This window comes from Solenopsis invicta, chromosome 3 (genome assembly GCF_016802725.1).
Source record: "Solenopsis invicta isolate M01_SB chromosome 3, UNIL_Sinv_3.0, whole genome shotgun sequence".
Lineage (NCBI taxonomy): Eukaryota > Metazoa > Arthropoda > Insecta > Hymenoptera > Formicidae > Solenopsis > Solenopsis invicta.
In genome coordinates this window covers 22,571,701-22,643,789 of record NC_052666.1, presented here as the reverse complement: position 1 = coordinate 22,643,789, position 72,089 = coordinate 22,571,701, and the positions used below count along the sequence as shown (strand labels likewise).

The following is a 72,089-nucleotide window of genomic DNA, read 5'->3' as shown; positions in this document are numbered from 1 at the left end:
CTGTCAGAACACAGAGATATTGGAGAAATTCGCAAAAAAAATTTTACTCAAATATTTCGAACTTTGACTGATATAACTCTTTCGTTTTTCACTTTAGCGATTCGATCCATCATGATAAAAGTTTGAACTCTTCTGGGGGCTATCAGAACACAGAGATATTTGAGAAATTCCCAAAAAAAATTTTTCTCATAAATTTTGGTCTGATATAAGTCTTTCGTTTTTCACTTTAGCGATTCGATCCATCATGAAAAAAGTTAAAAGTCTTCTGGGGGCTATCAGAACACAAAAATATTGAAGAAATTCGCAAAAGAAATTTTTCTCAAAAATTTTGGTCTGATATAAGTCTTTCGTTTTTCACTTTAGCGATTCGATCCATCATGAAAAAAGTTAAAAGTCTTCTGGGGGCTATCAGAACACACAGATATTGGAGAAAATCGCAAAAATAATTTTACTCAAATATTTCGAACTTTGACTGATACAATTCTTTCGTTTTTCACTTTAGCGATTCGATCCATCATGATAAAAGTTTGAACTCCTCTGGGGGCTATCAGAACACAGAGATATTTGAGAAATTCCCAAAAAAAATTTTTCTCATAAATTTTGGTCTGATATAAGTCTTTCGTTTTTCACTTTACTGATTCGAACCATCATGAAAAAAGTTAAAAGTCTTCTGGGGGCTATCAGAACACACAGATATTGGAGAAAATCGCAAAAATAATTTTACTCAAATATTTTGAACTTTGACTGATACAATTCTTTCGTTTTTCAATTTAGCGATTCGATTCATCATGATAAAAGTTTGAACTCTTCTGGGGGCTATCAGAACACAGAGATATTGGAGAAATTCGCAAAAAAAATTTTTCTCATAAATTTTGGTCTGATATAAGTCTTTCGTTTTTCACTTTAGCGTTTCGATCCATCATGAAAAAAGTTAAAAGTCTTCTGGGGGCTATCAGAACACAAAAATATTGGAGAAGATCGCAAAAGAAGTTTTTCTCAAAAATTTTGGTCTGATATAAATTTGGTCTTTCGTTTTTCACTTTAGCGATTCGATCCATCATGGTAAAAGTTAGAAGTCTTTTGGGGGCTATCAGAACACACAGATGTTGGAGAAATTTGCAAAAAAAATTTTACTCAAATATTTCGAACTTTGACTGATATAACTCTTTCGTTTTTCACTTTAGCGATTCGATCCATCATGATAAAAGTTTGAACTATTCTGGGGGCTATCAGAACACACAGATATTGGAGAAAATCGCAAAAATAATTTTACTCAAATATTTTGAACTTTGACTGATACAATTCTTTCGTTTTTCAATTTAGCGATTCGATTCATCATGATAAAAGTTTGAACTCTTCTGGGGGCTATCAGAACACAGAGATATTGGAGAAATTCGCAAAAAAAATTTTTCTCATAAATTTTGGTCTGATATAAGTCTTTCGTTTTTCACTTTAGCGATTCGATCCATCATGAAAAAAGTTAAAAGTCTTCTGGGGGCTATCAGAACACACAGATATTGGAGAAATCCGCAAAAAAAATTTTACACAAATATTTCGAACTTTGACTGATACAACTCTTTCGTTTTTCACTTTAGCGATTCGATCCATCATGAAAAAAGTTAAAAGTCTTCTGGGGGCTATCAGAACACAAAAATATTGAAGAAATTCGCAAAAGAATTTTTTCTCAAAAATTTTGGTCTGATATAAGTCTTTCGTTTTTCACTTTAGCGATTCGATCCATCATGAAAAAAGTTAAAAGTCTTCTGGGGGCTATCAGAACACACAGATATTGGAGAAAATCGCAAAAATAATTTTACTCAAATATTTCGAGCTTTGACTGATACAATTCTTTCGTTTTTCACTTTAGCGATTCGATCCATCATGATAAAAGTTTGAACTCTTCTGGGGGCTATCAGAACACAGAGATATTTGAGAAATTCCCAAAAAAAATTTTTCTCATAAATTTTGGTCTGATATAAGTCTTTCGTTTTTCACTTTAGCTATTCGATCCATCATGAAAAATGTTAAAAGTCTTCTGGGGGTTATCAGAACACACAGATATTGGAGAAAATCGCAAAAATAATTTTACTCAAATATTTTGAACTTTGACTGATACAATTCTTTCGTTTTTCAATTTAGCGATTCGATTCATCATGATAAAAGTTTGAACTCTTCTGGGGGCTATCAGAACACAGAGATATTGGAGAAATTCGCAAAAAAAATTTTTCTCATAAATTTTGGTCTGATATAAGTCTTTCGTTTTTCACTTTAGCGATTCGATCCATCATGAAAAAAGTTAAAAGTCTTCTGGGGGCTATCAGAACACAAAAATATTGGAGAAGATCGCAAAAGAAGTTTTTCTCAAAAATTTTGGTCTGATATAAATTTGGTCTTTCGTTTTTCACTTTAGCGATTCGATCCATCACGGTAAAAGTTAGAAGTCTTTTGGGGGCTATCAGAACACACAGATGTTGGAGAAATTTGCAAAAAAAATTTTACTCAAATATTTCGAACTTTGACTGATATAACTCTTTCGTTTTTCACTTTAGCGATTCGATCCATCATCATAAAAGTTTGAACTCTTCTGGGGGCTATCAGAACACAGAGATATTGGAGAAAATCGCAAAAATAATTTTACTCAAATATTTTGAACTTTGACTGATACAATTCTTTCGTTTTTCAATTTAGCGATTCGATTCATCATGATAAAAGTTTGAACTCTTCTGGGGGCTATCAGAACACAGAGATATTGGAGAAATTCGCAAAAAAAATTTTTCTCATAAATTTTGGTCTGATATAAGTCTTTCGTTTTTCACTTTAGCGATTCGATCCATCATGAAAAAAGTTAAAAGTCTTCTGGGGGCTATCAGAACACACAGATATTGGAGAAATCCGCAAAAAAAATTTTACACAAATATTTCGAACTTTGACTGATACAACTCTTTCGTTTTTCACTTTAGCGATTCGATCCATCATGAAAAAAGTTAAAAGTCTTCTGGGGGCTATCAGAACACAAAAATATTGGAGAAGATCGCAAAAGAAGTTTTTCTCAAAAATTTTGGTCTGATATAAGTCTTTCGTTTTTCACTTTAGCGATTCGATCCATCATGAAAAAAGTTAAAAGTCTTCTGGGGGCTATCAGAACACTAAAATATTGGAGAAATTCGCAAAAAAAATTTTTCTCAAAAATTTTGGTCTGATATAAGTCTTTCGTTTTTCACTTTAGCGATTCGTTCCATCATGAAAAAAGTTTGAACTCTTCTGGGGGCTGTCAGAACACAGTGATATTGGAGAAATTCGCAAAAAAAATTTTACTCAAATATTTCGAACTTTGACTGATATAACTCTTTCGTTTTTCACTTTAGCGATTCGATCCATCATGATAAAAGTTTGAACTCTTCTGGGGGCTATCAGAACACAGAGATATTTGAGAAATTCCCAAAAAAAATTTTTCTCATAAATTTTGGTCTGATATAAGTCTTTCGTTTTTCACTTTAGCGATTCGATCCATCATGAAAAAAGTTAAAAGTCTTCTGGGGGCTATCAGAACACAGAAATATTGGAGAAATTCTCATAAGAAGTTTTTCTCAAAAATTTTGGTCTGATATAAGTCTTTCGTTTTTCACTTTAGCGATTCGATCCATCATGGTAAAAGTTAGAAGTCTTTTGGGGGCTATCAGGACACACAGTTATTGGAGAAATCCGCAAAAAAAATTTTACTCAAATATTTCGAACTTTGACTGATATAACTCTTTCGTTTTTCACTTTAGCGATTCGATCCATCATCATAAAAGTTTGAACTCTTCTGGGGGCTATCAGAACACAGAGATATTGGAGAAATTCGCAAAAAAAATATTTCTCATAAATTTTGGTCTGATATAAGTCTTTCGTTTTTCACTTTAGCGATTCGATCCATCATGAAAAAAGTTAAAAGTCTTCTGGGGGCTATCAGAACACACAGATATTGGAGAAAATCGCAAAAATAATTTTACTCAAATATTTCGAACTTTGACTGATACAATTCTTTCGTTTTTCACTTTAACGATTCGATCCATCATGATAAAAGTTAGAAGTCTTCTGGGGGCTATCAGAACACACAGATATTGGAGAAAATCGCAAAAATAATTTTACTCAATTATTTCGAACTTTGACTGATACAACACTTTCGTTTTTCACTTTAGCGATTCGATCCATCATGAAAAAAGTTAAAAGTCTTCTGGGGGCTATCAGAACACAAAAATATTGAAGAAATTCGCAAAAGAATTTTTTCTCAAAAATTTTGGTCTGATATAAGTCTTTCGTTTTTCACTTTAGCGATTCGATCCATCATGAAAAAAGTTAAAAGTCTTCTGGGGGCTATCAGAACACACAGATATTGGAGAAAATCGCAAAAATAATTTTACTCAAATATTTCGAACTTTGACTGATACAATTCTTTCGTTTTTCACTTTAGCGATTCGATCCATCATGATAAAAGTTTGAACTCTTCTGGGGGCTATCAGAACACAGAGATATTTGAGAAATTCCCAAAAAAAATTTTTCTCATAAATTTTGGTCTGATATAAGTCTTTCGTTTTTCACTTTAGCGATTCGAACCATCATGAAAAAAGTTAAAATTCTTCTGGGGGCTATCAGAACACTAAAATATTGGAGAAATTGGCAAAAAAAATTTTTCTCAAAAATTTTGGTCTGATATAAGTCTTTCGTTTTTCACTTTAGCGATTCGTTCCATCATGAAAAAAGTTTGAACTCTTCTGGGGGCTGTCAGAACACAGAGATATTGGAGAAATTCGCAAAAAAAATTTTTCTCATAAATTTTGGTCTGATATAAGTCTTTCGTTTTTCACTTTAGCGATTCGATCCATCATGAAAAAAGTTAAAAGTCTTCTGGGGGCTATCAGAACACACAGATATTGGAGAAAATCGCAAAAATAATTTTACTCAAATATTTCGAACTTTGACTGATACAATTCTTTCGTTTTTCACTTTAACGATTCGATCCATCATGATAAAAGTTAGAAGTCTTCTGGGGGCTATCAGAACACACAGATATTGGAGAAAATCGCAAAAATAATTTTACTCAATTATTTCGAACTTTGACTGATACAACACTTTTGTTTTTCACTTTAGCGATTCGATCCATCATGAAAAAAGTTAAAAGTCTTCTGGGGGCTATCAGAACACAAAAATATTGAAGAAATTCGCAAAAGAATTTTTTCTCAAAAATTTTGGTCTGATATAAGTCTTTCGTTTTTCACTTTAGCGATTCGATCCATCATGAAAAAAGTTTAAAGTCTTCTGGGGGCTATCAGAACACACAGATATTGGAGAAAATCGCAAAAATAATTTTACTCAAATATTTCGAGCTTTGACTGATACAATTCTTTCGTTTTTCACTTTAGCGATTCGATCCATCATGATAAAAGTTTGAACTCCTCTGGGGGCTATCAGAACACAGAGATATTTGAGAAATTCCCAAAAAAAATTTTTCTCATAAATTTTGGTCTGATATAAGTCTTTCGTTTTTCACTTTACTGATTCGAACCATCATGAAAAAAGTTAAAAGTCTTCTGGGGGCTATCAGAACACACAGATATTGGAGAAAATCGCAAAAATAATTTTACTCAAATATTTTGAACTTTGACTGATACAATTCTTTCGTTTTTCAATTTAGCGATTCGATTCATCATGATAAAAGTTTGAACTCTTCTGGGGGCTATCAGAACACAGAGATATTGGAGAAATTCGCAAAAAAAATTTTTCTCATAAATTTTGGTCTGATATAAGTCTTTCGTTTTTCACTTTAGCGATTCGATCCATCATGAAAAAAGTTAAAAGTCTTCTGGGGGCTATCAGAACACAAAAATATTGGAGAAGATCGCAAAAGAAGTTTTTCTCAAAAATTTTGGTCTGATATAAATTTGGTCTTTCGTTTTTCACTTTAGCGATTCGATCCATCATGGTAAAAGTTAGAAGTCTTTTGGGGGCTATCAGAACACACAGATGTTGGAGAAATTTGCAAAAAAAATTTTACTCAAATATTTCGAACTTTGACTGATATAACTCTTTCGTTTTTCACTTTAGCGATTCGATCCATCATGATAAAAGTTTGAACTATTCTGGGGGCTATCAGAACACACAGATATTGGAGAAAATCGCAAAAATAATTTTACTCAAATATTTTGAACTTTGACTGATACAATTCTTTCGTTTTTCAATTTAGCGATTCGATTCATCATCATAAAAGATTGAACTCTTCTGGGGGCTATGAGAACACAGAGATATTGGAGATATTCGCAAAAAAAATTTTTCTCATAAATTTTGGTCTGATATAAGTCTTTCGTTTTTCACTTTAGCGATTCGATCCATCATGAAAAAAGTTAAAAGTCTTCTGGGGGCTATCAGAACACACAGATATTGGAGAAATCCGCAAAAAAAATTTTACACAAATATTTCGAACTTTGACTGATACAACTCTTTCGTTTTTCACTTTAGCGATTCGATCCATCATGAAAAAAGTTAAAAGTCTTCTGGGGGCTATCAGAACACAAAAATATTGGAGAAGATCGCAAAAGAAGTTTTTCTCAAAAATTTTGGTCTGATATAAGTCTTTCGTTTTTCACTTTAGCGATTCGAACCATCATGAAAAAAGTTAAAATTCTTCTGGGGGCTATCAGAACACTAAAATATTGGAGAAATTGGCAAAAAAAATTTTTCTCAAAAATTTTGGTCTGATATAAGTCTTTCGTTTTTCACTTTAGCGATTCGATCCATCATGGTAAAAGTTAGAAGTCTTTTGGGGGCTATCAGGACACACAGTTATTGGAGAAATCCGCAAAAAAAATTTTACTCAAATATTTCGAACTTTGACTGATATAACTCTTTCGTTTTTCACTTTATCGATTCGATCCATCATGATAAAGGTTAGAAGTCTTTTGGGGGCTGTCAGAACACAGAGAAAATGGAGTAATTCGCAAAAAAAATTTTACTCAAATATTTCGAACTTTGACTGATATAACTCTTTCGTTTTTCACTTTAGCGATTCGATCCATCATGGTAAAAGTTAGAAGTCTTTTGGGGGCTATCAGAACACACAGATATTGGAGAAATCCGCAAAAAAAATTTTACTCAAATATTTCGAACTTTGACTGATATAACTCTTTCGTTTTTCACTTTAGCGATTCGATCCATCATCATAAAAGTTTGAACTCTTCTGGGGGCTATCAGAACACAGAGATATTGGAGAAATTCGCAAAAAAATATTTCTCATAAATTTTGGTCTGATATAAGTCTTTCGTTTTTCACTTTAGCGATTCGATCCATCATGATAAAAGTTTGAACTCTTCTGGGGGCTATCAGAACACAGAGATATTGGAGAAATTCGCAAAAAAAATTTTTCTCATAAATTTTGGTCTGATATAAGTCTTTCGTTTTTCACTTTAGCGATTCGATCCATCATGAAAAAAGTTAAAAGTCTTCTGGGGGCTATCAGAACACAGAAATATTGGAGAAATTCGCAAAAGAAGTTTTTCTCAAAAATTTTGGTCTGATATAAGTCTTTCGTTTTTCACTTTAGCGATTCGATCCATCATGGTAAAAGTTAGAAGTCTTTTGGGGGCTATCAGGACACACAGTTATTGGAGAAATCCGCAAAAAAAATTTTACTCAAATATTTCGAACTTTGACTGATATAACTCTTTCGTATTTCACTTTAGCGATTCGATCCATCATGATAAAAGTTTGAACTCTTCTGGGGGCTATCAGAACACAGAGATATTGGAGAAATTCGCAAAAAAAAATTTTCTCATAAATTTTGGTCTGATATAAGTCTTTCGTTTTTCACTTTAGCGATTCGATCCATCATGAAAAAAGTTAAAAGTCTTCTGGGGGCTTTCAGAACACAAAAATATTGGAGAAATTCGCAAAAGATTTCTTTCTCAAAAATTTTGGTCTGATATAAGTATTTCGATTTTCACTTTAGCGATTCGATCCATCATGAAAAAAGTTAGAAGTCTTCTGGGGGCTATCAGAACACACAGATATTGGAGAAATCCGCAAAAAAAATTTTACTCAAATATTTCGAACTTTGACTGATATAACTCTTTTGTTTTTCACTTTAGCGATTCGATCCATCATGATAAAAGTTTGAACTCTTCTGGGGGCTACCAGAACACACAGATATTGGAGATAATCGCAAAAATAGTTTTACTCAAATATTTCGAACTTTGACTGATATAACTCTTTCGTTTTTCACTTTAGCGATTCGATCCATCATGATAAAAGTTTGAACTCCTCTGGGGGCTATCAGAACACAGAGATATTTGAGAAATTCCCAAAAAAAATTTTTCTCATATATTTTGGTCTGATATAAGTCTTTCGTTTTTCACTTTAGCGATTCGATCCATCATGAAAAAAGTTAAAAGTCTTCTGGAGGCTATCAGAACACAAAAATATTGGAGAAATTCGCAAAAGAAGTTTTTCTCAAAAATTTTGGTCTGATATAAGTCTTTCGTTTTTCACTTTAGCGATTCGATCCATCATGGTAAAAGTTAGAAGTCTTTTGGGGGCTATCAGAACACACAGATATTGGAGAAATCCTCAAAAAAATTTTACTCGAATATTTCGAACTTTGAATGATATAACTCTTTCGTTTTTCACTTTAGCGATTCGATCCATCATGATAAAAGTTACAACTCTTCTGAGGGCTATCAGAACACAGAAATATTGGAGAAATTCGCAAAAAAAATTTTTCTAAAAAATTTCGATCGCATATAAGTCTTTCTTTTTTCACTTTTGTCAGAATCAAAGTTAGAAGTCTTCTGGGGGCTATCAGAACATTGTCACAAATACCACCATTTCCGCCACTGCTATCATTGCCATCTAATTGATATAATTTCCATCATCTCATTCTTTCCATAATTGTATTCTTTCCATCAATGCCATCCAATGGGATGGCCTATTTTTCATCTTTTCCATCATTGTCATTATTGCCATCGTTGCCATCATTGTCATCCCATTTTCACCATTGCCATTATTATTACGCCATTGCCGCCACTGCCGACATTGCCACCATTTTTATTATTGCCATCATTGCCATTTATTTGATAACATTTCCATGCATTTGATAACATTTCATTGCATTCATTTCATTTTGCGATTCTATTTCCATATTGCCATTCCTTGCCATCATTAACATCGAGAACATTGTCATAATTGCCATCATTTCCACCATTGCCGTCATTGCCGTCAGGCTATATATATTGTCATTGTTATCATTTCCATTATTGCCATTCCATTAACATCATCATTGCATTCATTCCAATATTTCCATCCCATTGCTATCCCATTTCCATCATTTCCACAATTGCCATCGATTAATATCGAGAAGAATTTCATTAAAATCCGTTACTTTACTGATTAACACTTTAATACCTTATATCGTATATTATTATATAATTCTTTATTAATTTTTTTTTGTAAAGTTTTGATTAATCTTTACGTGATATTTCGTAAAAACTGTTGAAAGGTTGCATTAAAATCAGATCAATAATCTTCACGTTTGTAAGTTAGAGAATAAAAATAATACTCAAGTATCCATATATTTCATTGATTTTTATTACATTATTATTATTATTATTATTATTATTATTATTTATTATGCCATATTAATCGCGCGTATTGTCATTTGTAAATCACGCGTATGCATGTATATGCCATTGTAACATAATAAAAAAAGAGTGGGCGCTGTCTAGGTCTCTCTACGTCCGTGTGCAGAAATCGTCCGAAATCTTCTTTCTGAATTTTACGGCCTAAACGTAGCACGATAAACGTTTGTGTTGTGAGGGGAGTGAAGAGGAGGGTATCCATAGAGATAACATCGCCGCTTGCTCATGTCTATCACCGCGATGCTTTCTCTCTCTATCTGAAGGCCTAAACAATTAAAGGACAATCACGTTAAAAGAGAAAGAGAGAAAGAGAGAAAGAGCGAGAGAGAGAGAGAGTTGCGTCAAGATTTAAAAAAATTAAGAAAGCTAATTTTTTCAAAAGCATAATTTGAAGACATTTAAATAATAAAGAATTATGTAAAAATAAAAAGATGGTATATTTATTCGTGGAAAGACATTTATTTCTTCTTCATCATATGATGCGATGTTAATTACAATTATTTTTTAAGTATGCGTAAAATGAATGTTTCTTTATTAAAGAACCAAATTCTCTCTGTTACTATTAAACATCTTTTTTAAGTAAAAATATGATTGTGCAAAATATGGGCATAAACGTATTGATATGTATTAATATTAATGTTAATGTAAATAATTCAGACTATAATAAATAAAAAATTACGCGAAAGTAGACGTAATTAATCATTTGTGCACATTCTCGACCCCTGTTCTGGATGCAACATACGCGATACACGTCAGATTTTATTTGCAGCATAATGGATGTTAGCACGGACAACAACCTACATCCATTTCTAGAGAGATGGATGTGGGTTGTTGTCCGTGCTAACATCCACACTGTTTTTAACGGTGGGTTGCAAAATGGATGTGACGCGTAGTTCCCATTCTGACCAGAATAGATGTGCGTCACGTGGCCGCTCTCAGGTTCCTCTCTGTCTACAGACTAACCGACCGTTACCGTTCTGCTTAGCACTGCGTAGCGGCGACCGGCGGCGGCGCTGCGGCGCAGGCGCGGCTAGATCCCTAGAAGTATAGAGTCTGGACATTCCGGGGTTCCACGTGATTGGATGCACGTGATTGTGCACCTAAAATGGCAGCACCAATACGGATCCCTGTTTAATCCTCTTTAGCCAATGTGATAACAGCATACAACACGTTCAAGTGCACACAATGATAAATATACACACACATAAAGCTCACGTACATACACCGACATATACATCACCGACATTTTAGGGGCAAATGTCCAGACTCTCTACTTCTAGGGACTCTAGGCGCGGCTGGCGCCGTCGCTGGCCGCTGCTACGCAGTGCTACGCAGTACGGTAACGGTCGGTTAGTCTGTAGATCAAGTAGGACGGCGCGACGTCGCTACGCGTTGCGGCGCATTTCAACTCGCATCCTCGTCATCCCGTACGAGTTTTTGACGCCAGCGAGTGTTTCGAAGAGTGCCGTGGAATGTCGAAAGCGAAGTAAAGTGTCGGACGTTCGTATCAACATCCGTCGTGTCGGATACGATGCACGATGCGAAGTCATGTCGCGTTCAATCGTGTTTCGCATTTTCTTCGTTATCTTGTATCCTGAGTTCCCGACGCGCGTGAGTACCGAAAACGAAAGGTAGAGTACGCCAAATTTGTGTCAAGTGCGAATCAAGACGAATCGTGGTGAGGAGAATCTTGGCTCTTGAACGTTCGACAGCTGCGGCCGAGACGGAACTGAACGGAGCGATCACCAGCGTCAGCGAAGAGTGAGTCAATTTGTACTTATATTCGCTCTTACAATTCGGTATTCGTGTCTCGTTCCCATTGCGTTGTAAATCATTGACGATATAGTGCGACGGGACGAGTCAGTCACGCAAAAATTATTAGGACGGCAGCGACTGAAATATTTTTGTATGCATGCTTGGCGCGTTTTTCGGCAGGTGTGCCAACACTCGGGCGATGTGCTTTTTGAGATATTGACCGATTGTACATTGGCACCGTAGTGTATGTCCACGTTGTAGAGATGGCGTTGTATCAGCTAAATTGTGAACATGATCAGTCTCGAGCTTTCTTTTTTTCTTTCTTTCGATTTTCTCGTAAAATCTATTTTATCCAAGTTTTTTGAGTGCGTACTTTTATTCTACAAAAGGATTTTGTGATCTGTCGAAACAATTCGAAAATTAATTTGTTCTGTAATGCTATCGATATTTAGGATCCTCATAAGGGCGTCTTCAAAATTCCGACTTAACTCTGCTGTTGTAATCGTATTTACTGTTCTATATTATTACAGACAATATGATAAAAAAAAACTGCAAAAGGTAAAAAATAAATTTAATTACAGAAAAAATTAACAACTCATTAGAAATGCTATAGAAAATTTTTAACAGGTTAAGTATAATATCCCAAATAGCACACAGTATTCAAAAAGAATTCAGGTTTATTATCACCAATACTGAGTTCATTTTGAAATGTAAAAAGAATTCTTTTTCTGAAAAAGAAAGAAGAAATCAGGAAAAGAATTCTTTTTGCATTTCAAAATGAACTCGGTATTAATGACATAAACCTGAATTCTTTTTTAAATCTTTTTGAATTCTTTGTACTATCTGGGATGTTTTTTTACTTACATTAAGTTAATGGCTTTTACAATTACATTATGTTAAAAGTTGCAATAAGATTCAATTAAATTAAAAGCTGATTTTAAAAAGCACTTATATAAAATTAGAATGTCTAATTAATTAAATTTTAAAATTATTTTTAATAATTTTAATATATGTAGGTATCATCAAATAAATTTAATATTTTACTTATAAAATTAAATTTATATGAAATAAAAAATCTTACTTTTTATATCAGATATTTTTTTCCATTTATAATTTTATCTTCAATTAATCATTAACTTGAATTTTGTTAAAAAGTAATTACTTACTCAATCTTACTAAAAATTTATTTTGCATTCGTTTTAAAATAATAAAAATGCAAAAGAATAGAGGACGTCACATAAAAATTAAGATAAGTCCAGATTAAAGTTTTATTTTGTAATAATTAGTTAAAAAGTTAAATAATAAACTTAAAAAGTTAATAATTTGTAATATAATGTAAATGATTTAATTTTTAATTTTAACTAGTTATTTTTAATATACATAAACTTTAATTGTTAACTTCAACTTTTTACCCTTTTTTAAGTTAAAAATTTTTAATATTTTGTAGTACCTGAAAATCATTTCTAATAACTTTTGTACTCTGGCAACGTTCATATCACGCTGTAAAATACCAGTTCTCGTCCATTTCAAATGATGTATTATTGTATAACGTCCTGAAATAAACTAATTAAAAAAAAAAAAGAAATACCAATTCTCGTCCGATCACTGAAGTCAAGCAGCGTTGGGCACGGTCAGTACTTGGATGATCGCCTGGGAACACTGTGTAACGTTGTACTCAAATTTTGTTTGCATTTTCATTATTTTAACAAAAAATTTTGTAACTTTTAACTTTTTACCTAGTACTCTACCATGACTTTTAAAAATATTTAAAAACAATTTTGGGTCAAATAAACATAAACAGAGCATATTAAAATTAACTTATCACACATTTTCTACAATAATAATATAATTACATTATTTTTTAGTTGTCTATACGAAAAAGAGAATTCTAATAAGAATTTTATACACTAAGGCATTCATAGTTTTAAATAATTTTCAATTTTTGATTGAAAACGTAATTAATTACAGATTTGTTCATTTCTTTTTTTTTCAATAAAAGAATGAAAATTATTTAAGACTATCGACCTAAGAGTGAAGAACTAATTTTATTTAAAACTTAATTTACATTAAATTATCAAATAACATTTGCATTATTTTGTTAACATGAATAGAATTGTTAATATTTTCTTATTTAGCATATAGAAAAAAAAGATTAAAGAAGACAAAATAATTATATAATTTAAATTTTCTCTAAAAATTCTATCAACTAATTAATTTCCGATTAAGTTAACCGGCTATTAACAAAATGGTATTAGTATTACTTTCATATACGTAAAATAAATTTTCGTGTTACGATTCGAGGCCACAACGAGTTCAAATCCGACATTAGCTCACACAAACATCGTTCGCGGAAGCGCGCTTTCTCTAGAAAGTTTAATCCTTTCGCCAAGCCGCAACTGTCCCAAGACTATTGACTCTTGATGATATTGACGATTTTACCAAATTGTACAAAATTGACACTAAAGATTGTGCTCTTAACGTTGAAATTATAAATATACAAAATATTAATTATTTAATTCCGATATTTTACAGAAAAAAGGAATTGGATAAAGATAGTTTAAATAATGCACATACTTCTGAGACAACTTAAAATATTTCCGCTAACTTATCCGGTGAATAAAACATATTACAATAAATAGTAAATGAATTTTAGATCAAGGAATAAATGTCAAAGTTGCATTTACACACATATCTGTCCTCTAGTAATGTTTATTTAGTATCGTAAATATATGTTATTTCGCGACGCATTTAAATACATGTATGTTTGTTAAGTATGTACATAGCGTTTTCCATGTAGCGAAATTGCGTTGCAACAAATTTTCAGGTATCTCTGATTTTTTAACTATATTCCGTTATACTTAAATAACAATAATTACAAAATTCTTAACGCCCATATAAATATCTTTCTTATGTAGGCACATTCTTACACGTATATACAATTTCTTCTGTAATGTGCACATTCGCGAAATATATCTCAACGTATTGTCTCTTTAAGGATGCATTCCGAAATTTAAATGCTGTTGCGGTAATTCCGTAACTTATATTTGAATAATATACAAGCGTTAACAGCAAAGTGTAAAGCTGAAACGCAAAAAGCACTTAAATCCCGAAGATGATCCAATAATTCGTTTAAACTGTCAAGCTATAACAATTAATCCTGCAATTAAATTCCAGAATCTTATTTATTATTCCAGAACGTTATTTAGAAAAAATATTCGTTACCTTGTCAGCAAATATATCAAAAAATTAAATCCTATCTCTATTACACATTGTTTTAATAATCACAATAATAATATGTTATCATTATTGCGAAATAGTACCTTGTTCAGATAATTTTAATCTTTGACGCTGCGTTACATTTAAATATTGTCTGATTTTTATCAGCCTGTAGTATTAAAGTTTGGAACTGGGAAATTGATTGTTGAAAAATCATTACAACTTAATAAGTTTCAGCAAAAGAAATTTAGTTATTTAATAATAAAAATTAATAGTGATGCTCTTAAAAATTTCTTAAAAATAATTTTTCAAAAATTTATGAAATGATATAAGGCTGCAATGTTTCGATGGTTTGTTAATTGATAAAGATATTAAATATAACTTAAAATTACTAATATTATCTTACGTCTCCAGAACCATTAAAAATATTATATGAAGTACTGCATATATATCTTCTTATAATTACGATATATAATTACAATACGATAATTACAATATATTAACAATACGAAATTTACATTTTCTATTAAGTAACTCATGTACAATTGTTATATGTGTCTTAACTATATTAAGTATTCACGCTTTTCTCTTACAAAAAATATGGTTTTATTGTCCACTCCCAACAAGTAACAAGTAATTTGTGCACATAAACTTTGATTTGTATATCAGAAGCAAAAATATGCTGTAACTTTTCTTTTTTATGTTATAGGAAATCTGAATTACGCATTATCTTATATCAACGTTTCAATTGTAAACAAGTAACAATGAAGTTTTTCTAATTTTAATTTGTATCACGTATTTACGAACGTTTTAAAACAAAATTTGTCATTTCTGCATGTATACATGTAGAATAGACTAAATATTTTCACAACAGACTATTTTCACAACAGACTGTTGATAATAATAATACATCATAAACATATCATATTGCCTTCTACGTTTTGTGTAAGTAATGTGCCGATACAAAACTTTCCTGTGAAATTATATATCACAGATTGGAGAAACCCATTTTCGAGATATTGCATTTTTTTACATGGATATTTAAAAATGCAACAACATAATATTGTTGTATTTTTAATTATAACCGTATGTGTACATATATACTTTTCATAACAAAACAATAATTGCACTCGAAGGTTAAGATAATACATTGCAATCAAGCGGAAAATGTAAATTTTATCGTGGTGCCTTTGTTTGAATTTCTTCAGTTTCGCAGAATTCGTCTGCTTATTGTTGTCTGAGTGTGAATATGATCTCATAAATAAAATGATATAAGTATAAGCTAAACGTGACAATTCTTCCATTGCGCAAAATTTGTTGGAATTGTCTTGGTTTTTGTTTGCATTGATAATAATTATTCTTCTTCTAACTAATAATTCAAAAAAGGCCGCAACAAGCAAATTAAAGGCTACAACAAAGATGCGTATATTTTTAATAAATAAAAAATTTAATATCGTGGAAAAGAATTAATTCTTTTCAAAGATTTTATTATTAAATTTTTTAATTATGAAAAATAAACGCTACCATCCTTATTAATTTGCTCGTTGTGACTTTTTTAATACTTAATAATTGTTTTTACATTGATAAGCTTACATTTTTATTACTAATTTTTTTCTTCAATGTGAAAACTTAGTGTAATTTACTTGTCGATTGTTGAAGTCGATTTTCATCTCATTTCAGTGTGTAAGATTTTGTATTAATACCTGTCAAAAATTATATTCATTAAAGTTAGATGAAAATCGGCGAATGAATTTTAAGTGACTGAAAAAATTCGAAACTGGACAATCTCGTGAAATTTCAAAAGCTGGTTTATATATTTAGATTTGTAGCCAATTGTCAAACAAAAACCCAATCATATTCAAGATCCTTATAACAGCTATAAAACTGATTTTTTTACTGAACGTAAGTTTAATTCCGAAGTGTAAGTTTTCAACATTTTTAACTGTGTGTGTGCAAAACAGAAAAAAATTTAACTATCAACAAGCTGTATGTGTAATAATGTCAATATTCCCTGATTATCATTTCACAAACTGTTCATTTCAATGAACATTATTTAAGCTCTCACTTGAAAGTTATAATTCAACAAAGTGTCAAGTCATATTCTAGGAAAGTTTTGTATGTAAATGTTCCATTTACTATATAATAAATAAAAAATTATTGGACACAAAATCAATATTATAAACAATCAGATGCTGCACTGATAATATACAATACATATCTATGATCTAAACATAAAAGTATGTACATATATCTAGACATAGATATATATGTACAATTATTATTACATAGAAATACTTACATTTATAATCAATTCATATTTATGCGCATTTCATAACTATCTCGTTATACTCTTGTGCAAATATTCGAAAGAAAGGGGGAAATGCAAAAAAATAAAAATTAATTTGACGTTTGAATGAGCGCTTTTGTTGTGCGAAAACGTTTGAGGCATCCAACATTTTTGCATATATCACTCTTTTAGGTCACGAGTTACATCGCAACGATAGTATTCGTCACCCCGCGTGACTCTCCGGTTCGGTTTTGTAATCTTGCATGGTAAGAATATAAGGCACGACGCTAGCCACGCTTACTCGGCCAATGAGACCCGAGAAAAAGAGATCCTCCAAAACTCTAGGGTTAATCGAGCGGAGAGGCGCTAGCCTCAACAGAAGACGAGGTAATCTATCGGAACCTACGCGTTGTTGCAATTCCGTCCACGCCGCTTCTTGCAAAACTTCAACTTTCTTACGCCAAATGCCTGCTAGAACGTTGTCTGGAAAACATAATAAATAGATGTGTCTCACTCCAATATCGTAATAGGCTTCGTAATAAGCAAATAAACTTCTGTTTGCCATTTACATTTCCTTACCGGCGCTAAAAAGCGTTAAAGCTTTAAGATACGCGTATTCGACGGAATCCACTTGCAACTTGTGCAGTGAACTCACACAGTCCTGCAGTCGACATATATGTTCCGTAACGCATTTTACTTTGCCAGCGGTAATTTTTTCTTGTGCGATACTAGCTTGCAAATGATTGATTATCGATGTCAAAATACTGGGAAGCGATAAGGTGTATGCGCATTGTGCCAGACCTAATGTAAACAACTGTCCCCAGGAACTTCGAACTAAAGTAGTTTGAACTTCGGATCTAAAGCATAAAACATTTATTTTAGTTGATGATGTTACGATTTCACTTTAGTATGATAAAAAAGTAAATGTACTATTTGCATAAAATAATACATTACACTTACGGCAAAGCTTGAAATGCCGGAATACCTCGCGCCCAATGTACAGATAAAAATAGTAACCTAGCTGCACTTTCACATATGTAGTGAATAGATAAATACACGGGTGCTGGGCTAGGCGCCCTCAATTCGAACAACGTATTTCGCTCGGAGATTAATTGGCCGGTCCATTCTTCCTCTGGTTCGCTTGAACCGTTAACATTCTGCAAGCAAACATATCGTGATACATTAAAAGTGATACTAGCCACACACACATAGAGATAATACAATGAGATAACAATTCCTGACTTACATCACCAATGATTTTAGCCATGCTATCTGCTAATGCATGGGAAAGGAGTAAACGTTCGCGTGCTAAGGTCAAAGCGTCGCTGAGAGCATCACTATCGCTACTTTGGTCTTCCATGCTGGGGCTCTCGGGTTGCTCCCAAGTTGGCGGTACTTCGGGAACGGATTGTTGCGGTTCTGGTTTTACCCTAGGGCTACGGTTACCAACTTTTGCTGCGGCCGATTCGCCCAATACCGGTTTTCTTTCGTGTTGTACAGCTGCAACACCAGTAAAATCTAAATTTATATATTATTTCCTATAAAGTACTTAAAAAACTCAATAACACAAAAAAAAAGTTGACACAGAACTTTGGGACAAGAGCATAGGAACAATCCACTTGTAACAGATTATAGGTTTAATCCCGATCTTTACTTCATACATGATTTGAGTTGTAAAAATTGATCAAAAAAACTAAAGTACTGAAAAAAATTTCGAAAAACGCGTCCCAATTAAGCCTCATGTGTATCAAGCTACGCATGAGGATTGAGAATTACGAATGAAAGATTACAATTTCACCAATCAAATAGTTTTAATTTTAATCCGTTGATTTTAGATTTTTATTATAATTAATTAAATTCTAATATCCAATTTGTAATCTTTAATGCGTAATCTGATCTAAGTTTTTAGAAATGAATATTTAAAAAAAAAGAGCACAAAAATGAATAAATTTCACTTACAATCACTTCTCATGCCCATCGCCAAGCATTTCTGAAGTCTACAATACTGACAACGATTTCTGTGATGTTTGGTAACTTCACAACTTTTGCTTCCTCTACATTGATAGCCCAGCTGCTTGCGAATGCTGCGCTTAAAAAAACCCTTGCAACCTTCGCAGCTGATTGCTCCGTAGTGCCTACCACTAGCTCTATCACCACAGACTACACAAAGTTCTAAGGACAATCCTAAGCCTAACGAACCGCGAACGTCCCTCGCTAATTTCACCTGTAAAAAAAATCAAAATATCCTCGAATTAATGGAAATGAACACATAAGAAAGCTCACTGAGATGTAAAATATTAATAAATATTTACTTCAACGTCAACGTTAGTCAAATGCTCCATGCCAGAGTGCAAGTGAACCATTCCAGGGTGATGACCGAGATTGCGAAAGTCTCTCCCTATCTTGTGATCCATCTTATCATCATGCATACTATCAACGTGATTATTTTGATCCCTATCCACGTCTCTCTGCAAAGACAAATTTAACGCTTTATTAAACAAATCAATATTACACGCACACAAGATTGTAAGCTCTGGATTAATGTATTTACCATAGCTGGGTGATGCCCTAAATTATGAAAATTCCTTCCTAATTTCTCGGGCTTGTCGTCGTGTAAGTTTTCAACGTGATCAGCCGGATCGATGTCCATGTCTCTCTGTAACAAGACAACAATTTCAAAGCTGACATTTTATCAAATATAGAGAAATTATTCCCTCTACTTTCATTAATTTAATGAATCATTTCTGCAAGATAATAATAAAAATTAACAATTGACTATTACAGAAGTAATTTGAAAAAGATTAATATCGTTTCTTAATTATCTCTAGAATAATTACAAATTCCTCGATCATTCTCTCTACTTTCATTAATTTAACCAACCATTGCTGTAATAAAGATAATAATAAAAGAGTTAACAATTGGCGTTTATAGGCGAATTATTGGTTACTATGAAAGTAATTTGAAAATCATTAATATCGTTTCTCAATTATCTCCAGAATAATTATTAATTCCTCAATAAACGCCTTTCGACATTTACTTATAAAGTTGACAAAAATAATCGTAAAGAGATAATTAACAAACATTTATTTCCATGATTTTTCGATAAATGCCGATTGTTATTTCCTCGCGAGTAATGGAGGTAGAAATTTTATGACAAGCAATGAACCTCTGCATCGGCATCCGGCGTACGATCGCGATGGTGGGAGAGGCTGCGGAAAGCCATTCCAACTTTGCAGTCCGGCTCCTTCTCGCTCAGATTATCGTGATCGCGTTGCTCCCTATGGTCCCTGTCCATTTCTCTCTGCAAAACGGATCGGCGCCTCCGTTAGACGAGAGCGCGTAGAACGCGTATCTCTCAGGTGCGAGATATTTCCGCGCTGATCGCGCAATAATACGCGGCGCGTTACCGTTCCGAGAGAGCGCTATTACGAGCCGAGAGAACCCGCGCGAAGCACAGAACCACGGGGCTCTCCTTTTCGATGCGTGTTAAACCAGTATTAATGATTTTTAGCCGGATATTGCGATCCTCTCAAATCGCCGGGCTTCACAAGCGTGATTCGAACGTTCGGTGAAACGCGTGCACATAACGTGCACATTGTAAGCAGCGCGTTACAGCCGCGTCGAATCAAGGAACTCGAAAATTCAATGCCGCGAAAGAAGTCGACGGTCCTCGCGAAACGCGAGCTTATCCCGCAGAATCTTTGAACACCACTTTTTCGCCGAGACTCGATTACACTGAGAGAAATATTTAATGGAATAAACCAAACGTTTAAATAGCGATCAAATAAATTTTACAGCTATAATTACTAAATATATTGTTATTATGACCAAATAATCTGTAGTTTTAACCAAACAATTGTTTTTATAAAACTTGTAACCAAATGGGTTTGTTAAATGTAACCAAGTTTTTAGTAGAAAATAACTAATATTTTTAGTACCAGAAACTAAAAATTTTGACGACATTTCTCTCAGTGTACACGGAGAGAAAAAATATCACAAAAAAATTGTGTAAATAAAATGAAGAAATTATTTTCAATCAGATAATTTTTCTTGCAATTTAGAAAATATTTATTATTAGACTATTTTTATATTCTAAAACAATTTTATTATTAGCTTATTTGTAAAATAATTATTTAAATGTAAAAATACAAAATTATATGCTTGAGATAATATGTCTATATTTATTTAAAAGTACTTAAATATTTTTACTTAAACTGAACAACCAAATGCTTGCATAAAAGTATATATGGTTTTAAGAAAATATATTCTTTTATTTAAAAAAAAATGTATCTCTGTGTAGAATAAACCGCGATTGGAATAAAACACAAGAGCGAGCGATTCCAAGAACGAAATTCTATCAAACTTATGCCACTTTAATTTCATCGTTAAAGATTCAAGTGAATTTTAGATAAGATATGCGCGATTTACGTGGCCAAGTTGGTGTCACGCGTTGTCGCACTCGCGGGAAAGCGCGCCGTGCCGTCCCGGCGATCGATACCGATCCCTCGCTCTCCTCACGATCGCATCCCGCGCTCCGCGAGAGACGAGAGGAGCGGACGATTGCGCGATCCAAAGTGTTCGAAGAACTAAGCGCAGGGGCGCGGGATAAAAATGTAAACTGGAGCATTTGCCGGGCCGTCCCCACCTGCCGGGGAGAGAAACCTCCTCGTCGCCTCCCGGCCCCGCAGCCCGCCCGACCGCCCGCCCTTTCTGCCGACCCCCCTACGGCGCCGTTTTGAGAGGTGAAAGAGATGGTCCCGAGTTCTTCGGTTCGTAGGTTGCTACGCGGTTAGGTAGGTAGAGGTGCATGCCGATGCCCGGCTACGTCGCGCTACGCTGCACCGCACCACCGCCGACCGACCGCCGCTGTCATATAGAAGCGAGTGGTCCATTTTCACACATCCGCGCACGATCCTCGCCGCTCCGATTTCTATGCGATTTTGCACGCGATTTTACTTCGGACGCGACGCGACGGAGATCTCGAGACATCACGCGCTTTATTCTCGCGCGAATTTCCTCTCCTAATATCCTTTGATATTTGATTTGCGAGGAAAAAAACAATTTTGATAAAGTATTTAAAAATTTAACCAGAACAGATCTGAAAATAATTTTGTGGGACTATCAAAATAATTATGTAGGACGTTCAAGAGTGATGAGTAACGCTGCAAAGTTTGACATTTCTAACAGCCGGCTTGAGCGTCCTACATAATTATTTTGATAGTCCAACAAAATTATTCTCAGATCTATTAGGTTGACAAAAAGGTCATGTTCTTCTTCTATGTAAATGAAAGGCATTTTTTCATACAAAGCAAAAGCTTTCGTTTACATAGAAAACAAAACGACATGACTTTTTTGCCTACCTAATATGTTCAACAAACTTTTATCTAAAATATTTAAAAATTTAGCCGGATACAAATCTAAAAATAATTTCATTAGACCATCAAAGTAATTATGTAGAATGTTCAAGCTGGTTACTAGTATGTCAAAACGTCTTGCAACAATATTAAAATAATTATGATTGAACTCATAACATAATTATTTTAATGGTCCAGCAAAATTATTTTCAGATCCATGTATTCAGCTTAATTTTTAGATATTTCAGCAAAACCATTTTTTCCACGTAAGCTTGATCTCTTACATATACATATGTTATGTATATTTTATAAATTTTCCGAAAGTAGATTAATATGATCAGTTATAATACAAATAATTTTGAAAGAAATATCTAAAAATTTAGTTAGATACAAATATAAAAATAATTATGTTGGACGAAAGAATATGGTTGATCTAAAAGTTTAACTAGAAATACAAATTTAAAAATAATTATGTAGGAGTTGGTATAATAAAAAAAAGATTTTTTTATTATATCATTAAATTATGTTGAACGTTAAAACTGGTTTCTGGAATGTCACAATTTTTTGCAGGTTACGTTCAAACATGTTGAAAAATGCTGCAAAAATGTTGATATTCTAGCAATCAGTTTTAGTGCCAAATATAATTTAATAGTGCAATAAAATAATTGTTTTTAGATCTATATCTAGTTAAATTTTTAGATACTTTTACAAAATCGTTTTTTCTTTGCAAGCATGATGATTATATTACAAAAAGTTTTGACATTCCTGCAAGCACAGCTTGGTCCAATATAATTATTTTGATAGCTTAATGTAATTATTTTTAGATGTGTCTAGCCAAATTTTTAGACAGTTTAACGGTTTAATAGACGGTTTTAACAAAACCATTCTTCTCGTGCATTTATAACGATACATGTATCATCATTTATAATTGTAAATTATACTAAATTATAATTGTAAGTTTTATCACAGAAAAAAAGAATATTTTTAATTTTAAAACATTTTTAATTTGAGAATATCTTTATTTTCAAAATATTAATATTTTAAAATTTAAATATTAAAATAAGGTTATAACATTAAATTTGCTTACTTAAAGAATTTTGTATATCAAGAATTTTATCAAAAAAAAAAAATATTTATTCAATAATTTCATGAACTAAGAAGAAAAAAATATCGGATAGAAAATAATATCTTTAAATCAAGAGTTAATTTTTAATATTATTGACATTTTTAATATTATCGAAACAATTCATATTGTGCTCTTTAGATGATTATTATAATATTGAAATAAAAATATAATATTTTACTGAAATTTTTAATTTTATGTTAAAGTTGTCCTATTTTATTAATCAAATGCGAATTTTTTAACGAGTTATTTTTCTTATTACATTTACAGACTTAAAAGTCCTTTTTCACAAAAAAATCATTAATGTAACTTTATGTCAAGAACAAAAAAAAATTTCGAAATTTTAATCTTTACTTATTCTTAGTTCAACAAGCCTATGTGTGCGTAGCTGACAATGTGTATCAATATTGGCTTCAAAAATTTTTTTCAATCTGTATAAAACTGAAATGGTTTAAGGCATGGGTTACATGAAGAAACAACGTTGAATTTTTAGAGGGGAATTCCTATACGATCAATAATACTGATTAATAATATTGAATTAGTAATTCTGACAGAGTTAATATTTTTGCAAGCTAAGATTATTTCTATAATTATGTTATTAGTGATTGTGGAATTATACTAATGAAGATACCGACGCATCCTCTTCACACACTCACAATCCGTATTACTGTCACTATCCGTATCACACAGCAATACTGAAATCAAATCAAAAAGTCCGGATCACCATCCATCCATCAATATTAACCACGCATAATCAATAATATCGTTCACGTGCCAGACCCGTACTGGGTTGTAACACTATCAACGCTATTATTAACCTATAGAATCCGTATTAAAATTAAGCTTGAAAATCTAATAATGAAGGATAAGAGAATGCTTGAAAATTCGCGTTTACATGCGTGCGATATTGACGCAGTAATACGTAGTGACGTATTGTTTCATAAATCGTATGCATGCATTGTAAATCGTATGCGTGCATTGCAAGTTGTTCAGGTGATAAGACTGACGACTTTAGCATTCCCTAAAAAATTATCAAAATCATTAAAGACAATTCACTGCCAAATTTGTTAAAGATAATTCAATTATATATAAGCAACATCATCAAATAACCATATATAATAATTTTTGCTTAAATATGAAACAACGTTAAATAAAATATATTGGTTTCAATTCGATACTAATTTTTCTATATACAATTCATCTGGATATAAAATATCCTGTTTTATCAGTCATTATTTAATTATCAAAATGTTCTAAATTTCTCGTTTATTTATATTTCACGGATTTCAAAATATTCCTTGTTCTCCGGCTATCTCGTCGCTGCTCGCGATACACCATACTTAATCTGTGGAATTTCGAAGGCGCGAGACACCTGAGATACCCGCAATTCTTGTCAGCAGAGAATTCACTCTGTTACTTGAAAGAAAAAAAAAACAGCGCCATCGTTATCGGGACATTAACGGCGATTGGTATTTTCGCACGTACGTCGCGCAATAATCGTCGCTATATTCGTCCGTCAAACGTGAAGATCCAGCGACAACCGCTTCTCGTTCCCCGAATCGGAGCATCGATTCGTCGCGCAGCGCTGATAAGGGCGAGCCGAACGAATGTTGATAAGCGTTCGCGGCCGATTACGAACTGCTCGGGACGCGGAAGGCCAAACGCGACGGGGAGGAAGAGCCGAGGCTCTCTGCGTGAAAATGCGGGCAGCGACCGTGCCCGAACGAAAGGTCAGCGCGCGATTAAAAGTGTACCGAGTGGGCGAAGCTTACTCTTTTAACAGAAAATAAATGGTTAAAAAAAAACTGTATTTTATCAAGCTATTTTTGTAATTAAATTGCACAACGAGAAAAAAATATATTAAAAAAAAAAATTATGTTCTTTAATCCGATACGTTCAACTAAAGATTGTGTTGCTTCAATTAATTTTTGATTAAAAAATTTTAATGGTTAACATAAATGAGCTGTACCTTTATTGTGCGACTAATTAATTGTTGAATCAATTCGATGTTTAGTTGATCATATTATTGGATTAAATATTTTAGTTTCTCGACAAATTTTTTTTCTCAGTGTATAGTTTCTAAATAAGCAGTATTTACATTAATGTGTGCATCTTATTGAATAATAGATTAGAGTCAAATTTGATTTATAAATTTTGATAGAGGTTTCCTTCACTTTAAATTTTGGTCGCATTGTAATTTGAACCATTTTATTTTATTCGTTTCTATCATCACCACTGCTCCATATCACTCATTTGCTTGACATTGCTTAAAACAATGACATAACTCTGAGGTTTTCCAAAATATGAATTTGACCGTTTTGAATCACTAAAATATTAAATCGTGAAAATATTATTTTTAAATACGATTTTGGTGTAATAATGAAATAAATGGATCATTAGTTTTTTATTCAATGTATAGAATTCTCATCTATGACAAAAATAAACCATTAAAAACAATTAATCCTTCTTGATTACTGTTCAAAATTTTCTTTTCTCGTTTCTTTTTTTAATTTAACAAGATCAATTACGTAATTCTACTAGTAATAAAAACTCCAAATATCCGTTTTTTTCTTGCGCTTTAAAAAATTAAAAAATATCAATTGTTGAGCTATGTCATTGTTCTAACAAATGAATCAATACGTCGTTAATTTAACTAAAATAATGGAATTAAATAATTTAACTCAAGAAATATTATATTAATGCATATAAAATATAAATAATCTACATTACCCGTGTACAAGCTTAACTATGTAAACTGTTTTACGTGTCATTTACGTAAACAATAATCATGGATCATAGAAGATTCAGATTATATTATAAATAGTGAGTTATATTCTATTCTTTTACTTTTAATATTATATATTATTATTTTATCAATACTACAGTCAGATATATATATATATATGTATATATATATATATATATAAACAAGTTTATAACTTAATTTTTTTTTATGTATAATTAAATTTATAATTGCCACTCTTTCGCATTCCGGTATTATCCATGAATTTTACACTTGAACTAAAACTATGTGAAAAAGGTTCGTGTAAACAATACTTAGATAATCGATGTAATCTTGAAATTTACGGCTTATCGCTGCTCTAAATCTCCTCTTTGACCGCCCCATTCGCGCTCTAAATTCACGCCTCATGTCCGAAGTCCCCGAAGAACGAAGAACCCGCGGGATCGGAAGGCCGTTGCCGTCCGGCGCGCCGGACGTGGAAACGTCACCTGGACGGATCCCGAGGAGCGCGATCCGCTTCTAAATATTGCTCGGCCAACGCTCGACGAACATAAGGCGCGTAGACGTTCTGCCGACGACGACGACGACGACGACGACGACGACGACGACGCTTCGACGACGCGCGGTTGGTGCACGGCACGGCGCGGTACGAGGTCAAACTGGTAACGCTCGGCTCTCCTCCGCTCGCTTCCGTTCAAGAAGTCGAATCAAAAGCTCTCTCGGGAGAGGCCGGACCGCACGCATCGAGACTCACTTTCGATTCCGCTCCAGAGAGTCCGAACTCCGAGAGTGCGCGCTTGCGCGCAAAGTTCGAGGACGGAATACACGGTACGCTACCTGTTGTGTGTCAGGTCGCCCGCCTGCTCGCTCGCTCGCTCGCTCGCTCGATCGCTCGATCGGTTAATCCCTCCGCTGTCCACTGCTGTATATCGGCGAAATGCCGAACGCGGAGGCTATACGCAGAGAATATAATGTAGCCTGGTACCGGACGGACGGACGAACAGACGAACGGACAAACGAACGAACGCACACTCACTCACTCAACTCACTCACCCGTTCGCCCGTGGCAACGACGCGCCGATCGCGACGCGTCCACGCCGGAGCGTCGTCGCGTTCTCGCTCGTCGTCGGTTCACGCGAAGAACCGCGTTACCGCGCGCCGCCGCCGCCGCCGCACTGCTTCTCTCGTAGCAACCTTGCGCGCAGGTGAACGCAAGCCGGCCGCCGTTCCGTCGGTCGCGAGCGAGCGAGCGAGCGAGCGTGTCGGTCGGCGAGAGAGCGAGAGAGCGAGCGAGCGAACGCGCGCGCAGGTTGGCAGGTCACTCTCTTGTGTACCGGGCCGGGACACGCCGGCCAGGTGCATTCTCGCGTCCCGCTTGCCTGCTTTCCTCTCTATACGCCCGAGCAAACGAGCGCGCGCGCGCGCGGCGAGGCTGCGATCGCGGCGGGGAATGTTGTGTTACGTCACGCGGCCAACACGCCCGCGATATGCAACCGCGCGACCCTGCCGCTCCCGAAAAGGAAAGAGGAGAGAGAGAAAGAAAAAGCAAGACGAATCCCTCGCGCGATAACGGCAAAACACGAGATTTCGTATCTCGCGCAAATTACGCACGCCGCCAGGGTTGTAAATAGACGCGAGAGGGTTCAGGGGGTTTGTTAACGGCAAAGGGGATATCATGTTCTCCTTTCGTGGATAGGTCGTGTATCTCCCCAAAGTGCGGATATATATCGTCCGCTGACGTCAAACGTGACCTCAGTGCGGTCAATTGAGAAAGGTTAAAAGGACAAGTGTCCAATGGGTATTCTAAAAAGTTATGTACAAAACCTGAGATCGCAATAAAAGATAATGAAGGTACGGTTCGTAGGCGGATTGCGTAGGGAAGAGAAAAAAAGGAAGAAACGAAAAACATCCGGGATGACGATAGAGGGGAAAATTTTATTACGAAATGTAAGAAAACTAGTTGTATACTGTTAAATATTAAAGGATCAAATTTAAATAAAAATTTCTTGAGTTAAATAACACTTTTGATTACTTTTAACTTCCATGATGTGTGTGTGTGTGTGTGTGTGTGTTTTTATTATTTTAATACAAATGTGGTAAGAAAACAACAATTACAAGCTGACCAATCTATTTCTTTAGTTGAATTGCTTAATTTCAAAGTAATCAAGTAATGTTTGTATTAAACGTATGCACCTAATAAATGACAGAGTAAGTCAATATATTTTTTTAACTAAATTAAGCTAATGTTTTATAAAATTAAAAGTTACATAAACAAAAAACTGACTAGTTAAATTAAGTTAAATTAAAAGTTAATTTGAAAAGCATTATTCATATTAAATTTAAAATTCGTATATACATAATTTTCAGGTCACTGAATAACTTAACTTTTTAAACAGCCGACATTTTTTTTTTTTTTTAGTTAAAATGTCAACTTTAAGAGATGAAAGTATTTTTCCTTAGCCATTTTTGTTTCAAAGTTATGAATTTTTATATAAGAACGTGTATTTCTCTAATTTTGGCGGCTGTAACTAATTACAACATTTATATACAATTTTCTTTTTAATTAACAACCATATCAAATACTTGCAGTTGTTAGAACATATATTTAAGAATTTTTTATATTTGTAAAAGTAATAAAAATTAACGAGTGGAAGTAGTGACGACAAAGAAATGATTCAAAATTCAAACCGAATGCAATTCGACATTACGTGTTTAACAATGCACAACAGGAGATGTAACAAAGATGTAACGAGAGAGCGAAAGGGTACATAGAGCGGAGAAGAATGAAACGAGAAAAAACAAATGTAAAAAAAAATTAACATTTCTAGGCGCGGAATGAATGTAGCGGCCGCGGCCACGAGGTCGAGGCAGCGCCGCGCGAGTTTTCGGGGCCGCGGCTTTTCTATATGCGAGAGAACGGCGATATACTCCGCCGGCTCCGTTTATCCCTGCCTCTCCCTCCCTGCCTTCTTGCTGGTGAACGTCGTCGGGTTATGTCATGTAACGCGCGTCCACGCTATGTCATGTAACGCGCGTCCACGCGATGACTTATCGGCCGACGTCGTCGAGGTCGCCGCGAATAGGTCGGATCACGCGGTGCACACGGCCACATACGCGCGGAACTTTTTGCGCGCGTGTTTCTCTCTCTCTCTCTGTGCCACTGTATCACTGTCGACGCTAGCTAGACACCGAATGACACGTTCTGCTCGAAACTTTAAAATCCCGACGGAATGTGTCTCGGAATCGATTTCATGTCGATCCTTTCACTTAGGATTTTGTAAACGGAGACGTATCCACTCTCCGTTCTCTCTTGGGCTACCACTTATACAGGATGAACTCTAAGGATTCTAAAAGATTTTAGAACATCTCATACGTTAAGACAAAAACGTTGCATGCCCGAAACTGGATTAGTTTCGAAGTTACAGAATGTCAGAGTTGAAGGAAATATTTCGTTTCCCAAAATGTCAAAATCACTCGGGTATCAACCAAGTGACCTTTTCTATGCTAATTATTCAATTTATCATCAAAAAGTTCAATCTTAAAAAAATTAGTGATGCGATTTTTTCATAAATAAATACCTGGTTATCCTTGGATCCGTCACTAACTGAATAAAACAAATTTATTTATGGTTTCAAAAGATGGAGCCAATAATTCTTAGGCTCAAAACATACAAAGTTTCATCAAAACCGTTAAATATTAAAGAATGTAAATCCATTCTTTGAGTTAAATGACATTTTGTTATTTTTATCTTCTATGTGTGTCGAAATTTATTATTTTCACACAAAATATGTAGTTAAAGAAACAATTTCATCTGATCAACCTTTTTCTGTGGTTATATTGCTTAGTTTCTAAGTACTGTTCGTATTAACATATGTGCATAAAATTTAACATTTCTATAGTTAACTTGTTTAATAAATTTCGTGTTCTAGTTAAATTGATGACATATTAAGTAGGAGCAATGACGACTTATAAGAATGATTAAAAATAACTCAAATTGAATAGAATTCGACACTACGAATTTAACAGTAAATGATTCGAGTGATTTAAATGTGTTTAAATTTTTGTTTTAATTAAAAGAAACAAAAATTTTCCTTCAACTCTGACACCCTGTATTTTTGAAACTGAGTCGTTTCAAGACATTAAGTTTTGTCGTCTTGAATTAACGTGAGGAATCACCCCTTGAAATCTTTTAGAATACTTAAGGACCACCCTGTATACGCGCTCGCGCGTTTTTTTTTCTTTGCACACATAAGCAATCTGTTTACCTTGTGTACGCGACGAGCCCGCGCCGATGATCTCAGGTGTACGTTTCGTCTTTGCGCGTTTCGTCTTTGCGATATCCTTCGCATTGTCCTGTGCACACGCGCGACGATCGACTAGGGACGTATGAAAAAAAACGGCATTTCCGCCGCGCGCCTGTGTTTACGCTCTTATCAATGGATAGTTCGCAGATATCCGACAAATGCATTTTAATCGCAACGGGTCTTCCCGGAAATTCCACGATCGTTCGTTTCGGTCATCGGGCGTTAATCGGTTCCGTCTCAATCGTAATCTTCCATGACGATTCCAACTATTAAATAAATCCAGAGTACCGCGGGTATCTTTTCCGATGTGCATTGAGAAAAAAATAGTTGTTAACTTGACAAAATGTTTTAACTTGATTGAATTTTCTCAGTTCAAATATTTATATATTTGAACAATATTTATATATTTATACAACTGCTTAAACTGAAGTTCAAGTATTTTATATATTTATGTCAAATACATAAATAGTTAAACCGAAACAATTTAATCGCATGGAAAAATTTAGTTAATCAAGTTAATAGCTTTTCTTGTGTATCTTTCAGGAAAGATGATTGCCATAATTCAATTCCTCAAACTTTTGATTATCACCCATCACATGGTTTATCTCTAATGTCCATTTCTGTCATATGATCGTTTTAATAGTATTAAAAGATTATAATTCTTGGTTTGAAAATATTGTTATTTTTTAACCGCTATTTTTTGCTCAATTCATGAAAATTATTATTGAATAATTATTTTTCTTGATGAAATTATACAAAATTTCTTCGTGTAAGTAAATTATGTCTGTTTGACGCTATTATTTCATTTCAGCATTTACATTCCGAAAGAAAAATATTCTCTAAATGAGATTTTCTTTGTATAGAAAAAGGTAATAAAAAGTAAATTAAAAGAGATTAAAATTAATCCATATTGACAGAAATAAAAGATGATTTCATCAAACTCCAGTTAACTTAATTGTCTTCCATTAAAATCTAATTAATTAACCAGTAATTAGCTTATTAAAGCAATGTCCATATTATTTCGTTAATGTGATCAAGATGACTAATTTCTCGCTGTTTGAAATCGCGTGAAAAAAAAAGAGATTCGGGACAACGAATTGTCTTCACCTCGAGCGATTCTGCCAATCGAATTAATCGGTCGATTAAGTTAATTGGAATTTGATCAAAGTCACTCCAAGGGGACTATGTTTCTCGGCTCATGTTCATTTATTTACATACAACTAATTAATTACATACAACTTATCCATTTTTCCAAGAAATAGGAAAAAAAGATAAAAATAAGTTAAATTGAGATCAAAGTTAATTTATAATATTACATCGATAGCAGTGGACATTACGGTTCAAAGATCAATGATCCTGAAATACGCGGAATTTTACCAGACCAAAATCGGCTAGGATGTCACACATTGACTCTAATCTTTGAAACTGGAAAAAGTTAAAAAGAATCCTTCAGTGAAAAAAGATTTTATAATACAGATAATAATCAATCTTGAGTGATTAGTTACTAAAACCTTTTGGTAAAATAATTTCAAGAAAATATTCAATTAATATAACCAAAACCAACTAAACATTAATTGTACTTTTTTAATTATTTCCAAACGATTTGTTATTCTGTTTGGTGATATTTATTAAATATTGCATCAATATAGTAAACAAAATGTAGTAACAAGATTTAGTAGCTACCCGAGCAACAAAATTGAATTCAAGATACGTTTAATAAACGTTAAAGATCCATTTTAAACGTAAATGGTGAATAAACGTTTTTTAAATTATTTTAATAAACGTTTTAATAAATGTTATAAAAACATTTATTACGATCTCATAATTATTAAAAATTTTTTTCACTAATTTAATTTACCATTTTTATACGAGATATTTCAATGGTTTTAAAGTACAAAATAGAGAATTTAATAAACGTTTTTATACGTCATGAAAACATACCGACTAAACAATTTTCAAACGTTTATCGTTTATTAAACGATAAACGTAAGTGATCTGCATGAGAATTACCAAACTTTTTTTTTACAGTGTAAGTTAAATCAAGATCAAAGTTACTCTACATTAATAGACATATGCCCATTTCTACCATAATGTAGATTACCTTTGATCTCAGTTTAACTTATTCTTTATCTTTTTCTAATTCTTAAAACTAAAAATAATAATATTAGGCATTACAGGCAATAGATACATTTATACTATTTAAGCATCAAATGATCCTAAAACACGGAATTTTGCCGAGTCAAAATTTTGGCCGGATCGCGGGTCGACTCGGCGCTTTCGAGCGGTCATCTCAGGAGTGCTTTCTTTGGCGATTCTCGGAATCACCGACCCACATACATATACGACGAGGAGAACAGTCTCGCCCGTGAGTAATTACGTTTGTACAACGGTACGGTCTGCGCGGCAGGTAAAGGTCGCCCGTGGGTCCGAAGGTCGCGCTGCGCAGCCTCTTTATCCGCCGCCCGCCTACCGCGAAACGGCACACGGATCATCCGCCGTCCTCGCCCCGCCCATAGGCAACGTATATCATAGCGCGAATCGCGATTATTTTTCCCGAAGAGGCTCCCGGACCCGCGTATGTACGCATCGCGCGTCCGAAAATAAAGTCGCGCGCGCGGTGACACGTGCCACGAGCGAGAACGACCGCGCAGCTTTGTTCTGGCGCGGTCGCGCCCCGCGCTACACTCCGAGTGCTTGCCCAACTATACTCTTGAATATGTATTTTCGAATGCGGACACACGCGCGCATTCCGCGAAGGTGTATCTCTTGCTGACTCTTGAATATGCATTAACGATTGAATTGAAATGTCAGCGGCGATGGTGAGAATAGACGATGCCTTTCTCTCTCTCTCTCTCTTCCTCTCCCTCGAGAGAATCCTTCGGTCTTTCGAGTTCTCCCGATCGAAAACCGCGTCCACGAGAATTCGTCAATAAACCTGGAGATTTCTTCGTGACGAACAAAACCGGACGCGTTACGTCACCGAGAGAGGAGCCTTCGAGCGTTCGCGAGATCTATCTAAACGAGCCTTGCTCCGTCTCGTGCATTCCTTCCATTTCGTTGGAGCGTGGAATTTCGCGTCGTCAAACACTAAAGCGCCCGTCCGGACGTAACGCGGAGGCGAAGCGCAGCCCACGATGACACCACGATGAACATGTACGAAAGGATCAGAAACGTCCTGCCAAACGTTTTACCGTCGCGTTGTCAAACCCACCCGTTCGCGCTTCGCCGACCCGGAATTCATCGTGCTAGATTTGGTCACTCGACGCGAGATAGAGAGAAAAAGAGAGAAAGAGAGACGAGAAGGAAACGAACGTCACGTTTCGAGAGGAAGTCTTCGATGCGATGGGGCGTTTCACGCGAACGTGATCGCAAGTTCTATGTGAGTCGAGGGCGAGCCTCGAGAACGAGAGAGAGAGAGAGATAGCGACAGAATGAGAGCGAGAAAGAGAGAAGAGGATAGGAACCGCGACTCACCTTCGCGGCTAGCAGCGGCGATAACTGATCCGTGCCGACGCGCGATCGGGACCAGCAGGACCAGCGGGCTGGCTACCAGGCTTCGTTCACGGGTTAGAGTTCATAACCTCTTCTAACCTTTACCTTTTCGCCGTCCCTCCTATCCTCCCCCTACCTTACCACCCTCCCACCTTCTTTCCATACGCACGTCCCGACATCTCACGTCACCCGCTGTGTCATCGAGAGCGCGGCGCGTACTTTCCCCGGATACGCGAACGTCGCGCCGCGATGGACTACGACGCGAGTTATCAGCGAGCGACGCCATGTTGGCAAATGACGTCATCCGCAGGCGGGAAATTCGATTCGAAGAGCGGAAAATACGCGCGGTCGGACTGGTCTCCTTGCGCGATTAACGCTATAAATTCTATCTACAATTTTTTTATACCCTAGAAACAGTTTGACTAACGCGCACTAAAAAAACTAATATAAATCTGTATTTCGCAAAATTATATATAACTAAAAATGGTGGTTGCGATATAAAAGATAATGTAATTGTTATAAAATTGCACGTTACAATAATTAATTACGCACAATACCAAATGTAAAATAAATAATAAATCACGGTACGATATAATACATTTTACTGCGATGTTTTAGAAAGAGTACAATCGTGACGTATAATTTTGTAAATTGCATATCTCTACAAGTCTGTTTGATTTGAATTTATTATATCATTTGAGTCAATACGATCAAAAAATGAAAAAATTTTTTTAATTTAACAGAAAAAAGATCTTATCTGTATTAACAGACAAAATAAACAAAATTCAAAAAAATGTTTAAATAAAATATGTGTAAGACATGTTTCGAATCAAATAAACTCAAACAAAGCATCAAAACATAATAGAACATACGTATGATTTGTTTTGTAACACTATATTTATCAATAATTTTATGTATAGAGTAATAAATAAAGTGATTAATGCAAACAAAATATATAATTGTTTTCAATTATGTAAAATAATTATTTATAAAATAATGGTTTGAGGACTGCAAATTATAAGAAATGTTTCCTTAGTTGCAGTCATAAGCTTCCCTTGTTATACACACAGAAATAAATTTAGAATTACTGTATGTATACAAAACAAAAATTTTTTCATTATTTTTTAAATAAAAACTTATGTAATGTTTTTCGATATATTTCAACTTAATATGTAATATGTAATATGTAACGTATATACATTTATCATTCTGAAACTGACCAAAATTTACAAGAACTTTCTGTGACAATCATCCATCTTTTTCTGAATGGCGAATAAAAAATAGAGAAGACATTAAAATATGAAAAAAATTAGTTTATTGCAAACACGTCGCACAATGTAGGGTACATAAAGTTTCTGGATTTCCATGTATTCATCACGTAAGCATTACCACGAAACGTGATGTAACTACTGCTAGTATCACTACCGTTCTTAATTTAATCATAGGTATGTTCGTTTTAATTACACTTTTCTTGCGCCTCGCTCCTTGTCTCTTTTTCTCTCTCCAAAGCTCAGATATATACCTATTTCGTTTTAAGCATGTAAGGCATAAAAAAGTGTAATTAAAATGACTATCAGGATATCTTCTGAATCTCTATTCAGCACAAATATCCCGTTTTCTATTGTACGATGATTGTATGTTGCACGTTGCATTGCATGTTTACATTCATACATACACAAAGTTGCAAGATACATAACGATAAATCTATAAAATAAGATCAACCTGCGTAAAAGCGTTACGAGAACATATCGATATAATGCGTTTAAAAAAATCGGAACTATTATTAGAAATTCTCATATACGCTTATAATTACACCTGATACAGTATAGTGTATGTTAAAGTATATTAGTAGATATTTACATAAACGTGAGCTATTACATTAAATAGATGCACACAGCAATTGCTGAATTGACATCCTTTATAAAGTAGAATTAAAAAAAGCTCAGAGAGACTATATATCAATATACAAACGCGTAACTATGTATTATTCGATATTTAAAAAGTTTCAGAAACTTCTGCATTCTTCTGATTTTCTTGCTCACCCCTTAACAGTAAACTTTTGCATTTTCTTTTTTTTTTTTGGTGGCTTATTGCACAAGTTTCTTACAGAGAGAAGACATTTTATGTCGGATTAAACCGTGGCCCTGAAGAGTTTGCTAATTAAAGTAGTATAGTACTTAACTAACTTTGTTGTTGTATTGTTGAATCTGATAGAGATCAATTTTATTTGTGTAAAAACTTAATGTAATTTTACGAGAGAATTTTTAACGCACATCATCGTACATCACATGTTGCAGATTGTTATGTACATGAACACTTTTGTCAATGTCTTAGCATTGTGTGGTAAAAATAATACTTAACAATGATATTAGGATAGCAAGATATTTCTTTATATACGAAGATATCTCATTATCGTATTATAAAAGTTTCGGGAGTTCTACATGTGATAGCACGTAAAAGTATAGCAATCAGAAAAATTAACGGAATCTATCAAGACAAAAATTCCCTTAAACTGATAAACACAAAATCATTTTGATTTCGATCATATTTGTGTAACGCTAATAAGCCATGCTTAAAAATTAAGCAATAATAATAATACAAAGATTTTACGCGAATTGTAAACTAAAAAACTGGCCTACAATGCAAATTAATTGTAAAAGAATAATTAGGTTGAACAAATTTGAAATTTATTATAATAACGAATTTTTTTACTAAATAAAAGTATGGATTTAAGAGAGAGAGAGAGAGAGAGAGAGAGAGAGAGAGACAGGGATAAAATTCTCCCCCATAATTTTTCCTGACTTAGCGGAAAAAGAACATCCATATCTTTAGATAAATATTACCTTATCATTTTATATAGTCTATCACCACTAAAATTAGTAGTAAAATTCGTCATTATCAGTAGTGTAAACTAAGTAGACGCTATACTAACTTATATCAAATGTAATTTGTCCGTATGTCGAAGGGTAGAAAGCACCGTAATGATTTTATACATAGGTTCCATGAAACAAATCATATGATTGTTCTATTAATCATTCCAGCAGGTACGGTAAGTCGATCACAAAGATTCTGCACATTTCAATTAAAGGCAGACAGAGTTGCTAGCAGATCTAGAATCCCCGCGAAGTTCCACATAAACATCTATCAAAGTATTGTTAAGTGCCGAGGAGGTATTTCGTTTTTACCTGTAAATTTTTTCAATCAGTATTTGTTACAGCTAACAAGTTTGAAATGTCGATTTATCACGAGTCGTCTTACTTACTTGGTTTAAAATTATTTCGTTCCGGTTAATGATTGCCAAATACATCCTGACTAGCAAACACAAAGTACAGAAAACCGTCCGGATCTTTCTCGCTTTGATAGAGCTCAGCCATGGTCAAACTACCACTTACTATACTCTTCTGATTCACTAGTAGAAAAATGGCTTGTGTCGGATGTAACTGCAGTCGACGTCTATTTGCATGGTACATTAAAACACATTGCATTAATTCATAATCTTACATCGTTCATTTGCTGTAACAACAACATAACTCAAAAATTGTCAGTTTTGAGTTGTTTGCAGAAAAAAAAAGAATTCTGATACGAATTTGACTAAACACTGAATGAAGAGCTCATATTCTTATTCCTCTGCAATCGGTAGATCAAATTATTAATTTAAATTTTTAAAATAATATAAAATAATATAATTAAATATATAAAATTTTAATGAACTCAAACTAAAAAATTTTGCTTTTTGAGTTATGTCATTGTTTCAGCAAATGAGCATATATTTAACTTATATTTTACAAAAACTTATAAAAATTATTACACAAGACTAAAGGGATATACCTGATTATTTTACAAAATTCCGCTACCGTTAGAAAATCTGGTACCAGAAATTTACTCTTGTCCAAAAGTGGCAGCTGATGTTCTAATTTGTATCGCTCCACAATAACGGGGATTTTATTTGGATGCAATTTTCTGATTTCTTCCGCACTAATAAATCGCTGTTCTAAATTAACAGAAAAGAAAAATATATCATTTGCATGTTGAGAATTTAGTATCTTATCAGTATTCAATCATGATGCATTTTGTAACTCACTCGACTAGAATAATGAGCTACACTTGTCTGTGACTTAATTCAAACTGCGCATTTATCACATCGATTTTTTTAACTTATATAAACAGAAAATAATTTGAATTTGATTCAAAGTAAAATTATATGTCTTAATATTGTAAAAAATTTAATGACGCATTCTGTCTACAGCAAAACAAGTTTGGTTGAATGAGTTAAAAAAAAATATATATATATATATATACATGAGCTACAAAAAAAATTAATTTAATCAAATGTCTTTATCAGTCAATTTCTTGGAGGTCCCTAATTGATCTCAAAAGAAAAACTTTCGACTGTAGAACTAAGAAACAATTCTTGTCTTTGTCATGATTGATTACTCAATGCAGTTCCTTGAAAATGTGGAACCCATATATTAAGTTAAAATAATCGTCTATGTTACAAGGGGAAATTAAAAGTCTAATTAAAAGAAAATATATACAATAAATCAAGAAACCACTCTCTTGTTAAGTGGTATCAAATGTGCAAGTAAGAAAAAAATGTCATTTCCACAGAACATGTGGATGCTAGCAGCTTCAATGTTTTACCAGCTCCAGTTTTTTTTGGACAAAGACTTGACTAATTATATTTGTACAATTCCAACTGACTAGTGGATTGGTCTATTTTATTTGAGATCTTGGACAGATTTCTAGGAATTTCTTGACACAAGGTTTAAGATACAGTTCAATATGCTGAATAAAGAATGTTTTATGCTTTTTCTTTGTTCCATAATTTAAACTTTTTATTATCCCCTATTCATTGTGTCCCAGCTCTTAGACTTATTCTTTTGTTCTCAGCTAAACTTCTTGTATAGTTCATCTTTCCTCTTTATCTTTTCATATTAAAAAGAAAAAGAAAAAAGCTGGACTACAGCACAGAACATTCTAGCAATGTTGTAGCAACGTCGCAATATTTCTGCAATGTCGCTGAAATGTTGCAATTTTGCAGCAATATTTGAATATAAAATATTATTTATATTCAAATATTCCATGCTGCATAGGTATGCAATGAGTTCAGCTGAAAAAAGATCGTATTTGAATAACTCGGCTGCCTGGCCGTTCGCAATAGTCAATTCTCTCGGTGTCCGAGATTTCGGAGCAATTTCCAGCATCATGGACTAGAGCAGACTCGATGCTTCACGCTCGTCTTTGCTCTCATGCTTCCCGCCCTTTGTTTCCACAACGCATTGTTTCTTTACGCTCGCGCTATCGGTCGTGATTCGCGCACTTATCCGGAGTACTCATTTGACGTAGACGGACGCGAGGATACGTTTCTCATCATCGGTCTCTAATCTTTGCACGACGCGTCGCGGATGACTATTAAAAAAAAAAAAAAAATAACGAAGGATGCGTTTTCGATCTTTCGAGGTAAATCGAAGCCTCGCAAGCCGAAGACGAGGGAGTCTCTCCAACCCATTTCCAGAACCCTCCAGATCAAGAACTCCAGATCACGACGATCTTTCTTTCCGCCCTTTGTTTTCCCTAACCACCCTGCCTTACCTCCTACACCTTCTACGCTACGGAGAATATCGCGAAACCGTTTAACGTCGACGACTTACCGAATGTACGTTTCTCTTTGTATGATCTCCTGGGTGTCAAATTCATGTTCGCCGTGACGTTGTAACGCGCTATCACCTACTGCGACGTATGCGACGCGCTATCAGCTGTGGACTCGGTCTCGGGTCAAAATATAACGCTGGCGTGCACAACGACGCCGTACGGGGGCCCCCGAGTCAGATTGGGTTAGTCGGATGTGACGTAACCCAGCGCAACGTGTTCAACCGCGTACTCTCATACGCATTTCGTGGCGCGCAGGAAGGGCGATTCCGCGCGATCAAACTCCGATCGACTCTAATTGACGATTGGTCTGCTGAGTAATGCCCGTCGTGTCTTCACGTGAAGAGAATTATTAATTTTTCGCGTCGTTTGACTCGTGAATCAGGGACGGAGAATTATGTACGAAGAAATGTTGCCGCGAGCGATTGCGACAAAAAAGTTGTATTACTCAAATATGAATGTGTGTTGAGTGACTATATAATTATATATAATTATATAATTATATATAAAATGTCTATTTTTTTCTTTCGTATAACCTTTCTATATACAGAAGAAACAAGAATAATAATTAAATTAATCATTTTCGTATTGTTTCTTTTATAAAAAGTTTTGAGGAAATGAGAACAAGTTGCTAATATATAATTATAGTTAATAGTGTATAAAATTGTATTTGTCATATATGTAAAATATTGTGCAATGTATTATACAATAAATATTATACAATTCGCAATTTTGCTTTTCATAAAGAAAAATAATACGTAAGTTGTTTCATTACTATGTTCATTAGTATGTATAAAGATTTGATTTTATATATACATATATGTTTTGTTAACAATTGATTATTAATTTAAAAAAAAAATTATTTTTTTTTATTGTTTAATATATGGAGAAGAAATTGGACTAAAAAGAAAGATTTATATAGCTAGAAATTTTGTTTTAAACAATTCTGCCGGAATTAATCGCTGATCAAGTTAATCGAAGTTAGATCGAAATCGTCGGGGAGAAAGGCACCTAAATTAATTGCGTCTATGCACGAGTATGCTGAAACAATCATCTGATCGGTGCGCAGATTTCCGGATGCGCACATGCACTTTTAAGAATCATATGGCCAGTACATTTCTATGTATTTCGAGGTACACAGTACTCTCAGTGTCGTTCCTTACTTCTCTCTCTCTCTCTCTTCTTTCCGAATACAAATCTACATCAAATTTAATGCACGAAAGAGCGTAAAAAAGTGCAAAGCTTCTTTCTACAATGTCAACGAAATCACATTCAATTGATTCGAACGAATAATCATTCGAATGCGATTTAAACTTCGTACTTGAATCAGTAGGTTTGTTTTTTATAGCTGAACTAATGTACACTTTCTGTACTTAAAGTGAAATAGGTATATATTTGAAATTCAGTGAAAGCGAAGAAGCGAGAGAAGGGAAGTTCTAGTGCAGTCCGAGGCAACAATAGAAAACAAATCTTATATCTAGAGATTTTTAATCCAAAAATCTGTATTAAATCTCTCTTCTTAAGGAAGCACATTTTAAACATTCATTTACAGTAGAGACAAATAAAGAGGAAATTAGAGCTTATTGGCACAGTTTTAACAACTTCGACATTCGATATTTAAAATAATTAATTATTATGATTAAACTGTTTTATTAATTAAACATTTTATTACAACAAATTACTAATTATTAATCAAAATAGCATGTCATATAGTAACAAAAATTTTTATTTTTAATTAATAATGTGACTTGGATTTATTTTTTTAAGCTGAAGAGCAATAAAATGAAAAATTTTCGGAAACTTTCGAAATTTTACTTGTTTCCTCTTAAATCAGTTTTATCCCTTTCTTTGTTTGTAATATTTATGATTAAATAAAACTTTTGGAATGTTACTTATACATATTACAAAAGATATATTGTGCGATTATTCCATTGTTTCTTTCGTCATAAATACATAAATGGAACACAATGCCAACTTGCCTCTTTTCCTAATGAGCTCCTATTTCCTCTGAGTTTGAAGTGACGTAAATGTTTAAGGTTAATGTAAAGGTTAATGTAAAAACTGTTCATTTTGGACAGTCTACAATTTGCATCGAATTTTTATTTTACAATTGCATATTTCTATTATACTTGTAATCGTTTATACCATATATTTTAACGTTATGTGTATATTTTAATGTGTACGTGAATATCTTTAATATGTATTTTATGTAGGTGTTTCGATTTAATCGATTTTTGCTTTACGGTACATACATGGGATTATAAATAGAACATCCTAAATCTGGCAGGAATTTCAGATTGTTCGAGGCTTTACTTAAGTGTAAATGCTTAGATCGCAATGTGACGAAATCTGATGCGAGCTCGTGAACGATTTTCTTCTATTAGTACCCTTACAGAAATTTAATACTGGCAGTAGGTGCTGCGCATAATGGAAGAATGTTAGATGGGAAATGGAATGGGAATTAGAATTTTAGAATCAATTTCTTCAATAAACGCTATAGATAATTAATAAATTATGTTATGTCTCGTACGACACATTTATTAAGCCTCACATTTTATTCGGATCAATTGTACACATTACATTAAATATTCATTGAGGATATTGATTTTAAAATTCCGATTGCTATTCTTAATATCTAATATTCCTCCATTGTGCGCAAAAACTTTAAAAATACATTTTACGAAATACAAAATATATTTTATTATTAAGATTGACTAAATTAATATATTTTTTCAACTAAATCAAGTTAAAACTAATAGCTTATAAAATTAATTTAGTTATGTTAAAAGTTACCTGAATACAAAATTAATTCAATTAAAAATTATATTATGATTCAGTTAAATTAAAAATTAATTTTGAAAAGTATTGTTCATATTAAATTAAGAATTCATAATTTTTTTAAAGATTATACAAAACAATTATAATATGAATCATCAAACAAATTTTAAATATTTTCTTTGCAAATTCAGTTTATATGAAATAACAAAGAAATATTGTTTTCTCTGTAAAAATGTATTTTTTTTTCTTTTATATAGATAAATTTTTAATTTAGAAAAAAGTTAATAAATTAAAGTTTGTGTTTCAAAAATAATGAGTTACAGTTAAAAATTAAATCATTTAAATTGATTTAAATTAAGGTAATAACTTAAATTAAATTAAGTTATTAATTTTTTAACTTTATTTAATTTTTAAATTGTTAACTAGTTGCTATCCAATCTTGTTCGTTACTTTATGACTCATTCGGTATCGAATATTATCGCGAGCTGCAACTATAATGATGATCGGTGACGCAGAGCCGAGGGACGGAAATTTTGCACAGAGTCCCGTGTGCCGGCGAGTGTCGCCCCCTCGTGAACGGACGGCGCTTCCTGACCTCGGCGACAGTGGGCAAATCTGCCCGTATCGTCTCCCGCGAAGTCATCAACGGAACGCCGTCATGGAGCACGAAGTGCGCACGCGGGGATTCGCCTCGCCGTCGACGAGACGGTGCCGTGATGTCGCCGCGGCGAGCCGATGATCAGCGGTGTCGCTGTGAGAGTCGTCATCGTCGTCCCTGTCATCGAGTCGAGGAATCCGTCTCAGAAGGTGGAGGAGTCGCGATCCCGAATCGCTCGGTACGATCGACGACAGAATCCGCCGGGACAGTATCGTCCGACGGCCGAGCGAAAACAGAATCCGCGTGAAAGACTCGCTTCGGCGCTGAGCGCGTTGCGCGTGGTTCGCTCCGCGAACGCGGGTGACGGGAGAGAGAGAGAGAGAGAGAGAGAGAGAGAGACTGGAGCCAGAGGAGGAAGGCGCGGAGGAAGGGCGCTCCTCTGTGCGCGCGCGCGCGCGCGCGCAAACACCTGTGCGTGGCGCGGCGGTACGGTGCGCGACCAGACCGACCAGTCGCGTCCCGACATCGCTGCCCGTCGCATACGCACCCGACGCGTCGTAAAACAAGAGGAGGAGCTGGAGCGCCATGGAGGAGTCGCCGGAAGCAGCGACGGCGACGTACGCGTCTCGCTGCCGCGCGTCACCGTAGAGATCCGTGATCCGTCCACGCCGTGCGATCTCTCTTGCGTTTCCCCACTCCGTCCCGTCCCGTTCCGTCGGCGGGCATTAACACGGGGGGACCTCGACGTTGTCGCGCGTTTCGGCCGGGAGTGAGGAGTGTGCGTGCGTGTGCCTGTGCCGGATATCAACCCCGCTGCTGCTAGTGTTGGTGGTGGTGGTGGTGGTGGTGGTAGTGGTGTCGGTGGTGTGACGACGACAACAACAACAACAACGACGGTGATCGTCATCGCGGTGATCTCGACGGGGTTAGGAAGTTGAGGAATAGATACGGCGTGAGAGAGCGCGACGGACGGAAAAAGGGCGACGGATCGAGCGAGACGGACGGAGGGAGGGCGCCGCGCGCGCGCGCGGGGGTGACGAGAGCGAGCGAGAGGAAGCGGCAGTGGCAGCGGCGACGATCGGCCACCAGTCAGTGCGCCAGAAGCGACGAATTCGACCGGCGCGGCGTTCCCTTTGTCCGCGCGCTTCGGGAGACTGAGTGAGAGAGGGTGATCGACGGAACGCGCGCGAGAAAGAGAGACAGAGAGCGAGATTCGCAACGGATCGTCTCCGTGGCCGACGTGCGACCACGGATTGATGCCGACGGCGACGACGACGACGACGACGTTGTTCCGCGCAACGTGCGCCGGTTCGGTTTTCATGCCGTCGTCGACGCGCCGCTGTCCGGCACGGTGAGAGGCCGACGACGACGACGACGAGGAGTCGCTCGTCCCGGTCGCGACATCTCTATAATTGCCGAGCGACGCGCATGGTGTTATGTCGTCGCCACCACCGACGACGGTGGCCCGCGTGACTCGTCGAGGCCGGTGACGAAAAGCGCGCGTGTTTCCCGACGGTGAAAGAGCGAATTATCAGGCTAAGGATGTGAGGGGTACGAGGCGGGAGAGTCTCGCGACGGAAGGATTTATCGAAGAGAGCGATCTACCCGGCCACATTCGGATATACGTTACGATACGACAAATAAGAAATAGAGAGACAGTGAACGTCCGCACGCGGGCCTATCACCGGCTTTCGCGTCGCGAGTGCCGAGGGAAGTGTATGCGTTTGGTGCGACGAGATCTCTGCGACCTCGCGAGTGTTCGTGTTTACGTAGGAAAGCCCGAAGTGTCGAGGATTATCCTCTGAAGCGAAAAAGAGAAAGAGAGAGAGAGAGAAAGAGAAGGGTGGTTCTTTGTATGGGCATCGGGAGGCGGAAATCACGTCTCGCTGCGAGGTGGAATCGATCGGCGACGACGGCGAGACCTGGTGAAGGGTATTTTTGGGCGCCGTCGAGCGAAAGAATGGAACGGTGGCAGCGGTGGCAGCGACAACAGCATCATCATCATCATCATCATTATCATCATCATCGTCATCATCATCATCATCGTCAGCAGCAGCAGCAGCAGCAGCAGCAGCAGCAGCGGCGGCGGCGGCGACGACGCGGCGACAGCGACCGCGGCCTCGACGGCGGAGTCGTCAAACTCGCGGCGGTGGCGGTGGCGGCGGCGGCGGCGGTCCGGTGCCAATAACCTCCGCGTTCGAGCTCAGCCAACTCAGTCGAAGGAGACTCTCGCCGCGGTAGCCCGCTTCCTCCACGCGCGGCGACGATGCGCTCCTCGCCCTCGTCGCGCGGGACAGATCGTAAAATTAGAAGACGTACGAGGCGGGCGATCGGCGCCCTCGTCGCGACGGTGCTCGACGGCCTCGCGCGAGTGCCTCGCCGGAGAGCGAGGACCGACGACGACGGGTGGTGTTGCGACGTGTGCGACGACGAGGAAAGTGCGGGAGTTCCTCGAAAACGGGACAAGTTCCTCCGTCGCGCGCGGGTGCGAGCAATCGGGAGGAGAGTGCTGGTCCATCGGAGATTGTACGTTAGTGGTGACTCGTCGCCGAGCGCGCGCGAGTGCAACCCCCTTCTAGTCCGCTGCATTTACGACGAGGGCCGCCGTTTTGTCCGCGCGAGTCCCTCCCGGGGAATACAGTTTAGTGGAATTGACGGCTGACGCGACGCAATTCGCGTTATCCGAGGAGGATACTCTGAACACTTGAGAGAGAGAGAGAGAGAGAGAAATTTCTCCCGGTTCCTCCGTCAATCGATTCGATTCGTCCTTCAACCGCGCAGCCATCCTGGATCCTCATCTCGCAGTCGTCATCATAGTCTCAACGGAGCAGCGGCATGTCTCCGGCAGCGTCCGGCGAGAGCGCGAGGCTCGCGCGCTGATCGCAACGGCGGACGCCACGTGGATTCGTCCTCGTCGCCCGGACAACACTCGAACAACGCTCAACGCGACCTTCTCGATGACGAGCCTCGACGAGGACAGATAGGACAAACGCGGAAAAAAACAAATGGGCACCAATGACTAGCTTAGCCCTGTCGGCGGCGGCAAGTAGGATCGAGATGCCCCTCTCCAAAACGAATCCGTTCGTGCAGGCGGGCGCGATCTCGACGCAGCCGTACATCTCGAGCAGCGAGAGCAGCAACCACCTGCCGCCGATCATCAAGGGTACCGGGCTGACCGGCCTGAAGCAGACCGGCGGCGGCGGTGCGGAGGAGGAGGTGGAGGAGGTGGAGGTGGTGGTGGTGGTGGTGGCGGTGGCGGTGGCGGCGGCGGCGACGAGTCGGTGCCTTACGTGGGCTACCAGAGAGCACTACCGTGGAAAGGCGAGAGTTTCGGCCTGAGTAACTGGCCGGTAAGTCACAACTCCAGCCACAACTCGCATTCGCAACCCAACAGCCAGTCGAGCAGTCCAGTGGTGAGAAACGGCCGTTCCGACGGCAACTCCAACAGCGGTGCTGGCCGCGGTGGAGGCGGCGGCGTTGGCGGCGGAGGAGGAGGAGGTGGTGGAGGTGGTGGCGGCGGCGGCGGCGGCGGCGGCGGTAACAGTGGCAATGGCGGTGGCGGTGGCGGAAGCGACAACGGCGGTGGTGGCGGCGGTGGAAGCGGCGGTGGAAGCGGTGGTGGCGTCGGCAGCAACAGCATCGTCAGCGTTGTCAAGCCGAAAACGGCGACCATCACGCCGGAGATGGTGATGAAGCTCTACATGAACAAGCTAACGCCGTACGAGCACCACGAGATCTTCAACTACCAGCAGATTTACTTCATCGGCGCGAACGCGAAGAAGCGGCCGGGCATCATCGGCCGGCCGAACAACAACGAGTACGACAACGAACAGGGCTCGTACATCCACGTGCCGCACGACCACGTAGCGTATCGGTACGAGGTGCTGCGCGTCATCGGTAAGGGCTCATTCGGCCAAGTGGTCAAGGCCTACGATCACAAGACGCACGAGCACGTGGCGCTCAAGATGGTGCGGCTCAAGATGGTGCGGAACGAGAAGCGCTTCCATCGTCAGGCGCACGAGGAGATACGTATACTGCGCAAGCTGCGCGAGCAGGACAAGGACAACACTATGAACATCATCCACATGTTCGACTCGTTTACCTTCCGCTGCCACATGTGCATCACCTTCGAGCTGCTCAGCATCAACCTCTACGAGCTCATCAAGAAGAACAACTTCAAGGGCTTCAGCCTGCAGCTCGTGCGCAAATTCTCGCACTCGCTGCTGCTCTGCCTGGATGCGCTCTACAAGAACAAGATCATACATTGTGACATGAAACCGGAGAATGTGTTGCTCAAGCAGCAAGGTCGCAGCGGCATCAAGGTAAAATATTACGCGGATAATAAAGATACATATAGAAATAGCGATCGCAATGTTTTCCCAACAAGGGAGACACATTTGGTTATTCTTTCTATACATAAAGTACATAAAGTATTAAATTAAGCAAACCAAGATTTCGGGGGGAAGTAATCAGCATATTGTCTAAAATCAAAGCATAAGACAATTTTAAGATAGTTTTAAGAGTTCTTTAAGTATTCCTTAAATATTTCGTAAAGAACTTTGAAAGATATTTTAAAGTTGTTTTATGCAACAATTTTAAGATATTCTGCTCACTGGGAAAAGATTAAAGTGCTTTCTACCAATAATCTAATTCTTGAAATTAGAAAAGATTAATTAAATTTCTAGATAAAAAAATTGCCACCAAATTTTTTCTACTTATTATTTTCAAATGCAATATAAGCCTGTAATTTTTTTATAATTTTTTTAACGTTTTGAGACATGCTCTATACATCCTTAAATATGTATATAAATAGTTAAGTTAAATATATAAATACTTGAACTGAAATTCAAATATTTTATGTATTTAAGTCAAATACATGATAATACTTGAATTGAAAAAATTTAATCGAGTTGAAAAATTCAGTCAAATTAATAATTTTCTTTCTCACAGTGTGAATTAAACACATATTTACTCTGTTTAATGAATACCATATGCCCGCAAAGCCTTACACATATTTTTACACACATGCTTTAAATAAAAACATTTTTACAAAAATCAAAGCCTATAAAGATGAACAAACGTACGCGTCTCGCACAATCACAAAGCTTATAAATTATTGTCGTGTCCCAGAAACCAATATTTTAGGATTAAACCACCGTGTTTCCCCGCTGCAAAAAGCAAAGCGCGGAATTCACGGACAGGTGGCCGTTCGAGCAATAGGATCGCGATTACCGTAATATAAACCGCATGCATTAGAATGCGATTAAGGAATTTACCGCGGTCTTGAAACATTCTTTTCGAAACCAAGAGAAAATCCACTTTGAGTTTAACAGAATCGACTATAGATTTGTTTCTATCCACGAGTCTTCAAAGAAACAACTTAAACATTACTGATGCAGCGAACTGTTGAATTGGCGCGTGCAAATCTCATATAGCTTGTTGACGCAAGTTTCTTTTGTGCGACCAAGGTGCAATGTTTGGAAACAAATTTGCGGCTTAAGGCCGCATAATACATTTGATACATTCTTTGATATTTCCGATAATATTTGCGAAACAAAAGCTCAAGTCGCTCTCGGCGACATCACGAGAAACCACTTATTATTTCTCGTAACGCGATCCTTTATTGACATTCCTTTGTACATTTTGCATGCGGAAGGCTTTACTACCCCATGTCGCGTTGGAACGACGGATATGCGGTGTACCGACGGTATGCATTGATGTCATACGAATTGCGTTCCAGGAAACACGAGCTAACGAAATTTATATATGGTGTCTAGCGATCCTTAGATTCTGGAATTGTCCTAAAATTTAATGTATTCTGGAAAATTGCAAGAAAAATTCTGGAATTTAGGACTGACCTAGAATTGTTTTTTTTTTTTGTTCCATTAAAAAATTCGAATCTACAATCCATTTTGTTTGTAATGTTCGGTATAAAGAAGTGATTGTAATAAAAAAAAGAAACACTCAAAACGCGATAAACTTGTGAAAGAATAAAAAAATAAGAAAAAAATAATTTTAGACGAAGTTTTAAAAGCAAGTTCTTAGAATGTTCTGGAAATATCCTTGAGTTAGCTAGCTAAATATCGCTAGACATCATGTTATATTTTATTTATACGCCATTTTCTTCCCTACTTTGCTCCTTTATATACGTTCTTATCCCGTCAGAAATATCAGAAATATTATGGGATAAGAAGACTATTTTTTGCACGTCTTTTTTCCGTGCTTCCACTCCACGAGTGTTCGTGAGACTAGGTTTTCAATTAATGTTAATCGATACTCCCGCTTCGCCCACGAAACATTTTCCGTGTACATAGGCAGCCGCGACCTTTAGCCCCGTTCGCCGAACGAGGGATCCGATATCGGTGAAATCGCGCGGAAGACTGTCCGGAGGCTGTCTTTTCCCCTCGCGAATAATACGACACGCTTCGAAAAAAAAATTGGCCGAGTTCCTCGAGTTCACGGCTAACCGACAAACCGACGAACGAGAGGAAATGTCGACGATGCCGTTGCGCAGACACATTCGCGAGAGGTAGATGTAAACTCTGTTAATCCGACATTATCAAGGTAAAATGTATTTGCTAAAGTAGAATATGTTACGAATAAATCCCAGTTAATTTAAAGATTCGTGAAGTTGACGTGACATTCTATTTTGGAATTAATCGCGAGGAGTGGAGTCAATGGAAGAAATAATCGGAGAAACTGAATTGTCTTAATCGTCGGTTTAATATAAATGAAGTTTTCAGGCGCCCGAGTTACAAGATACGCGTCTTTACAGTTTTGCAGATTCTCTTTCTCGCACGTCATATATATATATATATATATATATGTACTCCGTATGACTGCCAGATTTGTTTCCAACGTAAAATTTAAATTTGCTTGTTATATGTACCGAGTTGCTACCTATTTCTCCATCTACTTAAATTCTTATTTACTGCATATTTCTGCTGTGTATTATAGCATACCTGAAATATGTTTATCTCTACTGTGACATGCCTCTTTGTTTTCTTGTTGTATTTATTTAATTTTCTTTTATCCATTGGATATGTGGCGAAACGTTACACTATTTAATATAAAAGAAATAATTATAGTTCTAGTAGCACTTTTTTTTATAATTCCCTAATTCTTTATAAAAATAAACAAGAGTTTTGCATTATTTAGTCATTGCAATCAACTAAACATTAAATTGATTCAACAATTAGTTGAACACAAAAAAGATACAGTTTATTTATATAAATTATTCAAATTTTTTAACCAAAAATCAATTAACTCAGTATTTAGTTACACGTATTGAGCTAGACATTTTAATTTTTCAACGAATTTTTTTTCTTACAAGGGAAACCAGTCAGCAATACATTATCGATTTTAATAAACTTTTATGGGTGTGCAGTATTCACTCAGACTGTTGTTATTATCGATTTTTTCGTTAGACAAGGAGTTTTGTATACAAGCTAACAATAAGGCCAAAAAAATCAATAACGAAACCGTTTTACTTGGAGATCGTTGTAGATATAACGATTTATAGAAACACTTATTTTTACGTAACGGTAAAGTCCTATAGTACCGTTCTTCTGTAACGGTACTATAGGCGCTGGAAATATTTAATCATTTTCTCGAAAATGCCCAAATATCACAACTTACGGCTTCACTGTACTAAATGTTTGAGTGAATACTACACACTCGTAAAATGTTATTAAAATCTGTGATGTACTGCTGGCAGGTTTTCTTTGTCAGTGTAACAATCGCTACTCGTTCATTGGATAATAATCTGGTGTTTCAGCATCTGATTTTGCACGAACCGAATACAAGTGACACAGCTGGTATAAAATTTGTCACGCTGCCAGAAATAAAAACGCAGAGATGAAAGCAATTGCTAAACACACAAAGGAATATTTTACGCGTAGTTTTTCGCGATCTGTTTCGGAATTGTGTAACTCTTAACGACAGATATCAATATCTTTATACTGTCGTTGCGCAGATATTGTACATGGTAAAAAAGTTGCCTAACGATAACGTAACAATACCAACATTATCGTTAATAAGAGTCACAGAATCCCGCTACAGCTCAAAGACATAAGCCGGTATGCACACGTGGTCTATTCTTATATTTAAGATTACCTCTTAAGTATAATCTTAAGATGTCATAAACCTATCTTACAAAACTGTATGAGCATCTTAAGATATTACTTAAGATGGCGTACTCTTGAAGTAAGAACTGACTATGAACACCAACCATAATCCACTCAGTGCTCAATTGCTCGTCAGAATGTCATCTGGCACTGTCCCTAGTCGTGGTCATTTCATCGTACTACCAAGATATCTCCACATGAAACTTCATTCACTGCAAATCCACGTGTGTAAAATCGTACAGTTACTTTTTATGCATTTGTATGTGTTATTTTTGCACATTTTACTTACACGTGTAATTTAATGTTGATATACGTCTAAGCGTGTAAAAAATACAAAAATAATATGTATTACAAGCGCATAAAAAATAACTACATGATATTACACACAAAAATACTCATTTGATTTAGCAGTGTTTCCTTATTATGGTAATATTATTGTTCAAGCGCCTCTTCTTATAAATCTTCAAATTATGCTCTGAAAAGAATTTGCAATGTGTTAAGCTAAAGATAGACTCAGAGAAAATAAGGATAAAATTTTTTTGCTTAAATGACCTTAATTTCTCTGAAAATTTAATAAAAATGTCACTAGTCACTTGATTATGCCTCTTTCAATGCCTGAAAAATTACTTTTTGTCACTTTTTCTGTCAAAAAAATTTTCATTGTTTCACTTTTTTTAAATTACTATGATTTTTATTAATGAGATTGCGAAAAGAACATTATGTTAACAACACCCGGACTTCGCCGTATCTCATCTTAATAACGCGCCGCGTTAAATAACTAGTTGACTGCTAATGTTGCGTGCAATTTCCTGCATTCGGTTTGTCGGAGCAATTCGCGAAACAAGACGACGGGCACAAAAGGGAAAATTTCTGCAGTATGGCTACTGCGTTTCAGATACTGCTGACTGCGCTGCATTTAACACTGTATTGTTTACGACGGATGGAAACGAGGGGGAGGAGGGGGCTATGCGTGGGCGGGTGGTAGAAATTCTTCGGTGCAATTCTGCGATTCCCAGGCAGTGGCCCGTAAGTCCGCGGGGGATTCCGGTGTGTATGTTCGTGTTGGAAATTCTGGTCCATTATCTATGGCACTCTTGCTTCTATTTATGCTTTCAACGGTAATTGGTAGAATGTATAGTTCTCAAAATATATCGTGTTCTTCCTGCCGTCGTGATTTATATGTATTTATATGTATTTGCACATGAATTAATAACTTAAATATTCTGTGCGACGAACTATGAATATTTGATATCGCCAAAACGTTTCTTTACATTCAATATTCCCATTTGTTTGGCTTACATTTACTTCATCAAAACAATATATCTTTAAATAAAACATCATTTTGTTGAATACAAATTTTTTACTAACAAATTCTTATTGCGTTAAATTATATTTGTTTGGCAGAAAAAAACACAATTATACGAAACAATATTTTTCTATGAAATAACACTTTTTTTTACTATACACAAAATATTACAATCAGTGAAATGAAATTATTTCTTGAAACATTGCATAAAAATGATATAAAATATGTTTGATCGAAATAAGAGTATTTGACTTTTGAATTTAATGTTTGAAATAACTATTTTAATTATGTGTCGTTTTTTTATACGCAGTGAACTTGCGCGTTTCAGTTATTAGCAATGCGTAGGCACGTACATACAATCGTGTTTAAAGATCCGGTATTGCCAAAACGGGCTGCGGTTCCAATCATCTTCAATCTTTGAGTTCTAACATTGGGGATAAGATAGTTTGTTCGTTTCATAAAATAGATTTCATTAAAGTTTGTTTTATTAATAATAAACAATAATACTTCATTTTTAAAAGTATGAGGGCTTTCCATATTTGCTGTCATTTGCCGGTAAATATTCTACGTTGTAATATTTTTTCTGTTTATAACGTTTCTTGGCAATCAAGGTTATTACAGTAAAAGTTTAGTAACGTATTAAAAAGTATATTTTATAGTTTATGTCAATAAATGAATATAATTAAAAATTACATGACAATTTATTATTCAGATTTGTATTGAACTAATCAATTAAACGATAAATATTACGAGTTCAAGAACCTAGCTTTTTATTTCGATATTATAATAGTCATCTGAAGAGCGCAATATGATAGTTTTATTTTAACGATAGTAATATTAAGGAAATTCTTATTTGTTTAACGCTACATAATTTCATTTTGATATGTATACATTTTGAAAATAAAAATAATTCTATTCTCACAACAAAAGAAGAATATTCTTCAAAACTTACAAGCAGACGATAAATCAATATAATTTTTATGCTCGTGCATTCGCATTGGTTATCTGATTGAGTATCACTCCAATTTGGGAGTGATCCAATCGAAATCCCGGACAATACCTGGTATCCAGAGTATACGTGGGTATTCCGAGTCCTTGCTCGGTCCCCTACTTCCTCATCTCGGCAATGAACGTGCAAGAACGCGCCTCGTGCAAGTGGGAATCGCATTATCTCCGCCAACTGTAGCATTCGCACGCAAGTCCGCAAACTTTCCGAGTAAAAGGCCTGGGCTGGCGGGTCGTGACCTTGCGAGGCCGCACGGTGGTTTACTTTGACGCCGACCTGCCGGCGCTCGCGCCAAGCCGTAAAGCTGAGGGTCTAAGTGCTGGAAATGGGCAAAAATTAGATTTGCTTGCTCCCTCTAAGTGGCCGTAACCGATGGGCGGCAAGTTCCGATGGCCTTCCGTCGCTCGGGAGGATTCTGATGGGGGGGCCGGCTCACGACGGGACACGCGATTCTTTCCGTGTCGCTGCGATTATTATTCTCGCAGTATTCGACAAGGTGATGACACAGCGTTTCCGCTCCTCCGTTTTGATCCGGCGATCACGCGACGGGGACTCGAGAAATCGAGACGACAGGTTCAAAAACACAGATCGGCTTCACGAATTTCTTCGTTATTTATTTTGCACGCGCAAAACTGACAGCAGCAAGGTCGATAAATCTTGATATGGACGAGAGAAATGTCATCCTCTAGTGATTGATTATTTTGGAATATACATAAAATATGAGGGAAAACTTTGATACAATTTTGAGCTGAATTTTCAAGATGTCGATGGACTCTTGTTGCCGGGCGATTTCCGATTTCGCGATCAAATCCATTGTTTTTTAGTTGTTATCTAATGACGCGTTAACGTACGTATCAGCGCGCTTTAAAAAAAGAGAGAAAAATTTGCGAAAGGAAGTATTAGAGATCTCCGTGAGAGTTAGGATTGAATGCGGGGGCAATGAGTCGTGCGAGCGCAATGAATCGGAATCGAATCCGTACCGAGGCGAGGCGGTGCCAGGTTTCTTTCCCCGGTTTCACGCTTGCACGGTTGACTCCGCTTCGGATTCGCCTCGGATTCCGTCGAGACTACTCCGACGCGCCCCGGAGGCGCGATATTTAACGCGATTCGATTCCGCGGGCTGCGAATGTTAGTGCAAAAGCGGCGGGTGATTGCTATTCGTAGCAGGACTTCCTGAAGTAATTGCCCGGAGTTACGCGAGGCCGATTATGAATATTCACAAGCCGCCCGACCTACGTTTGATTGTCGTGCTTTTCCAATTCGGCTCACCCAATATTTGATTTCGTTCCTCGCGCCAAGTTCTCTTCTCGTGCCGTTTCATCATTATCCAGCATAATCAATCTTGCGTAAGGAGATATCGTTTCGGGGTCACGCACGATATCGCACGATTTTACGGCACACGTTGTACCGCTATCGCTCGTGCAGTTCGCTCCTTTTCTATCTAGCACGGCAAAGTGGGTCGCAATTTGGTGATAAAATGTCATAGAACGCCTTATTCTTTACGTGAAATATTGCTTCACATTCAGCGCGTCCCAGCTAATGCGGCAAACGTGTAATAATTTACATTGTAATTATGAGCGATAATAATTTATATAAAATTATGCTTATCAATTAATTATATCTTGAATTTGTAACGGAGCAGTAATATCACAATTTACGGATGCGCTTGAGCATTAATCATTTGTACGAATAAAGTTAATATCGCGCGTTAATAATACGCTAATATCACGCTTCGTGGTTGCCATATATTTTTAATTACGATCGGCGAGCGGCATTTAAAAGAGCGGGAGAAAGAGGAAATTATTTACGTTTATTAAAATATTATTTATCACGCAGACACGAAAAGGCGAATCAAGTAACGGTATGTAAATAGAAGGTATACGGGTTTTATTATTACGTATCGCGCTGTGTTTAAAGCGAAACACAAGTTCGCAGGACGTCAGGTATCTATTAATTACGAAACATACGTGCTTTATAAATCTGCCTGTGTGCACGTCACGTACGTATGCACACGTATACGTACACGCGAAGCTGCGTATTCCACTTTGATGAGAATAAATGGATCATGCTTGTGAACTACTTTTCTTATTGTCGCATGTTTCCTATTGCTTGGATTGCAATGAATGTATTTAATATCCTCTCGCGAATCTGTGTCTCTCTCTCTCTCTCTCTCTCTCTCTCTCTTCTTTTAACTTGTTATCGACGACTTAGATTAATTGGCAATTGGGAAATGATATATTGCTTCCGTCCAACCATTTTCTAAATTAAATTAAGAAATATAATACTTTGTAATACGTATGTCGTGCTCTTAGGTTTAAAATCAATACAAATTAGTTAATAAACTATAATTATAATTAATAATTTAAGTTAAAAAAACTTTGAGTTATCACAAAGAGGAAAACAGAGAAAAGATATGATAAAATGTATCAATATAAAAGGAGTTTGAAGTTTTTTATCTTTTTGAAAGATAATTTTAAATAACTAAATAAATTTAAAATTATGTTTAAAAAAAAATAGAAATGACTTTGTTGTTTATTTTTATATTGATGAATTCTATTATATCTTTGCTCTACTTTCCTTTTTGTGATAATTCAAAGTTTCTATAACTTTATTGAACTTAAATTATTAAACAATAGTAAATGCAGAACAATCGTTCTAAAACTGAATCCCATATCTTGATTCAACTAATAGATACTTAAAAAATTATTATATTAGAATTTGTTTATGACCTCAGCTTATTAGCCAATTTGCATTGATTTCAAATCTTAGAACATACATATTACAAAGCATTTCTGTCCTCGACTTTTTGAGGTACACTTTTTATAAAATCAAATATATATTATAATGCGTAGTAATTATGTAATAACATGAACGTGTTTACATGAGTTTTTTACAAGTTTCAAATTATACTGTGGTTAAAATGGGAAATAAAATAATATCGCGTTATTTGTATACGTTTTTTTATTTTATTAACATTTCGTCCACACGAATTACACGCGAATAAATTGTAAACTCCACACACTTTGAGTTTCGCGTACGTGGGAATGCCTCGCGTTAAATACGAATTTTTGGTTCGACGTCGAATGTGTTAACCCGATAACTGTAATTTTACAGTTCGTATTTAACCATCCGCGATTGTAATGTATGATGTTCGCGGTATGATCGGCACGGAATGGAAAGCACGCACGAAATTTGATAGGTGTGGAATTCCATATCAGAGGTACGTACATACGGGGAAATATATTTATACCATCGATCGGTGCAGTTTTGGATGTAAATTAAGTGTTACCAGACATGCCCGTCTGTGAGATTGGATTTGCATATACCGAATGAAACAAGTCGCCGCCGCGGAATAAATGCGAAATTGAAGGGAATTGAATTATTCGATATTTTAGCTCTTTTTCCTCCCGGGGGTCACGGCTGTTTTTCCAAATTAAAATAAAAAAAGGGTTTGTTCACAAACAGGTTAATTGTTCGTCGACGTATTTTATTACGTCAATTAGGGAACGAAATTGGCAATTATCGGAATACACGTAGGATGCTAAATATTGTGCTCGCACATTCCGCCCGCGGATGTAAATTAAACGGTAAAAACACATTTAAACACGGTTGCGTTGCCGGGCATTAAAATAACTTCCGTTGAAAGCAATTCTGTTTACGAAGAAGAGCGATTCGAACTAGTCCGAGGAGCCTGGAGAGAAAAGGAGAACAAAATTTGCCACGGCGCGAATGTATTCCGTAACTTTAAAGGAATTCAACGGCGACGGTTGAAATTTACATCTCCCGCGACCCCACGCAAGTTCCTCGCATTAATATCCGGCGGAACAGGCAACATACAAACAACCGCACAGAATCTGGATTCCCTCGGTATCCAGATTCCCGAAGGCAACGTAACTGGAGCAGTCCGGCGCGCAGCGTTGTTCGCCTTTCGTCCCCTTCTTCCGTTATCTTCATTACCGCCGCGGTCTCATTTTGCACGCGGTCTTATCGATAATTGTTCGCCATTAAACAAGGCCCTCCGTGCAAGAAGCAGAGCGAGCGAAAGCGGAGAGCGAAACAGTGAAAAGGGGTGGCACAACGCGCTTGTTCGCCTCCCTGTTTCGCTTGAGAGTCGGTCGACTTTTCGCGAACGACGTATGTATCCGGCGACTCTTAACGACAGTTGAAATTTTCCGATCGGCTTCGCTCCGGCTTCGACAACTAGCGCGAACGAGGAAAGGAGCTCGTTTCCTTCCCTCAGCGGATAGCGCTTCTGGCGTCTTGTCGATCGATAGGAGGGCACACGTACGACGTGTATCCCGTCTTTACACGCCCGCGTAATCGCGTGAACGGATCTAAATCTGCAACGACGATCTTCGATTGACTACTCACCCCCGGGTTGACAGAAATTAATGTTTGACACCTGTCTACCTCGCTCCTCGTCTTTCCGCCAATCGCGCACGATCTCGCGCGATTTCTCGGGAAGTTCGTTTCGTCAGCGATTTTCACGTGTCACCGAAATGTTCGATACACGTACGGGAAGTAGCGACAGCCAAGTATTCGTCGATCTGTCCTTGCGCGTTCGTCCCCGAGGCATTTTCAGAAGTTAGATTTTCATCTAGAAGCCTAATTTCTGCGCCTTGCATTGGACGTCAGCCAAAAATCACTTCGCGTCGGCACATCTGGAAGCGATCGCGAGAAATGCAGTATACATACCAGCTGAATACGCTGAACACATCGCCTCTGATCCGTGCTCTATCTGTCTCTGATCGCAACAAGTGCCGAATCTGCGATTGTTCGACGAGACAAATTCGAACGGATTCGCAGTGTGATTTATTCTCTCTCTCTCTCTCTCTCTCTCTCTCTCTCTCTCTCTCTCTCTCTCTATCTATCTATCTATCTATCTATCTATCTGTATACACAAAATAATTTCAGATATTTGTTGACCTTAGAACGCTATCGTCATTGAGTGATATTTATAATTTAGTTATTTATTTATAAACTATTTTCATATATTTAAATTAAGAAAATGGTCATGCCGGTCGAAAGCAAGTCTTAGTTCTCAATAATATTTTAATTTCTTAAGTGAATACATTTACAAGTTCCTCCAAATTGCGCGCCGCATGTTTGAAGGATTTGAAAACGCAGTTATTAAGCAAATATGTAATATCACAAAATTAAATTGTTAATTTAATAATTTTGATGTATCTTTAGGACTGTTTTCCCCTTTCCCTTCATGCCTATCTCGAAAATTGTAAAGAATTTGTTGAAAAATATTACCTTGGAGTTTGAATCTGGATTTTCTATTGTCCGTCTTAGCCAGTTCGATTACCGAGGTACATGATAATTTTTAAAAATAATTTGTACCTTTAGAATTACAAATTAAGGAGAGTTGCCAAATGCGTATAACTTATTCTTTATTGAATTTATTTTCCATTTAATATTGATTTTAAGCAAATAAACGTTGAAAATTATAGTTTGATTTTTAAACAATTATTACTACAATGTATAACCTCTCGCAATAAATTAATTTATTGTATGCCTTTTTGAAATAATTAAAAATATATACAATCAGTAACTAATACTTAATTTATTAATAATAATTTATCGAAAAACAATCTAATATTTAATAATTAATAAATAACAATAATGAAACAAAAAACATTAAAATAAAATTGAGTTATTTTTATAATTGATATATTTTTTTATTTATATTAATTATTAATTTTATTATTATTATGTATCAGTCTTATATTAATAATTTTATTATAATAAAATTTTTGGTGATGATTAATTTAAGAAACGTGATATATTTTATTAAAATATTGATTTAAGAATGTATAAGAATTACAAATACGTATATGTATTCTCTCCACTTTATAAAGATCTGAATTAAAAATATTTTATAGATAAATTACTAAATTATAAATATCATTCAATTAGAAATATAAAAGATAAACCTTTTACGAAAATATGAACATTTATTATAAATTTGCATTCTTATAAGCTACGTAAATTGATTAAAGATCAAGTTGTGCCCTAATTTTTTAAAGCACACAAAACAGATGTAACTTGTTAAATTTTAGTTTATATGTATTTTTATTCCTCATTTACTTTGTTTATATTTATTTCTCATTTAATTTTTCTATTAAATGTAGCTAAGTAAAAATATTCAAAAAAATTAACGAGGTACAATTTAGGCGATCAGTATGTATTCAGCAACTCTTCCTTAACCTAATTATTAATTAATTAACTAGGAGAGAAAGATAGAAAAGAAAAATAAGCACGCTAATAAATTCAATCGGATTGTGTACACGTCAAATTTACATATGATAGTATTCCAAGGTTTTAAACGTAAACGAATAAGCCATTCTGAAATTTTCCTTTGTTCGATATCGAGCGGTGCGATTTATTTCATTTCGTTCTGCATATATCGGCGGACTATCGACTAGCGGACCGGAATCACCATGAGGTTTTCGCGGGCAAGACGAAGAGAATACGGAGAACACGGCCGATTAATAACCGCGACGCGACTTTCGATAAGCGATCGCGATGAATTCAAGCGCGGCCGCGAATATCCACTCGTCCATTACTCGTCGTTAGCGGATCGGTATCGCGTGGTACGTGAATACGGTCTGCATGTTCGGGGATTGACGGATACTACATCACAAGCGGAGATCCTATGGGATAGAGGAGAAAAAAGGAGAAACACACATTGCTCCGTGGATCGCGTGGGCGAGTCAGATCGATCGCGCGAGGAAGCGCCGAAGACCGCGTGCTCCATTTATCTATCCGCATTGAACAAATGGTGAAGTTTAACCGCGAAGCCGAACTGTTTGCCAATGAAAATCACGCCAGCGCGAAGCAGAAACTTCCGCTGGTATCTTCGGCGCCGCGGGGCGAATCGTCCGATATTTTTCATCTTTTTTTTTGCCACTGCCTTCTCTCCTGAATTATGACGCACACGTCAATTTGCGAAAATGGTACCTGTTAAATTAATTGCGCGATACGCGTAATGTGACGGGAGTGAAAAATAAGAAAAAATGCGAACGGATCGCGGAGACGGTTAATCCGTCAGGGAAACCGGTTATCGATCTATTTATCGGAGGCTTGCCGCGATAAATTTATTAAACGTGAAATCGTTAAGAGCGCCGGGAATCTCTATCGGTTCTCCATCTCCACCGGGGAGTAATTAATTCGTAGAGTATTAGGTTAACCCGCTCTCGGGCCAGAGGGCTCGGTACGAATTCGATACCCGCCCACGTTTACACGCGCGAATGTCGTAATATATCGGTATTAGCGTGGGCACGCGATCGTATCAACGAGGCCTCGGCCGACGTCGCGTTTAATAGATCGAAATCAATTAATTTCCCAAGCGTAACGATTCAATCCCGATTTCTCACGTGCCGGGGAACTTCGCGGGAGTTCGCGGGTTATTCGTGGGAAACGCCCGCGAATGAAGACGGATCGGGGAATTATGTATCGGCGAAGGTAAGTAACTTCGACGCGCGGCGTGGTAAACAATCCGAGAACTATCCGTTGCAATTCCCTCTCGACATACCTGAACAAGAGATAGAGGAATATTTGCCGCTAATCTCGTTAAATCTCGAAACATTTTCTGATTGATGCTTCTCGATAGTGATTCACCGTCAGCGCAATGCGGAATTCATACAATGAATTTATCGTATACAGATGTCGGGACTGCTCGAGTACTTTTCTAATTGACACACACATATAACATAAATATGAATATATACACACATACATATATATATATATATATATTCATACATAAAGATATTTATTAATTTTTATTTATTTAATATTATTTTTTTCCTGCGCGCATCTATATGTATGAAAGTCACCAATAGCGGCATCCGTTGTTTTTGGCTAATATTTCTTAAATAAAAGCTAAAAATAAGACTTTAAAAACACAAGTACAAACTAGAAAGTGTCTTTTAACAAATGGTATAGCTTTACAATTACTATTTTGTATTTTGTAATAATTAATGTTTTACAGGAGAAAATTATGCTTTTATTTTAATTTTTTAGGAATTTATTTTTAGCAGTTTTTATTTCTTTATTTATCTAAGCAGATCATGGTTCTTATCAGCATTAATGCAGTGCAATGTATAGTCTCAGAGAAATACGGAGGTGCCGCTTTAAGATGGGCCAGTTTCGGCGACTTTCCGCTATATAAAACATATATGCGCGCGCAGGAAAAAATGATGTTAAATGAATGGAGATTAATGAATGGAAATTTCCTCAATGGAAGTTCTCACTTAAAAGCGAAGTTTCGCCATGCACCAGTTGATTTCGTATCAGCGATAGCGATCAAGAAGCCCACGAAGAACCCGCGCACGTTGATAGCGGGCTCTAATGGATTACTTTCTAAGACGTTAATCCTCGGAAGTCACGATGCATCTGTGCAGACTCGGGACAGATATTCCCCGCGATAAACTTCACGGTGGAATGCGATATTACGACTTAAGAGGTACTCTTACAGATTTTATGTTATAGATATTTCAACGAGATACGACGGCACATATACGGAGAATTTTAATTGCCTGATAAATACATACGCGCATCGTGTGTCCCATAGCTATGTAGCACGACAAACGGAAATTCTAACCAATTTGCAAACGCGTTTGCGCGCTGTATTAACAGGAAATATTACGGACGTAAACAGACGATTGTGGACGAATGCAAATTTACGCGATGCGCGCGTTTCTAATTGCGGTTCTGAGTGACTTGCGAACAACCTACTTAATTGGATTAAATCAAACGCAATACACGTGTACAATTCAATAACATTGCGTACTAAAAAAAAAAAAACTGTAATTGATTGAAAAAACTGAGTTTAATTAAATGTCTTGCAGAAATGCAATCGACCGTGCACCCAATAATCCGTATTTGCACCTTCGTATTTTCGCACCATAATAATTCTAATAATAATAGGAATTGCTTCGATGACGACGACGACGGGACTTTCGAGACGCTAACGATCTTATTGGCTACCACTTCCGATAAATCAGGACGCTAATTGGGTCACCGATAATGCGCCCAGCGATCGCGATTTATCTTGAACGAAGGCACGCCGTCTTCGAATAGCAACGCGCGGCTAAAAATAGCCCGCGGCGCATCCTTCGTTATTGTCTGAAACTGACGCCCACGATATTTATGTTCCGCGATACCTCACATCGAGGTTGCTCGAGCTCTAAAGAAAGACTTTCTCGGAAGAGATCTGCCTCGGCGACGATCGAGACTCGCGCGTCGACTCATCGAGACAACTTTGTTTAACGGGGCGTCACTTTCTTGAGGGGCTCGATGCATCTTCTTGCGTTTTATCCCGATGTGTGTGTGTGTGTGTGTGTGTGTGTCGCGTTTTTTTTCCCCGAACATCCTGAACACGTGTCGCGACGTGCCCGTCGCATCGTCGCCCGGTGCGTATGCGCGTGCTTCAACGCGATGGAGCGATTAAGCATTTCAAAACGAGAGAGTGGACGAAATTTGTAATTTGTAAGATCCACTTTAAACACGAAGTTGTGCGTAAAGCGGATCTGATAAATTATGGGCATACATGTACGACTCCGTGTTTAAAGTAGACCGTGCAAAATTGCGGGCTTGATCCACTTTCCGTCTTGTAATGAGACAGCAAAATGACGTGTTAACGAGAAAGAATTATTATCTCGAATTAAATGTTGTACCTGAGTTTTAGTACTGGATATTTCGTTAAATTTTAATTAACCCTCCAGAGAGTTAATGGTGCATCTATATTGGACCTTTACCGTCAATTATAAATCTTGAATTATATTGTTACTAAAATAAACTTAATATCAATTCTTTTTTATTCAAGTTATATATCATGATGAGGGCAGGGAGAGGTTCCTTAAAATTAATTAGTACCTTTAATCAACATAAATATAATAAATGAGTCTCATAGATCCAGCGTTAATAATTGTGTTACTTTGACGTAAACTCTGGAGAGTTAATATATGTATATAATTATTAAACACAGGGCATCTCATATTTTTCCGTATAAACTTTAGTAGTATGTTCCATGAACTAAAATAGGAAAAAAAGGTTATATAAATATACGTCATAAAATACTTTATTAAAGTTATAAAATGTACAAGAAACAATTTCATCAAATCATCGCACAATGCTGGTCCAGTTACCCAATTTAGTTAGACAAAAGTATTTCTATTTATTGTTAGCTGCAAATATTTTGCATTATTTATTTTATGACACACACACACACACACACACACACACAATATTATTTTATTTATAAAGTAATAAAATATTTTAAGTGAATTTTATTTATTATTCTTCTCTAGGCTTTTGGTATAACATATACACTTTTCTCTAAAATTCACAGTTTAAAGTTAAAATTAGTATATGTAATAATACAAATTACCATTAAACTAAATAAAAATACAAAATATTTGCACGCAACCGAGTGGAATGCTTTAATACCACTAAATTATTGATGTTTTTGAATAAAACAATATTTTGATCATTTTCCGCATTTTAAGTTTTTGTAAATGTAAAAATAAGAATTAATATGAAATAAAATATAGTTTTTTTTTTAATTTTAGAATTGGAAAGTTCCGAGATTTATTTATAAAATAAAATATCATAAAATATAAATATTTTAAATGGAGTTTTAAATCATTAAATGTAGGACATTGACGTGAAAGCACAACATTAAACAAAACGCATTATAGGTCATAGAGTTTAATGCTGATATTTATTGTGATATTGATCTGATATTTATGCTGATATTGATTTGATATATATTTTCAAGTTCATGAAATTGCGCGTCGAATAACTTTTCGGTCTTGAAACACAATTCTAATTTGAACAAATATTAATAATATCATGATATCAAATTGAAAATCAATTTAATAATAACTGTTTCTAACAAGCATCTAAATTGTGAGAACCATTTCCCCCTTTAAAAATTGTAAAGAATTTGTTGAATAAAATATAAATATTTCAAATCTTTATATTTTTGTTTAAAAATTTTGGAAATATAAAAAAATAAAAATAAAACTGCATTATTCATGTATTAAAAATTAATTATTTATAATATAATTTGTTAAGATTTTTTAGGTAGCTATGTAATCTTAGCTTTATAAAATACTTCAAATTTGCATTTAAAAATATATATTATAAATAATTATAAAATTGAAGAATAATGCAGGACAAATTCAATATTACGTCTATATCAAGCTTGTATTGACATGGACTTTGAAATGCAAACTTAGATGAAATTGTTTCTTATCCATTTTATTTTTATCCGAGGGGAAATTCACAGCCGGCATTGGTGTACAAAATTTCGGCAGTGGACTGCCGAAAAAAGTAAGCAGTGACCTATAATATTGACGGCATTGTCGTCAGTGGTTGGGGAGTGGTGAGCTCACTTCAGAGTCGGTTTTTCGATCATGGGGTTGAGCACAAAAATTTTTGAATACTTCGGGAAAGCTTTAGAATTCTTGTGCAGGCATTGGCGTATGATAATGGGCACGCGGTAGTGTTCATAATTGCATGGCATTGCCTTAATTTTAATATAGGATTGACGGCATTGTAGGCATTGACTAACAATAAGCATTGTCGGCAGTGTACAAAAATGTCGGCAGTATTTTACAGTAATGCCAAAAATCGGCATTGGTGTACAAAATTTTGGGTTGTGAATTCCCCCTCGTTTTTATCATTTTTAAATGACGCATTTTAGTGCTATATTTATATAATGTTTTTTTCTTATTTTTGCTTGCAAACCTGTTACTACAATTTATGTACATAAAAATCTACTTTATATTATATTGGTTAAAAAGAACGAAGACATTCATTGTAAGCTGAGAATGAGTTATAATCCATTTCATGTTTCTAATCTGATTTATAACACCGGATTAACGTTCTCATTCGTTTGGGCAATAAAGGCAACAATAAGTCTTGAAGAGGAAGATGTTCCATATGAGATTTCTTCTCGGGGACTCTCTATTCACGAAATTGTACGTCTTTACTTTACGCTCCAAATATAAACCCGCGCATCCCTCCCCTCACGTGGATCTATTCCTGGATTTGTCTCTACGACAATCTCTCCCTCCTTTCGATAAACAAGGGTGGACTAGTCGTGGTGCGTCTTGGCAGTTTTCCCTCGGTCGGCCGATAGGCTCGGAATTTTTCTTTACAGCAATTTTGGTCACTCTATTGATACTTCACGCGAGCCTCGTGAAAAGAATGGAACAGGGGAAGAGGCCATAGATAAACTCGCAGAAGTGGTGCTTCAAAAGAAGCCAGGGTAATTGATCAGAGAGAAGAGTAACTACGTATGTTATTTCATCCTCTTCAAGGAGCAGATAGTGATTGATTCAATCAAATTTATTTGTAAAATTGATATTATGAGAGGCATCGCCGTATTTTTTTTTTTTTAACGTATTTTTCGCAACGACTAAAAATCGCGAGAATATATTTGATGAAATTTACGAAACTAAAATTATAAAAAAATTATGCATGACTGAACGCATGGAGAAACTATAATTACATTTTAATTTATAAACTTATTGTAGTTCACGCGAAAAATTGCGATTTTATAAATAAGATGTCGGTAGTCACACAATAAACTTTAGTAAATAATTGGAGGAAGAGAGAGAGAGTAATTGATTTACTTTTCTGGCTTCCGTCAATATCTTGAAGCGAACTCGCAATCACTAAGTGACTCTTTGAAAATAATGGTACGATTGCAGGATACAAAAGCGTCTTTTTGCCGCTTTTAAGTCACAGGGGGGTAATACCGGTAGTTCGCATTCTGGTATACATCAGGAACATAAAACGCCTCGTGTAAGCTCACTTAGTTCACTTAGAAGGGCTCAAAAGAGTGGGCGTGGTAAACGTGCTAGGTTTAAATGTAACCGATGAGGCACGGTCAAACGCATTTTGAGAGTACCTCGGAGGCGCAGTTGGAGCTCGGTCGTAAAAATAGGGAACGGATAGGTTTCTCTTGTCCTCTCTCTCTCTCTCTCTCTCATTCTCTCTGCGTTCACTATTAATAGGCGAAGCAGTGCGTCGATGCCGATAGCGCGTCTTTAATCCACGCTCGTCTAGTTTATCGGAAATTTACCCGGCGTGTGCGGTGCAGCCTTGAGTACGAGACTAATTCGATTTTCGCTGCCGTCTTGAATAATAAATTCCATCGCTCCACAGAGATCGGCCAGTGCCGGATTTCTTTACGGCCGGCGTGAAACATTTGCGGCGACGAGATTGCTAAACGAGCCAATAAAAAAACGAAGTAACGGGTCTTTCGAAATCCAGACGATTTTTCATTGACGTCTGTGTACGGTAATTTAGGATATTTCCGAGGCAGTTTATTTTATCACGGGGACACGAACGTAAAAAAAAATTTATCGTGTTTTCGTCAATTGGATTCCTACATTTACTTACGTTGTAAGCTTTGACAGTTGAAGACGGACGTATCGATTTACATATTATATATCTCGACAGTCCCCGACAAAAATCGCGGTATTTTATGTGTAATTATCTGACGTGTTATGACAGTACTAATACACACTTAAATTAATATCGTCTGGTTTAATCCTCGTGTAAGTAAAAACGATATTTAGATTTGCCACCACAATCCATACACATTTATTCACATTTACCGCCATACGTCTCTCGTCCTCGCGGTTTCAATTGTTTCACGTCTCGTTAACAAACAGTTGTCGTAATAAAAATGTAACGTTTTATTTGCTGATGTTATCGCGAATGCATCCGGCCTACCGTTAACACGCAATAGCGCAACGGTATTAAAAATAATAAGCACATCCTGGCTGATTCGCAGCGGCCGGCTGTCCGGCACTATCTCTACGATACGATTTCGTTTGTTACCGGATCTGGCGAAGGTACTTGGGTCAATGAACTTAGTTCAGTCAAAAATAACGAAGGAAGACAACGACCGCACACCGGTGTTACACCGGCGCGTGACGTCGTCTCTCTCTCCTTCGTTTCTTCTGAGCGAGAACGTCTCGCGATCTCGCGAACAGCGCTGGGTAAAAAGTATTTCAAATACAAAATACGAAATATCGGCAATCTTAGTATTTGAATTATAAAATACAACTTAATTATATTTTGTATTTTAAATCGAAAGATTATCAGTATTTTGTATTTTGCATTTGAAATACTTTTCGCCCAGTCCTACTCGCCAAGATGTTTTTCGATAATCGATACCACTGCACAGTATTGATTAAAATTAAATTAAATATTAATCATTGAATGTAATTAACGAATACAATACTTGAAAACTTGTTAAATTGACTTTACATTGAGAGAAAAAATATCTTGCAACAAAAAAGTTTTACTTAATGCAAAAAAATTATTTACTTGGCGGATCCCAATAGCTTATTATTTATTTGCTATCAAATTATACATTTCTTAATGAAGTATTTTGTAAATAAAATGAGGAAATAATTTTTATTCAAGTAATTTTTTCTTTCAGTTTTAGAAAATATTTGCTATTAAACTATTTTTATATTCAAAAAATACAAAGTTATATATTTAAGGTAATATGTCTATTTACTTAAAATTAAATATTTTTACTTAAACAGAGCAAAGAAATCCTTACATCAAAATATATAGTTTTAAGAAAATGTATTTTTTTTATTAAAAAAATTTTTTCTCTCAGTGCAGTGTATATACATAGATATTATATTTTATTTTGATATAAGTATATCATACGATCTTTTGCAATGATCTTTTGTTTGATAGAGACAGCTTAAATCTACAGATATATTTTATTTTTTTCTATCGAAATTTATATCCGCGTGCGTAGATTTATCTGTTTTTCGAAGATCGATCAGTGCAGTTTCTCCGTATATTCTTTAAGATCGGCTATAATGTAATAGGAATTCGAAATAATTTATTCATGCCCATTTATCAAATGCGTTCCGTGCTAGTGGCGAAGTGTGCGGAAGCAACCTCGATATTTATCCGCGTCGTTAATGGGAAAATACGCGAAAGCGTGAACGTAAAATTACCGCCGGGCGCCGCTGTTGTTTCGTTGCACGACCTGCAGTCAGAAATTTATGGAGCTCGTTTTCCTTATTATAACGATACGCCTGTCACAGCTAATAATTTTGAGACTCTCTCTCTCTCTCTCTCTCCCTCCCTCTCGCCCGTTCCGTCTCTTTCAGATGCAGAAACGGTAGCCGATGCGGTACGGCAAAACGAGAGAAAACGTTCGTTTTCTGATCGCGAGCCAAGATCGACGGGTCAACAGGCGTATCGATATTCATTCTTTCTCTCCCTGTCTTTCTCTCTCGATATCGCTGAATGAACAAGTCATCTCATTGTCTCGCGCGCTTAATTGAGCCGCTGCTGCCGCACCCACTTGAAACGTTATAGCCGCACGAGCGGCTCTGTTACGGCACTTCCGCACGGCATAAAGCGACCGCACGTGGCTTACGGTCACGTAAATGCGCCGCACGTGGTTCTCTGTTTTACGCTCGTTTTTACAGTCACCCTTCCATGCGGTGGCGATTAATGCAAACTGTTCGCGCGCCGACGAAATTTCAACCGGCTACATTTCAACCGGCTACAACGGCGACGTCGAAGCACGCGGACGCGAGTTATTAATGCAACAATGTGAGCCTCAGTGACGCATAAATTATTTCTTCCTATTAAATTTTGACGTACACGCGCTTCTATTCGTGCGCTGTATTTCGATTTTTATCGGGCTCCGTCTCGTGAGTAGAAACGGGTTTTGCGAAATAATTTAGCGAAAGCCTTACACACATATCGCTCATTCGCTACAACAACGACACAACTAAAAAATCACCATTAAAATCGAGAGAAAGCCAATGGACGGTTAAAACGATCAACATAAATAAAACATCATTTTTGAGTTGTTTACAAAAAAAAAGAGAAATCTCTGATGAAAATTCAATTCATTGAGTGAAGAGTTAGTGATATTGAATACACTCTTACAATCAGCACATTAAATTGTTATAATTAAAATTATGAGAAAGCCAATAAATGGTCATAATAGGATCTTGCAATTAAATTATTAAAGAATCAAATTTAAACCAATTTCTAAAATTATATAACATTTTGTTATTTTTAACTTCTATATGTGTCAAAATTTATTATTTTAACACAAAATATGTAGTTAAAAGAACAATTTTATCTAATCAACCCATCTTAGTTTTAAAATAAGTAGCATATTAAATTATATACCTAATAAATAATAAATTAAATTTGAATCAAATTTAATATTTTTATACACAGAGAAAAAATGCTGTTGATTTTGTTTTTTAAACAAAACTATTTTTTTTAAACTAATATTTTTGTGGGAGATCACATTTATCACTCTTCAACTCATTATGCAGAGTCGCATTTATATAAATAACATCCTAAATATTTTAATTTTGAGTCTAGAATCGATTGAACATTGACGAATGTAATCGTTGAATTTTCAATTTAAAATATTGATTATTAACAGAATTATTGTACAAAATGTATTTAATTAGGTGGGGCCGTATTATCACCTTTCTGTTCTATATAAAATCACATGAGAAAATATTATTGAGTGCTAAGATCCGGCTATGACCGTTCGTTGGCTTTCTCTCGATTTTAATTTTGCTTTTTGAGTTATGTCGTTGCAACAAATGAGCAATATGTATATATGTAAATAAAATATTTTAAACTTTAGGTGGATTTAAATATTCAAATATTTAAATTTGCGGAGTTTCTTTCAGATCTCCATTTAATATTTTCACCAGAAATAGTAAATAGTAATCCTGGAATTGATATAACTCCGCACTCTACACAGAAGTACTTGTGGACATAGTTGTCGATATCGATATGACGAAGCATCAATATCTTGCCTGACGTAGCGATCTCACGACGGCGAGGCCGACGTCTCCGCGAACTCGCCCGCTTGTATATTCCGCTGCACTTTGACGTTCAAATATTTAAGCAGCGAAATTTATGAGGAATCGGGTACATAATGTAATTCGAGCCTCCTGTGCAGTCGGGAACATCGACCGTACAAAAGCGCGGCCTCGGGAGAGGCGCTTTTAGAAGCGGCGGCTATATGTGTATCCATTTTTCTTATCCATGTCGCGTCTCATCTCATCTCGTCTCGTCTCGTCTCGTCTCGTCTCGTCTCGTCTCGTCAGCGTTGCTTTAAATTCACGGCGCGGTTGCGTCACCTTCCGAAAGAGTCAATGAAACGGACTTTCCGACCCTGCTTTTTCGCGACTCCGAATCGATCGCTGAATGAACCGAGCGTCCTCCCATTGTTGCGCCGCGCGCTCCAGTCGAGCGTGCCGCGGAGAGATAACGCATCGCTAACTTTGCGCTTCGGGAAACGGGACTGGGAACTTTCAGGATCGGCTAATGTGCCCGCGCGCGCGCGAGAGAGAGAGAGAGAGAGAGAGAGAGAGAGAGAGATCCCAAGAGAGAATTATCCTCTCAGAAATCTCTTGCTCGAGATCCAAGTTATTATCTTAATTAAAACGAAGCAATTTCCCGGAATTATTTTCTTTAATTAATATTTCATCGCGCGGCCGCTGTGTGTACATTTTACTCTCCTTCTCGTGGCAAATTAGAACTTAGGGTCGGGCTAACGTCGAGCGCTAAATAAATGAATACCGAGAATGCGGGCCTCGGTGTGCCACACGAAAGGAAAGAAGAGAGGAAATGCTTGTGTAAGCATCAACCGTAAGAGTCCCCTCTCGGCCAATCTGCCCGTCTATCCATCTATCTACTTATTACGTCCGTCTTGGCTTATTTACGGTTGATGCATACAGGCATTTCTCTTTTCTTTTCCACGCGCTACACGCTTTCTCGAATCCTTTTTTCGCGAAGAGGTGTACGTACACACGGCGTGCGGCGGCGTCGCGTCGGCGCGATCGTATTGAGACTCGAAGTCGCGACGGGGATCCGCGAGAAGGAAAGAGAGGCTACACTTCCGCGACACGATCGGTAGACCGGTTCTACCCCTCCCCTTCAAACGAATTGAGCACTCGTCCTTTTGCGCGTAGTCCTGCGCGCCTGTCTATGCACATACCGCGAGGAGAACTAACTCACGAGAGCTTGATTCGCGGGAACGTCGCGTCGCCGAGTTGCGAAATTTTATTTGGCGCCAAGCTACCCCGATGCGTCCAACTTCTCCGTCTACTTGTCCATCTATCTGCCCATTACGCGCATCTTGTCATTTATCTACTTATCACGCCTGTCTTATTTAATGAAGACGAAATAAAAATACAAATAGGATTGCTGACATTAATTTTTTTTTTTTTTACACTTTAATTACGTCGTTATTGTTAATAGCGTAATTTCATCATTGTCCTCTTATTCGCTTGAATAATATTAATTTTATTATCAATATCAATTTCTGCTTATTACGTGCGTCTTGTCATTTGTCTGCTTATCACGGCTGTCTTATTTAATGAAGTAAAATGAAAGCGCAAAGAAGATTGCTGACACTAATTTTCTTACATCTTAATTATAGCATTATTGTTAATAGCGTTATTTCGTTACTATGCACTTATTAGTCTGAATAACATTATTCATTAGTTTTATTTTTAGTTAGTATATATAAAAAGTTTGATTCGTGCCACTTTCTCGTCAAATAAGTATTACAAAATGCGATTTTACATAAAAATCAAGAATAAATCGATTTAAATAACTTTTGAATTAAAGAAT

General features: G+C 36.4%; 3 protein-coding genes across 6 annotated transcripts in view; 1 reads left to right on the top strand and 2 right to left on the bottom strand.

Annotated features, from left to right (window-relative positions):
- Window positions 1–14,111: 14,111 nt before the first annotated feature.
- LOC105196712 (orphan steroid hormone receptor 2) lies at window positions 14,112–34,561 on the bottom strand. 4 transcript variants are annotated; one of them, XM_039447136.1, is made up of 9 exons: window positions 26,981–27,342; window positions 20,090–20,224; window positions 19,475–19,579; window positions 19,236–19,391; window positions 18,883–19,147; window positions 18,170–18,441; window positions 17,884–18,080; window positions 17,503–17,780; window positions 14,112–17,406 (listed from the first exon to the last, which is right to left on the bottom strand). In XM_039447136.1, the coding sequence occupies exons 2-9, from the start codon at window positions 20,216–20,218 to the stop codon at window positions 17,147–17,149; spliced, it is 1,662 nt and encodes a 553-aa protein (XP_039303070.1). In that variant the 5' UTR covers window positions 20,219–20,224; window positions 26,981–27,342; the 3' UTR covers window positions 14,112–17,146. The 4 variants fall into 4 exon arrangements, with proteins under 4 accessions (XP_039303070.1, XP_011161087.1, XP_025990684.1 ...); XM_039447137.1 differs by having other exon boundaries at window positions 17,147–17,406; window positions 18,170–18,423; window positions 26,981–27,335; XM_011162785.3 differs by lacking the exons at window positions 20,090–20,224; window positions 26,981–27,342 and adding an exon at window positions 33,922–34,561.
- Window positions 34,562–35,237: 676 nt separating this feature from the next.
- On the bottom strand, window positions 35,238–39,790 carry LOC105196713 (microtubule-associated proteins 1A/1B light chain 3A). The gene is made up of 4 exons (XM_011162786.3): window positions 39,591–39,790; window positions 37,768–37,930; window positions 37,202–37,392; window positions 35,238–37,124 (listed from the first exon to the last, which is right to left on the bottom strand). The coding sequence occupies exons 1-3, from the start codon at window positions 39,634–39,636 to the stop codon at window positions 37,227–37,229; spliced, it is 375 nt and encodes a 124-aa protein (XP_011161088.1). The 5' UTR covers window positions 39,637–39,790; the 3' UTR covers window positions 35,238–37,124; window positions 37,202–37,226.
- Window positions 39,791–45,943: 6,153 nt separating this feature from the next.
- Window positions 45,944–72,089, top strand: part of LOC105196721 (dual specificity tyrosine-phosphorylation-regulated kinase mbk-2) — a 54,501-nt gene continuing 28,355 nt past the window's right edge. Inside the window, 2 exon segments of the mRNA XM_039447121.1 lie at window positions 45,944–46,168; window positions 46,171–47,286. Coding sequence (XP_039303055.1) covers window positions 45,980–46,168; window positions 46,171–47,286 — 1,305 coding nt within the window. The 5' untranslated portion in view covers window positions 45,944–45,979.

Bases quoted from the DNA above. Each gene is read 5' to 3' on its own strand.
- LOC105196712 (XM_039447136.1), bottom strand. From the start codon at position 20,218: ATGGACAGGGACCATAGGGAGCAACGCGATCACGATAATCTGAGCGAG. The intron at 18,442-18,882 runs GTAAGTGAAATT...ATATAAATTTAG, and splicing joins GATGGGCATGAGAAGTGATT to ATTTTACTGGTGTTGCAGCT. The intron at 18,081-18,169 runs GTAAGTCAGGAA...GTTTGCTTGCAG, and splicing joins TGGCTAAAATCATTGGTGAT to AATGTTAACGGTTCAAGCGA.
- LOC105196713 (XM_011162786.3), bottom strand. From the start codon at position 39,636: ATGAATTTGACACCCAGGAGATCATACAAAGAGAAACGTACATTCG. The intron at 37,931-39,590 runs GTAAGTCGTCGA...CTGTTAATTTAG, and splicing joins CAAAGAGAAACGTACATTCG to AACAGCGATTTATTAGTGCG. The intron at 37,393-37,767 runs GTATATCCCTTT...CCATGCAAATAG, and splicing joins GAATTTTGTAAAATAATCAG to ACGTCGACTGCAGTTACATC.